General features: G+C 48.0%; 1 protein-coding gene across 5 annotated transcripts; it reads left to right on the top strand.

The window, feature by feature from the left end:
- The first annotated feature begins 19,285 nt into the window (after nt 1-19,285).
- On the top strand, nt 19,286-50,510 carry RP9 (RP9 pre-mRNA splicing factor). 5 transcript variants are annotated; one of them, XM_075315095.1, is made up of 7 exons: nt 19,286-19,395; nt 24,001-24,183; nt 35,019-35,049; nt 36,972-37,101; nt 39,791-39,882; nt 43,982-44,043; nt 50,194-50,510. In XM_075315095.1, exons 1-7 carry the CDS (start codon nt 19,376-19,378, stop codon nt 50,363-50,365), a joined length of 690 nt encoding a protein of 229 aa, XP_075171210.1. In that variant the 5' UTR covers nt 19,286-19,375; the 3' UTR covers nt 50,366-50,510. The 5 variants fall into 5 exon arrangements, with proteins under 5 accessions (XP_075171210.1, XP_075171212.1, XP_075171211.1 ...); XM_075315097.1 differs by lacking the exon at nt 19,286-19,395 and adding an exon at nt 19,402-19,533; XM_075315096.1 differs by lacking the exon at nt 19,286-19,395 and adding an exon at nt 19,459-19,483.
- Nucleotides 50,511-72,089: the final 21,579 nt, after the last annotated feature.

The following is a 72,089-nucleotide window of genomic DNA, read 5'->3' as shown; positions in this document are numbered from 1 at the left end:
CTTTTGTTACTTTTTTCCGGATTTGGAAACCGTGAAATGGTAAAAGAAATACCATGTTCATTCTATAGGGAAACGACACTAGCAAACTATGATGGCTAAAGTTCTCTTGGTCTTACCTAGGTGCATGGTCCGCAATGTACAAACTGGCCAGGAGCTATACAAAAGCTGTCCTTGGATAGAAGGGCTATACAACAGCTGTCCCTGGGTAGTAGGACTATAAGAAAACTGTCCCGGGGTAGTAGGGCTATGTGACAGTTGTCCCTGGGTAATAAGGATACGCAACAGCTGTCCCTGGGTAGTAGGGCTATATGACAGCTGTCCCTGGGTAGCAGGACTCTGTCCGTGGGTACTGGGATTAAGGTAGTAGGGCTATCCAAGAGCTGTCCCTGGGTAGGAGGGCTATCTAAAAGCTATCCGTGGATTGTAAGGCTAAGGGCCCTGTACCTAAGTTATAGCGCTAAAAGTGCTGTTCCTGGGTTGTATGGCTACGGGTTCTGTCCCTGGGGAGTAAATTTCACTACAATTTTCCCCTCAGCATTGCACACACCCCACATCCCACCACAGGCATCTACACAGCATTATAGATCCCCAAAGACTACCATAGGCATTCCCCCAGCATTGCATACCCCCTAAACCCTAACTCCCACACAGACGTCTGCGCAGCATTGCACATCCCCAAACTCCCATCACAGGCATCTCCCAGCATTATAGACTCCCAAATCCCACCACAGGCATCCACCCAACAGCACACTCTCCCCAAAATCCCATCACAGGCATCCCCCCCAGCATCACACACACCGAACCTCTCACCAAAGGCATCCCCACAGCATTATTGTCCCCCCAAATCCCACTGCAGGCATCCTCAGCATTGTACACCCCGCATGTCTCCAAAAAATCTCAGTCAATCTCCAGCATCGTCCCCCCCCTTCCACAAAATCCCACCACAGGTGTCCCTCTGGAAATACACACCCAAAAGCATCAAATGCAAAATCCCATCAAAGCCATCTCACCATCCCACACTGCACACACCCCAAATCCCACCACAGGCATCAGAGACCCCCAAATTTCTACCATAGGTAGATCAACAGCATTATAGACCCACAAAACACACAACAGAGATCCCTACAGAATTGTACCCCATGTCTCAAATCCCAACACGGATATCACCACAGCATTATAAACCTTTAAAATCCCACAACAGGCATCCCCCCAGCATTGTACTCCCTCGAAACCCACCACAGGCATCCCCTCACATTATAGATCCCAAAAAATTCCAACAAAGGCATCCACCAGTATTGTAGCCCCCCAAATCCCACCAGAGGCATCCCCCCAGCATTATAAACCCTCCTAAACTGCAGCACAAGCATACCCACAGCTTTTTTAAACACACAACCCTATGACTGCTAAAGATGTGGAGCATGCATCACATCTCTCCTAAGTCCCAGCCACTCCGTCAAACGGGGCGCTATGCTCCTTCAGACTGGAAGTGACACTGACAACATGTGACGGAAATGACATCACACCTATCTGGAGCCCCTACATTCTAACATCTGCCATTTGTACCGCACATGGCAGCCTCTTAAAGGGTGCTTTACACGCTGCGACATCGCTAACGATATATCGTCGGGGTCACGGTGTTTGTGACGCACATCCGGCGTCTTTAGCGACATCACAGCGTGTGACACCTAGGAGCGACCTTAAACAATTGCAAAAGAGTTAAAATCTTTGGTCAGTAACACATCGTTCAATTACCAAAAATCGTTGTCTGATCAGTAGCGAGGTTGTTTGTCGTTCCTGCGGCACCACACATTGCTACGTGTGACACTGCAGGAACGCCGAACATATCCTTACCTGCCTTCCACCGGCAATGAGAAAGGAAGGAGGTGGGCAGCATGTTCCGGCCGCTCATCTCCTCCCCTCCTCTGCTATTGGGCGTGGGCGGCCGCTTAGTGACGCCGCAGTGAAGGAGGGATTGTGCGGCGGTCACAGCGGTGTCGCTGTAAAGCTATGTGCATGTGTCGCTGCCGTAGTGATAATGTTCACTACGCACCGATCACCAAATGTCGCACGAACGACAGGGGCGGGTGATATCGCGCACGACATTGCTAGCTATCGCTAGCGATGTCGCAGCGTGGAAAGCACCCTTTAGCGTATGTGAAGTACAAATTGTTGAAAATTTATAAAAAAAACACGGACAGTGCTTTTTTTTGCTGGACACTATTAACGGCAGATAAAAGCCCATGGGTTTTACTGGCAACTTAGCTCATGGCCACATAAAATGATGTGGTGAGCAAGATTTGGCCCACGGGCCTTGAGCTTGACACCCCTGAATTAGGTTATAAGGCAGTAGTATTAGAAGGATCCGGTACAGTATTATGGCACCCTGTATAAATGGAAGACATGACCTATATGTGAACAAATCCTAAACAGTCATCCACATCCCCAGGCAAAATTTCACGCCTGCACAGAACCTCGCCAGTTCGTGCATGCGCACCTATGTGTTCGGCTCTGCCCACAGTAGGGCAGAGCGAAGGGCGCCTGCGCCAGCCAGCAGTGTCTCTGTGCAGGTGTGAGATTTTGCCCGGCGACGTGGATAGCGCAGGAGGCTTCATTCACGTCAGTCATCACAAAAGGATGGTGATCAGCATAGAGAGGAGGGACAGGAGCCACAACCATGGACACCCATCGGACCGAACCCAAATATTTACATAGGTTTTATGGGGTGTACAGGGGGAGCGAGGGGAAAGCATGCACCTTTATGGTATGCAGCCCAGGCATACGTGCAGCTGCGGAACATGCTGCAGATGTCCCACAGCCGCACGTAATTGCATGTCAATTATTTCTGCGGAATTACCTGCCGAAATATCGGCCCTACATTACGGACATAGAGGCAGGGACTTCCGCAGGTAAGCAGCACGAATGCCCGCAGGTTTACCGCAGCCAAGCAGATGCGGGAAACCTGCAGATGTACCTGCGGATATATCCGCAGGTACAAACTCCCGTGTGCACATAGCCTTAAGGCCCCGTTACACGCAACGACATTGATAACGAGATATCGCTGGGGTCACGGAATTCGTGACGCACATCCGGCGTTGTTAGCGACGTTGTTGCGTGTGACACCTATGAGCGACTGCTAACGATTGGAAAAACGGCAAAAAATGTTGATTGTGGACACGTCATTCCTTTCCCATATATCGTTACTCATTTAGGACGCAGGTTGTTCGTCGTTCCTGAGGCAGCACACATCGCTGCGTGTGACACCCCGGGAATGACGAACAACAGCGTTCCTGCGTCCTCCAGCATCGAGGTGGGAGTGACGTTCATGCGGCTGCTCTCCGCCCTTCTGCTTCTATTGGTGGCCCGCTGTGTGACGCCGCTGTGACGCCGCACGAACCTCCCCCTTAAAAAAGAGTTTATTCGCCGGCCACAACGATGTCGTTAGGAAGGTATGTGCGTGTGACACGTACTAGCGATATTGTTCACCACGGGCAGCGATTTGCCTGTGATGCACGCACGACGGGGCGGGTGCGATCGCTAGCGACATCGCTAGCGATGTCGCAGCGTGTAAAGCGGCCTTAAGGCTTATAATATACTGTCTCTGGTGAGTAAATGAGGACAAATTAAATACTGTCCAACTCCTTAGCAATAAGAATAATAATACATGATATAATATGATTCACCAGCCTAAATTGCTGTCAGTCAGGGACATAGCAAAAGGCTACTAGGTCCCTCTGCAAAAGTTTAACTTGGGCCCACTCGTGCAACTTTTCTCTTTTTTAAGTTTTTATTGTGGTTTTATGAAGAAACAATAAACATTAATGATTTAACAATTCCCAACTATTTCAGATTCTTTTAAAAACACTACAGTCAACTGAAGAGGGATAGATGGCCGAACAGCCCTTCAATACAAGTGCCAAGATTAATGGTAACATTGAGGTTTGGAAATCTCAACCTCAAGCAATCTGGAAGATCATCTGTCCACATCATTCACTCAAACTCAACAAACACACCCTCCTCTATCCTTCCCAACATGCAAAGATTAACATATACAGTATATATATAGGGAAGTTATTAACAGGATTCAAGGAGTTGTTCACTACTTGAGAAACCCCTTTTTATTCCCCGTGTTTGCCCCCATTAAAATAAAATAGCTTATGCTCTCCCAGAGTTCAAGTGAGGTTGTGACATCACACAAGCACCATAGTCAATCACTACTGGCTTCACTGTCCACATGTCAAACTAAGTGCGGGGAAGTACAAAGTGAGCGGTGAAAGGTAAGGTAAGGGGACCCTTGTGTCTTGGGAAGGGGGAGATGGTGACCTATGACCAAATCTACAGCTAGTCCCTTGTTGGGTCTCTCACCACCCTAGATAGGTTTCGCACTTATGCGCTGAGCCGGATACCTGACCCTAGGTATTCCTAGTGCTGGATCCTAAATAGGGAGCGGATAGGAAGAGCTCTTCATCAATCCCTCTCAAACAACTAAAGAAAACACAAGGGGGGACACATGGAGGAAAAAGCATGACCTACTTATCTGCAGATGACACAGGCAGGAGTTCAGCAAGGTTCAGCAACGATGCTACAGATGAGAGCAAGCAACATGCTTGCAACCTGAGCTAGAATGAACTGAATAACATCACCAACACAAGTCCAGGGAAGAAGGGAGTATTTAACCACCAAGATAATATTGATGATCAGTAGCTGAGTGGAAGGCGAACTCCTGCTGGGTCCAAAAGTGGGAGAGATGAAAATCCAGCAGGAAAGCGATCTATTACAATGAATACTGACAGCAGGAACAATAGAGAGTCAGGTAGCATTTTGAACAGCCAAATGCTGTGCCCTTCTATTGCCAGACACCACATGACTGTCTGTCACCCGTGACACACCCGTGACACACCCGTGACACCCCAACTTCAGAAGTATAAGAAATTCACAGGAAGTGAGAGCTGTGTCTGGTCACTCACATCCTGTTAATTACTTATATGCCGAAGGTGGGGAAGGAAAGCCGTTGGAACAGTGCCAGCACGGGAGAGGAGTGTAAGCTTTTTTATTGAAATGGGGGCAAACATGGGGAATAAGAAGGGGTTGTCCTAGTAGTGGACAAACCCCTTCATAGAGAAATGCTTCACTAAGAAGCCTTACAGAGTAGTGCTCATTACTGCCAACCACCTACCTCAAATCCAATGAAATATGTTCAGGATAGCTGTTAATATCCAGGCCATAACTATTGCTTTCCTTGCACAGAATACCAAGACTTTGAAATATATTTTTTCATAGGATGCTGTGATTAGTTCATTTATATCTACTATTAAAAACACTTGGGAAATAAGATTCTGGGAATCTTGAATTGTTCATGCATAAACAAAAGTGCCTGCAATCACAACGAAAGTACCCGAGACCAAATCAAATGTAAAAACCCATCCTCTGCTTTGCAACAAAATCACAGGACACATAAACAAATCCTCTTTAGCCTTTCAGTGATGTAAAGATCCTATGTAGGGATTTAGATTCAATCAAACCCTCTCTAGCACTGAGGAATAGCATGTGCCCTCCACTTCCTTCTATTTCTCCTCTGTCTGATCAGGTACAGCAACTATCCATTAAGCATGAGCCTTAGATAATGTTTTGATAGAAGAGGACTGCAGGACCTCTTCAAGGCTGTAAAAATAGACAATGGCATGACACCAAGCCAGCTCTGCATGAGAAAATTGTAAGTAGAGAAAATTAGCATTACTAGATACTGCATGTCTGATGCAGTATTCTTTACAGAATAAAAAACAGTCCTCAGAGATGGGGAACATTCCCTGAGCAGAAGGAAGCAACTGTTTTTCCAGGATAACCTTGTATGCGGCTTCATTCATACATCCTTCGCAAAGTTTCATCTGCCCAATTAGACCATAGAAAACCGGAGTAAGGGTATGTGCGCACGTTGCTTTTTACCTGCTTTTTACCTGCTTTTTTGCTGCTTTTTCTTCTGCGCTGTTTAATGCCAAAATGGATGTGTTCTTCTATTCAAGCAAAGTCTATGGGAATTTGGGTTTCTTGTTCACACTATGTTGTTCAAAATGCTGCCTTTTTGTGACAGAACTTTGGTCAAAAACTCAGCTTTTCAAAGAAGCAACATGTCAATTGTTTTTGCCATTTGGGTTTTGCACAGCAAAGCTGAGTTTTTGACCAAAGTTCTGCCACAAAAAGGCAGCATTTTGAACAACATAGTGTGAACAAGAAACCCAAATTCCCATAGACTTTGCTTGAATAGAAGAACACATCCATTTTGGCATTAAACAGCGCAGAAGAAAAAGCAGCAAAAAAGCAGGTAAAAAGCAGGTAAAAAGCAACGTGCGCACATACCCTAAGGTAATCTTTGACGAGTCTAATTTTCAGCTTTGCCCAACACCTAGTCGTCTCATGGTTAGACAGAGACCTGCAGAGGCGTACAAGCCACAGTGTTTTGCACCCACTCTGAAATTTGGTGGAGGATCGGTGATGATCTGGAGATGCTACTACTAAGGACTGACATCCGAAACGCATCAGGTGTCCTGTGTTTTATGATGTTTTAAAAACATTTTCAATAAATTTGAGAGTTTTATCCCTATTGGTGCTGGACAAACATTTTTCTTTGCCCACACTACAAGTGTCTCTAAAAATCAGCTCAAGGTGTGTTGAAAATCATGTGAGTTCGTAAAACTCATAATGTGTAACATTAAAAACAAATGCCTCAGGTTAAATACACTGTGAAATTTCAGATTCCTGTACAGGGGATAAGGCGTAAGGGCCAGGGCAAGCACTGGATCTGGTAGTGGAGTGGATATTGCTAAGCTTTTCCATGGAAGTCCTATGAAAAGCTGCCAGGCTACCATGCACAGTTTCACCTTGACACTACATTAGAGGAGCGCCGCTGTTCTTTGTTTGCTCTAAGTTAATACAGCCTCATGTTAGAGTAAAGGAGGAGTTAGTGTCTTCAGCGCTACCAAAATATGTGTGGTAATTCTCACGAGAACGCACTGACACAAAGAACTGCTGAAGAAGTGAGGGTACTTTACATGCTGCAACATCGCTAGCGATCTCGTTAGCGATGTGAAATTCTAGATCGCAAGTGGGAAAAAAAATGACCTATGTGGATCTCGAAAGATCGCACTTGCGATCTAGAATTTCACATCGCTAACGAGATCGCTAGCGATGTCGCTGCATGTAGAGTACCCTTTAGTCCAGAAGTGGCCTTTATGGAAGATTTACTTAAAGGGTTATTGTAAACTTGTTTCTTCAGCAACAACAACCTTTATGAATGTGAGTATAGGACCCAAGTACTACAAACAGGAGGCATAAAAATTATCATTTGTATTTTCAAAATCTAAAAACAACCAAAATAAAAAAAAAGAGGTCACTCATAGACAAACAATAGGGTATATAATTCAACAAAAATAATATGTTCTATCATAGTATAGGCTACAAAAAAAAAAAGAAAACACAATGTAGTTCTACAAAATCTCCACAAGATGGCGGAAGAAATTCACAAAAAAAAAAAGACTCCTGTAAGTCCACAGAGAAAAGAATTCAAACAAAAATTATTTTTTTATACTGCATAAACACACTGGAAAAGTTCTTAATGTCAAAAAGATTCTGTAAAAATTCATGTAAGGAAGATACTATGGGAGCAGAAAAAATAGGGAGAAGATCACACAGTGTAGTTCATCAATATGATTATCTTGTGTTCCCTAATACATAGGAAAAGTGTGTTCAGGAAAATTAATTTCAAATATAAAGTAGAATCCCAACACACTAAAAATATATATTGTCCAAATACAGAAATTTTTTTGGCAAGTTAAAATTCGTCTTTATTGTGGCACATTCAGAGTTAAACCAACGTTTCCGCAAATTGCTTTTGCCATGGTTTTATCTGCATACAAATAAAGTATACATTTAAGTACACAAACAATGAGATAACATCTCTCATTCAAATGACATTATTAACATAAAGAGAAAAAAAAGGAGAAAAAAAGAGGAAAAATGAACATGCCACTATGACACACTGTTATAGGCCTAAAACACACTTCCGCAAAAAAATACGTACGTGTCTTACGGTCCGTTTTTCGGATCCGTGTTCTGTTTTTTAGGGGCGTTTCTCCGGTACGTATGGCATCCGTGTGATGGCGTATGCGAGCCGTGTGTGCGTGTGGAATGTCCGTATTGACATAAAATACGTACATGTGCTGTCCGTGTGCTGTCCGTTTTTAAAGGCCCGCATTCTTACCCAATTAACGTTGTTAATCATTCATCATGAGATCCTGGTGTTTTTGTTTGCCATCAATTGACCTGATAGATTGGTAACAAGTGTTTCAGATTTTGTGATTAAAAACGGACACGGACGAAACGTGCTGAACACGGACATACTCCGTGTGCGGTCCGTGCAGGCACGGACCCATAGACTAAAGCGGGTCCGTGCCTGCGTGCTGCCGGCCAAAAACGGACATGTCATCCGTGTAGAAAAGCGCACACACGTACTTACCACACGGACACACGTTCCGTGTGATTTTATGTGTGTGTGCCATCTACCATTGAATAACATGGGTCTCCGTGTCTCCGGTACGTGCAAATACGTACCGCACACGTACAAAAAAAAACGGATGTGTGTTGCGGGTCATAGTCAGATTAATAGTACAATCTTACAACATAAACAAGAAAAGATACAAATGAAATATCATAATGAATATCTAAGAATGCAAGTCACAAAGCTCAGGAGGATAATCAAAGGAGATAGATTCTTGGATGTATTTGATACAAGGAAAGTTCCTTTTATATGACTGCAGAAAAGAATAAGAAACTTAGTATACATAGGAAATATCAAGCCATCTAGTATATAATGCATTTATATGCATTACCCTGATATAAACACAATCCCATTGATATAAAGCCACGTTATGGTACTATAGAAATCCAGTCAGAGTATCGCAAAAATTGTAAGGGATGAAAAAGGTGAACAAAATATAAAGGCCCATATTCCAGCGGTTCATACCTGTATTGTGAATGTTGCTATGCGGACAGCGTCGCGCTCCGGAATGATGTAATTCCGGATCAAGAAAAGGTCCTTGTAAACTTGGCGCTCCTAATACGTCGTCATCCAATTATTCAAACCACGCATGCACAAATGAATTCAGAAAATCACGGAAAGTAACGAAAGCCAAAGTGATACCTGGCGCAATAGCGCATGCGTGAAATTCGTCACAAGACCGTGCATGCGTGAGACATTACGGTGCCTCTTTGAAGCTGGGACGCTTACACCTGGCTTCAGAGGCGCAGTGACGTTGCCAAAATGACCAGCACACATGTCAATAAGATACCAATAAAAGCCTCAACTCAACTCACAAAATCAAGTTCTCACTCAGGTCCATCATCTTTTAATGAAAATATAGGGGTGTCCATGGTGCTTCTGGTATTTTCGAGCTCTGTATCTGTAGTCTGCAAACTATTCTAGAAATATCTGTGCTCCAACAGTCAAATAGCGCTCCTTCCCTCTCTCAAACAGTACTGCATAGCTACATATGTCAGAGGTAGATTAGGTATAACAGCACTCGAGCTAAAGCTTTTTGAGTAATTGCCATGTTACTACTCATATGCGATTTCCACATTTACAGTCACATGCCGACTATATTACAGGCTGATAGGATTGGTCATGTTACAGTGGTTAATTTTATAATTAATCCCTTTCCGATATTGGACATACCCCATGCGTTGCTGACCAAGGACATATGGGGTACATCCTGGCAATCGAGCGGGCACAGGCGCTGTGCCAGGCACCATTGCCACTATGGTTTTGGCTTTCCTTGCAGCACTGGCTCTCACAGCCAGGGACAGTCTCTGTGCTGTCACTGACTGTTTAATCCTCTAATATCGATTGCAGTATTTAGAGGTCTGGGACAGGGATCACGCTCCCTCTCCCCTCCGATCAGTGCCCCAGCGATGTATCATTGTCATGCTGATCCGAGGTTGTCAGGTTGAGAACCAGGTCACCCAGGTTACGAAAGCCTCTGTGGTCATGCCAGGAGCATGATCCCACAGGCTTCTGTTAGTGCTGCTCTGACTGCTATAAATGTATCGCAATGCTGGTTCATTGCAATATATTACATCAGTGATCAAGGCAATAAAAGGTAAAGCCCCCTGTAGGGAATAAGTAAAAAAGTTGAAAAAAAAGTAAAAAAAATTGCAAATATATATTTTTTAAAAATATGAAAATAAGAGAAAAATAAATATATAAAAATTATACCACTAAAAGTGTATATGTATATCTATACCGTATATATATATATATATATATATATATATATATATATATGTATATATATATACACATGTATATATATATATATACATATATATATATATATATATATATATACAGTGCCTTGCGAAAGTATTGGGCTCCCTTGAATTTTTCAACCTTGTCCCACATTTCAGGCTTCAAACAAAGATAAAAATTTTAATGTTTTGGTGACGAATCAATAACAAGTGGGACGCAATTGTGAAGGTGAACAAAATTTATTATTTATTTTAAATTTTTTAAATGAAAGTGCTGATGATTAACAGCTGAAAGATGAGGAAATCTGCAGGATCCTAAAGAGAAAGGGATTAACACCAAGCAGAGAAAAAGGGAATATCACACAGCAGCTACTGTAGTCAAACGCTGCAACCTACTACAGCCGGACATCACAGGACTGTTTGTTAACACTGGGATACACCCGTAACACACCAGCTGGACACAATGTATGGGCACTGCAATGTACTGGGCATGACAAAGGCTTATTTCCAATTTTTACTTCTGCAAAATTCATTGCGTTTGACTCCATGAGTGTTTTCCAGAGGTTAAATCATCACTACACACACAGATAAATTCCCAGAGGGGTGTTATTTCCCAAATGTGGTCACTTGAGGGGGTTTCTGCTGCTATGTCTCCTCCGGGGCTCTGCCAATGTGATATGGCACCCACAAACCACTCCAACTAAATATAAAGTTAAATATGGCGCTCCTTCCCTTCTTCACTGTACTGTGCCTCAAAAGTAGTTTTTGACCACATATGGGGCATTGGCGTACTAAAAAGATATTGCACAACAAATTGTATGGTCCATTATCTCCTGTTACCCTATTGAAAAATTAAAGTGGTTAAAGTGACATTTTTGTGGTTAAAAATGTGCTTATTCATTTTCACGGCTCAATGTTATAAAATTCTGTTAAGCACCTGGGAGTTAAAGGTGCTCACAAACTATCTAGATAAATTACTTGAGGGGTCTAGTTTCCGAAATTAGGTAACTTGTGGAAGGTTTCCACTCTTTACTGATGTCCCGCACTGTTCTGCCCCCCTTCCCTGGCGGGGACGAAGGCATTCTCGCCTTCCTGACCACTCAGCTATGGCTGCTTCATCTCCAAACCCTGCTGTCGCCTCCCAGGAACTGAACATGCCACACATGCCTCCTGGGAGTGCTCTTAGGGCATGCATACCTTTTCCTAAAGTGCCAGTACACCCTAACTCGAAGTGACTATCAGCCTGTGGCTGAGAGTCATCAGGTATGTAAGGTAACCTCATCTTAATGAGTTGTCCGACATAAACTCTAAAAAAAAATGTAAGCTAATTTGTGCTGTATTGTCATATAAAACACCCCTACATTATTTTTTTTGTTTCTGAATTGTGTTCCTCTTGAATTATCCCTTTATTCTCTGCAGCCACTTTATTTATCTGCAGCTCAACCAAACATGAAATCTTCCTATGCCAAACCTCACAGTCAGAGTTGGCAACCTCACTGTCCAGGCCGCCTTCTGCACACTCATTGGCTGTCAGTAGTCTGCCCAGCACAGACTTCTAGCATAGGACAATATGGGAACATATAATGTAATAATGTACTCCATCCTTGTGCCCATCTTGTAATAAATGTGCCCATCCTATAGTATTGTGCCCTATCCTTGTGCCCATCTTTTAATAAATGTGCCCATCCTATAGTATTGTGCCCCATCCTTCTGCTCATCCTATAGTATTGCGCCCTTCCTACAGTATTGTGCCCCATCCTTCTGCTCATCCTGTAGTAATGTCCACTTTCCTGCTCCTCTTCTTGTAGTAATGCTCCATACTGTAGTAGTGTCCCATATTGTACCATTCATACACACACAAAAAAAACAAAGACAAATTCTTCTCACCTATCCTCGTTCCCTCAATGGCCTGTTTGCTTCTTGTGGCCGCAGCCCCCTTGATGACCGCTGCCGGTGCAGGGGCCGCAGCTGACAGCGCTTTATATCAGAGTACAGATTCCCGGGAGCAGCACAAGGGCGAGCTCTCTATGCAGCTTCTCCAGTGATCAGCTGCTGACCTTTGATTGACCGGCAGCTGATTATTGCAGTAGCTGTATACAGAGCTCGCATCTGAGCAGTATCGGGGAACAGGGAATCTGTCCCCTGATTTAAAGCGCTGACTGCGCGGCCCCAGCACAGGCAGCGATCAGCAAAGGGGCCACGGGCCTGCGTGCTGCAAGCAGCATCAGGAGCCACATGCAGCCTAATGGCAGCGTCTTTGAGAGCACTGCACTACGGAATGTGTGGGAGGGTGTGGGGGAAGATGGGTGGGGACTCCATGCACAGTACCTTCCCAGCAGGGTGGCAACAAGTCATCGGCTGTGATGCCTGGCAACAAGCTCCTGCCCCTGTCGACGTGACGTCACAGGAAGCAGCAAAATCACAGCAGGAGCGGTCACATGACCACTCTGGGCCGGGAGAGAGGGGCTGACAGCAGGGCAGGTAGGTAGTCGCTATCTACTTACCTCCCCCAATGTAGCCCAATAGTGAAACAAAAAAGGCAAAATAAACCAGAAAACCCCTTTAAAGGAGGTACCTGGGCATCATGGTCCATACATTGCTAGTTGTCAAGTCCCTAAGTGCTGCTGCTGTTTAGTGCTGTGTTCCATATTGCTAATACCTGTCTGTGTTTAAGTAACAGATGTATCCGCTGCTGCATTTGTCCACTCCAGCTGAACCTGCTATTACGGCTGCTGCTGGATCATACCCTATCAGCTAAGCCTGCGGTATCGGGCGTTGCAGCATCAGCCATTTTGGCTGCACCTGCCTTATCAGGAAACTTCGTCTCCATACCTCTGGGGTCAGCTGTCACAGAAGCAGTCTCCCTATGTGGCATCAGGTTTCTACCTGCAGAACAACACCCACACCTTTAGAGGTACTGGTGAAAACCTGGTGTGAACCATAGTCAAGTGCCTCAGGTGCTCTGTGTGCTGCAGCCCATTGGATCCACTCCCCGCGAGCAGTACAGTTTACCCAGGCCATGGATCTCACTGTCTTCAGTGCTGTCATGCATACCAGCCTGCAGCAAGAGGTGGTCTGGCAGTGAGAACAACAGGACTGGATCCCGACTCATCTGTGGTCATTGAATAACTGTTTTCAAGCCTTGTCTTCACCTGCCTCGGTACCGGTGGTGGTCCCTACTCCGGTAGCTTTTCCAAGTGATTTTGACCCTCACCTATGCAGGGGCTTATTAAATCAGCACTCCTTGCACTTCAAACTCTTGTCACATCAGTTCACCTCGGATCGGGTCAAAGTGACATTGAAATCTGTCTGGCAAGGCCCTTGCCTGGATCAATCCAGTGTGGGTGAGGAATAATTCTATCCTCCAGAACCTGCCAATCTTCTTGGAAGTATTCCGCAAGGTGTTCGATGAGCCGGTTCGAGTCTCCTCAGTTGTATCCTCACTCCTTAGACTCCACCAAGTGAGTTTCACTGTAGGCCAGTATGCAGTCCATTTCTCCACCTTACCCTCTAAACTGGGCTGGAATAAGAAAGCACAGGTAGCTATATTCTGAGAAGAATTCTCTGGTGCGATTAAGGATGACGTGGCTGGTTGAGATGTGCCCCCTTCTCTGGACAACCTGGCATCGCTTGCTATCCACATTGACCTCTGGTTCCAAGAACAAACCAGAGAGTCGAACTGAGAGAAGATGGCTCCTTCATTCCTGAGACTCATCATGCCGTGACCTGCGGTCTACCCAACTCTTTCCGAGCCCATAGAGGTGGATCAAGTGTATCCGGCGAAGCACTGTCTTGAGGTCCTTTACTCCAGAGAGGGGTGCTTCTACTGCAAAAGTCCTATGCACCTCATTCGCCAATCCAAGAAAGTGTCAGGGTTGACTAGGGGACACAGGGGGACTTATGTTGGACCTAAGACTGGGACCCCTGTGCTCACCCTCACACTGGAGGTACCCTTAAAAGGTAGGGAGGTCCAGACCCCTGACCTGGCCCTGTCTCCTGCCGACACCTGACCTAATACCCCCGCACCCCCAATCCAGGGGTGGGCAGAACACAAAGTAATAAACCTCCCACAAGACAAAGACAAGGAGGTTCTAAAACTCACGCACACCGCAAATATCTCCAGAGGGGAGACAAATAGACACTGGTGGGGATAAACTAAAGGGGAAGGAGACAGTCATACCAGGAAACTTTCATACAGCAAAGCACTGATCAACAAACGGCAGATCGCAACAGATACCGGGATATCGCATCAGCTATGCAGATGCTATCTTCGGCGATAACTCAGAAAACTCCCTGGACTTAAGTAGGAGGAGACCAGGTGAAGGTGATGATTAGCAACCTGGTTCTCTGAAAAGCCACACACTACTGCAGGAGACATTAACTCCTACAGTGCCTAAAGCAGTGGTAATAAAACAATCGATGCCCGGCAGAGCAGAGCTCCTCAATAGAAGCCACGTTGCTTGTTGGATTCTGAAGTGTATACAGAGTCCAACCTCGTAGTAGCAATATGCGGGTGCCAATCTGGGTAGCGCATGGCAGGTTGTTTGTCTCAGTAGGTAGGTAGGTTGTTCGACTCAGTAATGTAGACAGAGTCCAAAATGGAAGTAGCGATCCGCAAACGTGGATTCGGACCACGCATGACAGAAAGCCAGGAAACTGCTCAGCCTAGGCTCTGTAGGAGAGGCTACCCTAGGTGAGAGCAAGACATCTCCACCACTATATAGATCTATAACTAATGGCAACACCTGATTCTCCAAATTGGCTCTACTGGACTCTGGTTCCGCTGGGAACTTCATATACCAGGCCAATGTGGATCAGCATCGGATTCCCATCCATCAGCTTCACACTCCCATCGCAGTGTTGTCCATGGATGGGAGACCTCTGTCTGAGGCTATCCAGTTTGTCACTGAGCAAGCTGACCTTCGAGAGGGAATGCTGCACATGGAGAAAATCGTTTGGCACGTACTACTGGGAATGGTAGTACCAAGCGCTCTCATAATATTTTTGCTCAGCTCCTAGAAAGTAGGTGGAGCTGGGGGGGTGTCAATCGTTGTTTGTCAAGCTCATGACAAGCAGTGGTGTTTGCTATGCCACAAATATTACTCCAGTGTGGGGACTAGAGTAGGATTTGTGGCAAGGCATGCGCCTCTTAAAGAATCACGAGTGTCTGACTCCAGTCCATCTCCTCATCAAGTTTAGCATGAACAACGCCAATTTTGATGTATTGGACCCTAGGTTTTCACTGAACTGCTGCAACGTCTCAGAGAAAAACTTATTTAGTTGCAAATGTAAAGTCAGGTTCTGATTCATGTGGTGACAGGTTCCCTTCAATTCTCTCTGGTGTTAAGTTTACACATCCAATAAATAAAATGGTCTGAATTTCATCCAGAAAATACGAATGTTTATGTGTATTGTTATTTATGTGAATCTGTTTTTATACATCAGAGGTGAATAACATTTCCAATTCTAAATACAGTTTCCTATGTTAGGAATCTATTAAAATCAGATGCTATATCAATGAGCCATATGGGATCTCATTTTTTCTGTGCACCCATAGACCTGAATAGGGAAGTCTCATTCAGAACGATGCAATTTTTTTCATGTGGTCATTTGGTCCATGTGAAAATGGCCATCTGACCGACCCTATTGACTAACATTGGCCGGAGTGCTGTTATATTTTCACAGACAGCATTTAGACCGAAAATATGGTTGTGTGAATATAAGCCTAAGGCCTTGTGCGCACTAGGCGTTTTTGCCGCGTTTTTAGCGGCGTTTTTTACCGCGTTTTTGTGCTGAAAACGCAGTGACATTGCTTCCCCAGCAATGTCAATGGGTTTTCATAAGTGCTGTCCGCACACAGCGGTTTTTTTTAGCTGCGTTTTTGTGGTGACCACAAAAACGCAGCATGTCAATTATTTCTGCGTTTTCCACTGCGTTTTTCACTCATTGAATTCAATGAGATGTTAAAAACGCAATGAAAAACGCATATAGCCGCGTTTCTATGACTAAAAACGCAGCTATAAACGCAAGGGGTGGGTACTACAGTGACGTGTACAGGAAGAGGATTCCTTCTGTTGGTAAACACAGAAGCATGAATCCTCCCGGTACCGTCACCGCTGCGTCCACCTCCCGTCCTGTGCATGTCAGCTCCGTGCGGCGCCATGTCTGGGCGGGAGGTGGAGGCAGCGGCGAAAACCAAAGTGAACAGTAGAAAAAAAAAATGTCATATATACTCACCTGTCTGCAGGGTCCCGGTGCCATACCCGCTCCCAGCCCCTGTCTCGGTACCGCCGCTCTGGCTGTGTGCAGTCTCCCCGGGGCAGGACCTTGCTTGCAGGACCTGGCGGTGGATCACCTGATGCAGTCACCTGACGCATCAGCTGATCGTAGTCTCGCCGGCTTTTTCGCGCCCGGCCGGCTATCAGCTGATCCTGCCGTCAGGGGACTTCATCAGCTGATTACCGGCAGCTCCTGCAGCGATCGGACGGGATCAGACTCCTGTCCAATCGATCGCTGCAGGAGCTGCCGGTAATCAGCACAGCACATAAGTGAGTATTATTTTTTTTTTTTCTACTGATGCATCTGCTGATTGTATAATCGGCTTTTATACAATCAGCTGATGTGTGATGTGATTCAGGCACTTGATCCTGACACATCATCTGATCGCTTTGCCTTCCAGCAAACCGATCAGATGATATTGGATCCGGATTGGACGGCGCGGGACCCTGACCCAGGATTACTGCGGAGGGGGGGTTTATTTCAATAAAGATGGCGTCACTAATTGTGTTGTGTTTCATTTCTAATAAAAATATTTTTCTGTGTTTTTTTTTTTTTTATCATTACTAGAAATTCATGGTGGCCATGTCTAATATTGGCGTGACACCATGAATTTCGGGCTTAGGGCCAGTTGATAATATACAGCTAGCCCTAACTCCATTATTACCTAGCTAGCCACCCGGCTTCAGGGCAGCTGGAAGAGTTGGATACAGCGCCAGAAGATGGCGCTTCTATGAAAGCGCCATTTTCTGGGGTGGCTGCGGACTGCAATTCGCAGTGGGGGTGCCCAGAAATCTTGGGCACCCTGCACTGTGGATTCCAATCCCCAGCTGCCTAGTTGTACCCGGCTGGACTCAAAAATTAGGCGAAGCCCACGTCATTTTTTTTTTTTTAATTATTTCATGAAATTCATGAAATAATTAAAAAAAAAGGGCTTCTCTATATTTTTGGTTCCCAGCCGGGTACAAATAGGCAGCTGGGGGTTGGGGGCAGCCCGTACCTGCTTGCTGTACCCGGCTAGCATACAAAAATATGGCGAAGCCCATGTCATTTTTTTTTTCTTTTTGGGCAAAAAAACTGCATACAGTCCTGGATGGAGGATGCTGAGCCTTGTAGTTCTGCAGCTGCTGTCTGCTCTCCTGCATACACTAGTGAATGGAGGATGCTGAGCCTTGTAGTTCTGCAGCTGCTGTCTGCTCTCCTGTATACAATGAACATTTTGAAGAAGGAAATGACATCAGACCTTTTTTTTTTTTTCATCAACAATCTTTAATGGCATTGTGCACTGATTAAAAACGCAGTGAGCAAAAACGCAGCAAAAAAACGCACCAAATCGCGGCAAAAACGCATGCGTTTTTGCTGCGTTTTGTAGCCGCGGGTGCGTTTTTTGAGACAAAAATGCACATAAAAACGCAGCGTGAAAAAAACGCCTAGTGCGCACATACCCTAAGGCTGTTTCAGACGTCCGTGTTTCAGGTACATGTGACATCCGTTTTTAACACAGATGCCACAAGTACCCATGTCTTTCTCTTGAGTTACACACACATCCGTGTTTTCACATGGACCATGTGACCCCTCGTGTCCACACACGCACCCACGGAGACATGTTTATTTTCACCGGTGTCACACAGATTGCACAGTGACATCAGTGTGACACGTACCGGAGAAAACACAGGTCTGTATAATAAAAAGATTTTCTATATTCACCTGTATCCAGTGCTGTTTTCTTTGGCTCTGCTGCCTCCCGCTCCTGACCCCCGCTCGTTGTACTCATTGAATATTCACTGCACCTCGGACCTGGAAGCAGGAATATCACCGGGGACAACATCACCAAGGACAGCATTCCCGGGTATAGCATCGCCGGGGACAGCATAGCCAGGGACAGCATAGCCAAGGACAGCATTCCCGGGTATAGCATCGCCAGGGACAGCATAGCCAAGGACAGCATTCCCGGGTATAGCATCGCCAGGGACAGCATAGCCAGGGACAGCATAGCCAAGGACAGCATTCCCGGGTATAGCATCGCCGGGGACAGCATAGCCAGGGACAGCATAGCCAAGGACAGCATTCCCGGGTATAGCATCGCCGGGGACAGCATAGCCAAGGACAGCATAGCTGGTGACAGGTGGGTATCCAGCAAGCAGTGTGGGTGCAGTGATGTCCAGGAGGCCATCAAAGTTCCCAATGAACTCATGGGCCTTATGACTGAAGAACATTATGGTAAAGAAGGGGTCTGCGCTACAAAGTCATTTTGGTTGTCCCCAAAAGTTTGCTGCTTGCACCACAGATAAGAATCCCCCCAAAGGCTAGAAGTATGATATGCATATCTTAGCATGACACCACTAATACAACAGGAATGCAATCACAAGTTCTCCAACTACTATTGTCATGGAACGAAGACGAAATCGCTGCTGAGTCCACATTGTAAGGTTCTGATCCTAGCCGGACCCCACCACACATTAGGGTGGTCTCTGCAGGATCACATGACACAGACTGTCAGGGCTTTTATCCAGTGATGATTCTATTTTTATTAGCTTTTTCGGTTCTGGCTTTATATATCAGCAGCTGCAGCACCGGGAAGAAACAGCTTGTACTTTCACCACCAGGGGGCGCGCTATCTCTCTTCCATTGGAAACTCTTCCTCCCGTTGTCTACCTCCTCATGAAGTGTAAAAAAACAAAAAAGGCTATTTCCTGGCGACCGCCATTTTACTGTAGCCCGGCAGTGCCATTATACCAGGAAGCTGTGTGTGGAATCATGGCTGCCTTAGTACGGTAATTGTAAGGCGAGGCTTGTGACGTCGTGTATGAGGACCACAACATCCGGGTGAGTCCTGTGTGGACCGCACGACTGCTGCGTGGTGTGATCAGTGCTCTATACCAGGGGATTCATAGGTCACAAGTGTACAAATGGGGTCTGTGCCACCTGTGGAGAGTGGGGGACATGTCCGTGTGTAGCCGTGTGGTATGTGCCAGAGAGAAGCACCAGCATGGATAGGAGGGGCTCCGCGACCCCTGTAGATTTATTCAGGTCTTAGTGTATATGATGCTGTGACATTGCTATGGAGGCACAGGCAGGCCTGCATGTATGTGGGAGGCCATAGTGTCCCAGCTGGAGCTCACTCCCAAAGCAACATCCACTACAGGCACTGTCCATAAAAACCTGTGATCATGTCTGAGGCTGATCACATTGCAGAAAAATGTAATAACCTGAAAATTCCCAGTGTGTGGCCCCAAGCTGTGCGGGAGCTCTGCCATCTCTGAGCCTGCCCCTTGTGCTAACCGCTCCACCCATGATTTGTCTGCTCTGCTAAGATGCGATGTCCCCCCCCCTTTCTGCACGGTGACGCCCTCACACTCTGCGCGGCAACGTCCCCCCATCTCTGCGCTGCAACGCTCCCCCCCTTCTCTCTGTGCGGTGAGGTCCCCCCTTCTCTCTGTGCGGCAACGTCCCCCCCCCCCCTCTCTGCGTGGCGACGTGTCCCCCCCTTCTCTCTGCGCGGTGAGGTCCCCCCTTCTCTCTGCATGGCAAGGTCCCCCCCTCTCTCTGTGCGGCAACGTCCCCCCCTCTCTCTGCGTGGCGACGTTCCCCCCCCCCCCCTCTCTGCGTGGCGACGTCCCCCCCTCTCTGCGTGGCGACGTCCCCCCCCCTCTCTGCGTGGCGACGTCCCCCCCCCTCTCTGCGTGGCGACGTTCCCCCCCCCTTGCGCAGACTTGCATAAAGAGAAAAGTGTTTTCTAACTAGCGCAGAGCCGATTGGATCCAATGAAGGTTTATTCTCACGTGTCTTTAATGGGAACCTGTCAGCTCCAATATGCACCACGGGCAGTTCTGGGTACATATCTATAATCCCTGCCTAACTGTCCCTGTATACATTAGCATAGATAAAGAGATCTTTAGAAAAAGTATTTCTAAAGATGTTTTATGGTATGCTAATGAGTGCAGGGACTAGTCCCCTGGGCATTAGTTCCTCAGTCAGTCGCCCCCATTAGTATGCCCACAGGGACGTACTAATATACTAACATGCTAATGAATGCGCAGCATCACAGGATGATCTCACTCACCTCTCCGCCACCATCGCGTCCGAACGGGGATTTCAGCTCACTGCACATGAGGAGTTTGGGTCATGCGCACAATGAAGCCGGGTGTACGCTCCTGGCTTCAAACTGAAGTAGTGGGCATGACTGAAACTCCGGGGTCATGCGCACTGAGCCGAAATCCCCTTTCAGACGCAATGGTGGCAGAGAGGTGAGTGAGACCCTCCTGTGATGCTGCGCATTCATTAGCATGTTAGTACGCCCACAGGGAAGTACTAACATGCTAATAGGGCGACTAGCCAGGGGAACTAACGCCCAGGGGACTTGTGCCCTCACTCATTAGCATATGATAAAAGATGTTTAGAAATCCTTTTTCTAAAGATCCCTTTATCTATGCTACTGTATACAGGGACAGTTAGGCAGGATTAGCAATGTGCACCCAGACCTGCTCGTGGATCTGGCTGCATATTGCACCTGACAGGTTCCCTGTAAAGGGCTTGTCCACTATATTATAACAGACGTGTTGGAGACATGATTTTGTGGCGCTTACTCATGTATTACTGCTTCTCCTGCTCCTTTTAGTGCATTCTTCCATGCAGATGCTCAGGACTCCTGTTCTTACAGTTCTCCCCAGCTTCATTCAGGACCCCAGTTATAATAAAAGCAGCGGATACTCCCCTCCCACAGCCGTGCAGCTTCCTGTGAGTGAAGTGACGATGCTGCAGCCACTGATGTCTGCTCCCGATGAAATAGTAAAAGCTGCAGCCAACTAGTGCTGGCTCATTGGCTGCATCAGGCACAATGAACAACAATGCCAGATCACCCTGAAAGAATATCGCTGGATCTGTGCCACTGCAGGGGGTGAGGACACACTTTAATTGAGGTCCTGAATTGATAAAGCGGGAGCTGTCCAGAAGTGGATTACCCTTGGAAGTCTATCGGAGGATGCTGAGGAACCTATCTGGTCACATGCATCTCCATCGGGTGCCGTTGTGAGAACAGTAATCTGGTGCAGGAAGGCTGCACTAACCAAGCAGGAGGAGCTGTAATATATAGAGAGATTAGTAAGTGCCACAAAGTCATGTCTGCGACTTACTAAACTGATGCACCACCCAGCACTGTCATGTCCTCTACTCACTTACTAAACTAATGCACCACCCAGCACTGTCATGTCCTCTACTCACTTACTAAACTGATGCACCACCCAGCACTGTCATGTCCTCTACTCACTTACTAAACTAATGCACCACCCAGCACTGTCATTTCCTCTACTCAATTACTAAGCTAATGCACCGCCCAGCACTGTCATGTCCTCTACTCACTTACTAAACTGATGCACCACCCAGCACTGTCATGTCCTCTAATTAATTACTAAACTAATGCACCACCCAGCACTGTCATGTCCTCTACTTACTTACTAAACTGATGCACCACCCAGCACTGTCATGCCCTCTAATTAATTACTAAACTAATGCACCACCCAGCACTGTCATGTCCTCTACTTAATTACTAAACTGATGCACCACCCAGCACTGTCTTGTCCTCTACCTATTTACTAAACTAATACACCACCCAGCACTGTCATGTCCTCTGCTTAATTACTTAACTGATGCACCACCCAGCACTGTCATGTCCTCTGCTTAATTACTTAACTGATGCACCACCCAGCACTGTCATGTCTTCTACCTACTTACTAAACTAAAGCCTGCTTTACACCTTACGATCCAGCATACGATATCGTATGCGATTGTAACCGCCCCCATCGTATGTGCGGCATGTTCAATTTGTTGAATGTGCCGCACAAACTATTAACCCCCGTCACACGTACTTACCCGTCCATACGACCTCGATGTGGGCGGTGAACGTCCACTTCCTGGAGTGGGAGGTACGTTCGGCGTCACAGCGACGTCACGCGTCAGCCGGCCAATAGAAGCGGAGGGGCGGAGATGAGCGGGACGTAAACATCCCGCCCACCTCCTTCCTTCCACATTGTGGGCCGGGAGCCGCAGGACGTAGGTAAGATCTGTTCATCGTTCCCGGGGTGTCACACACTGCGATGTGTGCTACCCCGGGTACGATGAACAACCTGACGTGCAATTCTAGAGAAATGAACGATGTGCATGCGATGAACGTTTTACCGTTCATTCGAAATCGCACGTACCTGTCACACACTGCAATGTACATTACGATGCTGGATGTGCGTCACTTACGACGTGACCCCTCTGACACATCGTAAGATATATTGCAGCATGTAAAGCAGGCTTAATGCACCACCCAGCACTGTCATGTCCTCTACCTACTTACTAAACTAATGCACCACCCAGCACTGTCATGTCTTCTACCTACTTACTAAACTAATGCACCGCCCAGCACTGTCATGTCCTCTACCTACTTACTAAACTAATGCACCACCCAGCACTGTCATGTCTTCTACCTACTTACTAAACTGATGCACCGCCCAGCACTGTCATGTCCTCTACCTACTTACTAAACTAATGCACCGCCCAGCACTGTCATGTCCTCTACCTACTTACTAAACTAATGCACCACCCAGCACTGTCATGTCTTCTACCTACTTACTAAACTGATGCACCGCCCAGCACTGTCATGTCTTCTACCTACTTACTAAACTGATGCACCGCCCAGCACTGTCATGTCCTCTACCTACTTACTAAACTAATGCACCGCCCAGCACTGTCATGTCTTTTACCTACTTACTAAATGAATGCACCACCCAGCACTGTCATGTCCTCTACCTACTTACTAAATGAATGCACCACCCAGCACTGTTATTGTGGGCAGAAATTTTTAATAGGAAGTATGCCCTGTATATAATTCTGCTGATGAGATGGTCTCTTGGCTGTTTTTTTAGTTTGACTAGTGATGAGCAAGCACTACCAGGCTCGGTACTCCTTAAGAGCAGTTGGATGCTCAGATGGGCACCACTGGAGTTTCTGAGTATAATGGAAGTCAATGGGGGACTCTAGCATTTTTCTGGAAGTCACTGGTAATGACCATTGGGACCTGTCATGCTGTACATACCCAAAGCTGTAGTTTGGCCAGCAGCTATCTTTCCCGACTCTCTGCGCTCCTGTGTGGTCTGCCATCGTTGTCAGGTTTGTGGCACTTTTATCCCATCTGCATGGGTCCTTCATGTGACTTCTCTTGTGCAGTCAGGGGTCAGGATCAGCTTTGATAAAATTCCTGACTTTCTCCACAGGGAAACTCCAGGATGCTGCATGTTATCGGCACACCTGCAGAATGCCCCATCCACAAGTTGTCCTTTGTTACTGTGTTAATAGGATCTGTTTCCACTAGACAGTAAAATACCACATAGAGCTATGAATGTGGTTTATGAAATACCCTATTACCCTCACTGCTTGCTTGTATTACAGGCAGTATAAAATGTCCCATAGAAGGAAAGAAGATCGTAGGCGCCGGAGTGAAGAGGAAGAGTCGGTGACACCAGGGAGCAGTAGTAGCAGCCACCATCATAGTGACAGAAAGCGGAGACGGAGCAGCAGTGGCAGTACCCATAACTCACACGAGATCCAGAAGATCAAGCATGTGGAGATCTTGTAAGTTCATGACATTCAGTGTCAGGTCTCCTAACCTACAGCCCCATAGGCATGCATTGGACTGTTAAGGTCTAGACTGGAGACCTGCGAACGCCAGACATGTGACACTGGCCATCAGTTAATGACATACAATTTTTCAGTTAAATGGAATATGTTGCCAGGTTTTTGCTACCTCATCTGAGAGCAGTATAATGTGACCCTGATTCCAGCGATGTATCACTTAGGTTACTGGGTGCAGCAGTTGTGACTTAGGCTATGTGCGCACGTAGCGTTCTGCCCTGCAGAAATTTCTGCAGCGATTTGAACAGCACACGTGCACTTCAAATCGCTGCAGAAAGAGTCCATAATGAAAAAAAAAGCCGATTCCATGCGCTCTGACTGCAGCCCCTCCATTAGACAGAGCAGGGGATGCAGGCAGAGCGCACGGAAGAAGTGACATGTCACTTCTTAGAACACGCGCTTCAAGCAGAAGCGCTGCGCTCTAATACGCCACATGCGCACGTCTACTGCATAATCTTCATAGATTGTGCTGGGGACGCAGGACGCATGCAGTTACGCTGCGGTGCAGATCGCAGCGTAACTGCATGCAAATGCGCAACGTGCGCACATAGCCTTAGAGTTCTTACACGGTGTTCCAAATTATTATGCAAAAAGAGTTTAGGAGTGATAAGGTTAGAAATGTTTTGTTTGTCATTTAAACTCATTGAGGTGATGTGTGTCAGGGCTCTTTATATCTCTGAAAGCAATTGCAGATACCTGTGCACATTAGTTTGGCAGGTGTGTCCAAATAAAAGCAAGACTACTTAAGAAGGCTGTTCCACATTATTAAGCAGCCTACATTTTTTGCCAAAATGGGAAAGAAAAAGGATGTGTCGGCTGCTGAGAAGCAACAAATTGTGGAGTATTAGGTTCAAGGCATGACTACAATCAACATTGCCAAGACACTTCATCGTTATCATCACACAATCAAGAAGTATGTCGCTGATTCACAGCACACGCGTGTGCGTGCTGATAAGGAAAAATTGTGGACTCTTTCCAACCGGCAATTGCGTCAGGTTAAAAGAGCAGCTGCTAAAATGCCTTGTTATAGCAGCAGACAAGTTTTTGAAGCTGCTGGTGCCTCCAACGTCCCCCGAACAACAAGATGCAGGGTCCTTCAGAGGTTTGCAGCTGTGCGTAAGCCATCTGTCGACCACCTCTATCCACTGCACACAAGCAGAAACGGCTCCAGTGGGCCAAACGATACATGAAGACTGACTTCCAAACTGTTTTGTTCACCGATGAGTGCCGTGCAACGCTCGATGGTCCAGATGGATGGAGTGGAGGATGGCTGGTTGATGGACACCCCATGAAAACACGGCTAAGGCGCCAACAAGGTGGAGTAATGTTTTGGCTTGGAATCATGGGGAGAGAGATTGTCGGCCCCTTTAGGATCCCTGAAGGGGTAAAGATGAACTCCATAATCTATGTGGAATTTCTAAAACAGCACTTCCTGCCATGGTTCAGGAGGAAGAACCGTGTATTCCGCAGCAAGATGATTTTCATGCATGATAATGCACCGTCTCATGCTGCAAATAACACATCTGCATCTCTGGCTTCTATGGGCATAAAAGAGGACAAACTTATGGTGTGGCCACCATCTTCCCCTGACCTCAACCCCATTGAGAACCTCTGGAGCATCAAAAGGAGTGTCTATGATGGCGGGAGGCATTTCACATCTAAGCAACAGCTCTGGGAGGGTATTCTGTCCACATGCAAAACAATTGAAGCACAAACCATCCAAAAACTGACAAATTCAATGGACGAGAGAGTTCAGAAGCTTCTTTCGAAGAAGGGGTCCTATGTGCAAATGTAGCATCACCTAGAATTAAGTTTTGACTTCAAAACTGTTTGATTTCATTTTGTAATAAGCTGATAATGCTTATAATTTCACAATTCACCATTTTGTTTTTCAAAATAAAAATAAAAAGGTTGAAAACTCTGCTGTGCATAATAATTTGGAACATGCATTTTGAGTGCACTTTGAGTGTTTATTATTTTTAAAAATATACTGTTTTCATAGGCAGTTTGTTCAAAAACATTTCAATTATACGCGAATAGTAGATGACTGGAAAATAACAATGACTTCAATTCATAAAGTTAATTTAGGAAAATATGAAAAAATATTTTTTGCATAATAATTTGGAACACAGTGTAGATGTAGCAGAGCTCACAAAGCTAAATCCAACCACACCACAGCTCTCTGTGCACATTGTATATTCACAGTGAGCTCCTTATCAGAGGAGGGGATGTGGTTGGTCTAGCAAGCTCTCAAGCTTTAAGGTCCAGTCACACTAAGCAACTTACCAGCGATCCCAACAACGATAGGGATCGCTGGTAAGTTGCTAGGAGGTTGCTGGTGAGATGTCACACTGCGACGCTCCAGCGATCCCACCAGCAACCTGACCGCGTGGAAGATGCTGCGCTTGGTAACTAAGGTAAATATCGGGTAACCAACCCGATATTTACCTTGGTTACCAGCGCACGGAGCTACACGTGCAGAGAGCAGGGAGCAGCGTACACTGAGCGCTGGCTCCCTGCTCTCCTAGTTACAGCACACATCGGGTTAATTACCCGATGTGTGCTGCAGCTACATGTGCACAGAGCAGGGAGCAGCGCACACCGCTTAGCGCTGGCTCCTTGCTCTCCTAGTTACAGCACACATCGGGTTAATTACCCGATGTGTGCTGCAGCTACATGTGCACAGAGCAGGGAGCAGCGCACACCGCTTAGCGCTGGCTCCTTGCTCTCCTAGTTACAGCACACATCGGGTTAATTACCCGATGTGTGCTGCAGCTACATGTGCACAGAGCAGGGAGCAGCGCACAATGCTTAGCGCTGGCTCCCTGCTCTCCTAGTTACAGCACACATGGGGTTAATTAACACGATGTGTCCTGCAGCTACATGTGCACAGAGCAGGAGCCGGCACTGACAGTGAGAGCGGCGGAGGCTGGTAACAAAGGTAAATATCGGGTAACCAAGGACAGGGCTTCTTGGTTACCCGATGTTTACATTCGTTACCAGCCTCCGCAGAAGCCGGCTCCTGCTGCCTGCACATTTAGTTGTTGCTGTCTCGCTGTCACACACAGCGATCTGTGCTTCACAGCGGGACAGCAACAACTAAAAAATGGCCCAGGACATTCAGCAACAACCAACGACCTCACAGCAGGGGCCAGGTTGTTGCTGGATGTCACACACAGCAACATCGCTAGCAACGTCACAAAAGTTGTTCGTTAGCAGCGATGTTGCTAGCGATGTTGCTTAGTGTGACGGGGCCTTTAGTCCACGCAGTGATAATCTTCTGATAAAACACACATTGTATGTAAACTGCACACAGCCTAATAAATGACACACCACTGAAACCTTAAGGGGGCTTTACACGCAACGACATCGCTAACGAGATGTCGTTGGGGATCACGGAATTCGTGACGCACATCCGTCCTTGTTAGCGTCGTTGTTGCGTGTGATACGTACGAGCGACCGCTAACGATGCAAAATACTCACCAAATCGTTGATTGTTGATACGTCGTCTATTTCCCAAAAATCGTTGCTGATTTTAGACGCAGGTTGTTCGTCGTTCCTGAGGCAGCACACATCGCTACGTGTGACACCCCGGGAACGACGAACAAAACCGTAGCTACGTCCTCCGGCAACGAGGTAGGCGTGTCTTTCATGCGGCTGCTCTCCGCCCCTCCGCTTCTATTGGACGCCTGCTGTGTGACGTTGCTGCGACGCCGCACGAACCGCCCCCTTAGAAAAGAGGTTGTTCGCCGGCCACAGCGACGTCGTTAGGAAGGTAAGTTCGTGTGACGCGTACTTGCGATATTGTTCGCCACGGGCAGCGATTTTCCCGTGACGCACAAACGACGGGGGCGGGTGCTTTCACGAGCGACATCGCTAGCAATATCGCTGCGTGTAAAGCAGCCTTAAGTCTTAGCCCCTACCTCATACTGTCTTCAGATTACATAGCAAAACCTGCTGACAGATTCCCTTTAACTGAATCTAAAACAAAAAAAGACAGCTGCAGCGCTACTATTTCCCAACCTTACTTCCAAGAGTCATAACTCTTTCTTTCTTTGTCGCTCCATTGGGAGACCCAGACAATTGGGTGTATAGCTACTGCCTCCGGAGGCCACACAAAGTATTACACTTTAAAAAGTGTAACCCCTCCCCTCTGCCTATACACCCTCCCGTGCATCACGGGCCCATCAGTTTTTTGCTTTGTGTTGAAGGAGGCACACATGCACACAATGCTCCACATTTTAGTCAGCAGCAGCTGCTGACTATTTCGGATGGAAGAAAAGAGGGCCCCTAAGGGCCCCCGGCATGCTCCCTTCTCACCCCACTGAGTCGGCGGTGTTGTTAAGGTTGAGGTACCCATTGCGGGTACAAAGGCAGGAGCCACATGCCGTTTTCCTTCCCCATCCCTTAGGGGCTCTGGGTGAAGTGGGATCCTAACCGGTCATCCAGGCACTGGGACCGGGCTCCCTCCGCAGCCCCTGGTGGTATCTGCCGGACAGGAGACTGAGTATCGTCAGGGACAAGGCCCTGCAACTACAGGTACTCTGTGTCCACTTTGGGACGGTGCATGGAGCACCTGGGCCTCAGACGCTGCAGCGCCTGCAGTGTTGTTTTTTGTCCGGGACTACCGCGCCGACCGTGCCTGCTTGTCGGCCGCGGTTTTTACTTTAGTCCCCGGCTTTTGCGGCCTAGTACATTAAACTCCCGCCCCCGGGCCTGCCAGTCAGGGGCAAGGGCGGGACGGTCGGTCTGACGCCGACAGTGAGGGCTGGAGCACACATTGCTGTCCTCCTCCCCCCTCACTAATCCCTATGGGGCACCAGATTCCCGCACTTTTGTAAGTTACGCCCACGGCTCCCTCCTCCCCTGTGAACGCCGACAGCCATGTTTTAACACATACTGCCGGTGGAGGACTTCTGGCTGCAGCTCTGGGAGACCCGAGGCAGGGAATCTGGTGGCCACACACCGCTGGAGCGGTTGGTAAGCCACACCGGTTACCGGTGCTGGTCCCCCTAGGGTGCTGAACTGTATATAGATACATTATAGTTGTATACTTTTTCCGGTTCAGCTGTACTGTTAACTTGTGGCTATATACCCTCAGTGATCACGCTCCTGGGAGACAACAGCATGTCGTTCACAAGGAGCAAGGGGGCCAAGGCACAGGGTTATTTTGCTACCTGTACCTCTTGTGCGGCTATGCTACCTGCAGGTTCCACCTACCCTCACTGTGAGCTATGCTCGGCCCCTGTGGCACTCGCTCAGCCGGAGCCTGAGACACTAGGGGGTCCCTCGGCCCAGGTAGAACCGCCGGCCCCCCCTGTCCAGATGGCAGGGACAGAGTTTGCTGTTTTAGCCGACAAACTCTGAGTCTCTTTCTCATTCCATGACTCAGTCTATGGATAAATGGTCTGCTAAGTTTTTAGAGGTTTTGCAGTCCAGACCGGCCCTTACACAGGCCCCGGGCACTGCGGGATCACCCCCAGGCACCTCTCGGTCTGCGACTAAGCGTGTTCCTGGTGTGGCCTCTAGTTATTACGTGCAGGACTCCGGCACGGACCGCAGTCCCAGACCAGCTAAGCGGGTTCGCTTAGAATCTTCCCCGACTTCATCACGCAGTTCGGGGTCTCAGCTTGAGGATTCTCTAGAGGAGGAGGCGGAGGTCGCAGCTCAGGACTCTGACCCTGACGTTGCGCTCAATCTGGATACACCTGAAGGGGACGCCATAGTAAATGACCTTATAGCGTCCATCAACCAGGTGCTAGATCTGTCTCCCCCAACTCCGCCTACAGAGGATTCGGCTTCACAACAGGAGAAACACCAGTTTAGGTTTCCTAAACGTACCCGGAGTGCTTTCTTCGATCACTCTAACTTTAGAGATGCTGTCCAGAAGCACAGGGCTTTCCCGGACAAGCGATTTACTAAACGCCTTAATGACACACGTTACCCCTTCCCCGCTGACGTGGTTAAGGGTTGGGCTCAGTGTCCCAAGGTGGATCCTCCAGTCTCTAGACTGGCGGCTAGATCCGTAGTAGCAGTGGCTGACGGTGCATCGCTCAAGGATGCCACGGACAGGCAGATAGAGCTCCTACTGAAATCCATCTATGAAGCCATAGGCGCGTCTTTTGCCCCAGCCTTTGCAGCTGTGTGGGCACTCCAGGCTATCTCAGCTTGTCTGTCTGAGATTAATGCGGTCACCCGTACCGCTGCGCCACAAGTAACATCTTTGACTTCTCAGGCGTCAGTATTTGCATCCTACGCCATGAATGCTGTCCTGGACTCGGCTAGCCGTACAGGGGTAGCATCCGCCAATTGTGTGGCAGTCCGCAGGGCCATGTGGCTACGCGAATGGAAGGCAGACTCTGCTTCCAAGAAGTTCTTGACCGGTTTGCCTTTTTCTGGCGACCGACTGTTTGGCGAGCGATTGGATGAAATTATTAAGCAATCCAAGGGAAAGGACTCGTCCTTACCCCAACCCAAACCAAACAGACCTCAGCAACGGAAAGTTCAAGCGAGGTTTCGGTCCTTTCGGCCCTCAGCCAGATCCCAACCCTCCTCGTCCAACAGGCCACAGAAGAACCAGAGGAACTCTTCTGCATGGCGGTCTAAGTCACGTCCTCCAAAGACCACCGGAGGCACCGTCTCCAAGGCGGCCTCCTCATGACTTTCGGCCGCCCCAAACCGCATCCTCGGTCGGTGGCAGGCTCTCCCGCTTTTGCGACGCCTGGTGGCCACATGTCCAAGACCGATGGGTGAGAGACATCCTGTCTCACGGTTACAGGATAGAGTTCAGCTCTCGTCCTCCGACTCGTTTTTTCAGAACATCTCCGCCCCCCGAGCGGACCGTTGCGCTTTTTCAGGCGGTGGACACTCTGAAAACAGAAGGAGTGGTGATCCCCGTTCCCCTTCAGGAACACGGTCGCGGTTTTTACTCCAATCTGTTCGTGGTGCCAAAAAAGGACGGCTCATTCCGTCCCGTTTTGGACCTCAAATTGCTCAACAGACATGTGACAACCAGGCGGTTTCGCATGGAATCCCTCCGATCTGTCATCGCTTCGATGTCCCAAGGAGACTTCCTAGCATCAATCGACATCAAAGATGCCTATCTCCATGTGCCGATCGCTCAAGAGCATCAACGCTTCCTGCGTTTCGCCATCGGGGACGAACACCTTCAGTTTGTGGCACTGCCTTTCGGCCTGGCGACAGCCCCACGGGTCTTCACCAAGGTCATGGCATCCGTCGTAGCGATCCTACACTCTCAGGGCCACTCGGTGATCCCTTACCTAGACGATCTCCTAGTCAAGGCACCCTCACGGGTGGCTTGTCAACACAGTCTGACCATTGCTCTGGAGACTCTCCAGAGGTTCGGGTGGATCATCAATTTTCCAAAGTCAAAATTGTCTCCGACCCAGTCACTGACGTACCTCGGGATGGAGTTTCATACTCTCTCAGCGATGGTCAAGCTGCCGCTGGACAAACAGCGGTCGCTGCAGACAGGGGTGCAATCCCTTCTTCGGGCCCAGTCGCACCCCTTGAGGCGCCTCATGCACTTCCTGGGGAAGATGGTGGCAGCAATGGAGGCAGTTCCATTTGCGCAATTTCATCTGCGTCCACTCCAATGGGACATTCTCCGCAAATGGGACAAGAGGCCGACGTCCTTAGACAGGAACGTCTCTCTGTCTCTGGAAGCCAAGACCTCGCTTCAGTGGTGGCTTCTCCCCACTTCTCTGTCGAAAGGAAAATCCTTTCTGCCCCCATCCTGGGCTGTGGTCACGACGGACGCGAGCCTGTCAGGATGGGGAGCGGTTTTTCTCCACCACAAGGCTCAGGGAACCTGGACTCCGACAGAGTCCTCCCTTCAGATCAATGTTCTGGAGATAAGGGCAGTGTATCTAGCCCTCAAGGCGTTCCATCGGTGGCTCGAGGGCAGGCAGATCCGCATACAGTCGGACAACGCCACGGCGGTTGCGTACATCAACCACCAGGGCGGCACTCGCAGTCGTCAAGCCTTCCAAGAAGTCCGGCGGATTCTGCTGTGGGCGGAGGCCACAGCCTCCACCATCTCCGCGGTTCACATTCCGGGCGTAGAAAACTGGGAAGCAGACTTCCTCAGTCGCCAGGGCATGGACGCGGGGGAATGGTCTCTCCACCCGGACGTGTTTCAAGAGATCTGTTGCCGCTGGGGAACGCCGGACGTCGATCTCATGGCGTCTCGGCACAACAACAAGGTCCCGGCATTCATGGCACGGTCTCAGGACCACAGAGCTCTGGCGGCGGACGCCTTAGTTCAGGGTTGGTCGCAGTTTCAACTGCCTTATGTATTCCCTCCTCTGGCAATGCTGCCCAGAGTGTTGCGCAAGATCAGGTCCGGCTGCCGCCGCGCCATCCTCGTCGCTCCAGATTGGCCGAGGCGGTCGTGGTGCCCGGATCTGTGGCATCTCACGGTGGGGCAACCGTGGGCGCTCCCAGACCGACCAGACTTGCTATCTCAAGGGCCATTTTTCCATCTGAATTCTGCGGCCCTCAACCTGACTGTGTGGCCATTGAGTCCTGGCTCTTAGCGTCCTCAGGGTTGTCTCAAGATGTCATTGCCACTATGAGACAGGCCAGGAAACCAACATCAGCCAAGATCTATCACAGAACTTGGAGGATCTTCTTAGCCTGGTGCTCTGAGAGGGGGTTTATCCCCTGGCCGTTTGCCTTACCCAGGTTTCTTTCCTTCCTTCAATCGGGATTGGACAAGCGTTTGTCTCTCGGCTCTCTCAAAGGTCAAGTCTCGGCGCTTTCCGTGTTTTTTCAAAAGCGTCTAGCCAGGCTTCCGCAGGTCCGCACGTGCCTGCAGGGAGTTTGTCACATAGTCCCACCTTACAAGCGTCCGCTGGAACCCTGGGATCTCAACATGGTTCTACGGGCTCTTCAAAAACCACCTTTTGAGCCGCTGTGGGATGTCTCTCTATCACGTCTTTCGCAGAAGGTGGCATTTCTAGTGGCGGTTACTTCACTCCGTAGAGTGTCAGAGCTTGCAGCGCTGTCATGCAAAGGCCCTTTCCTGGCATTTCACCAGGATAAGGTGGTTCTGCGTCCGGTCCCGGACTTTCTCCCTAAGGTGGTGTCCACTTTTCATCTCAATCAGGATATCTCCTTACCTTCATTTTGCCCTCATCCAATTCACCAATGTGAAAAGGATTTGCATTTGTTAGATCTAGTGGGAGCACTCCGGATCTACGTGTCTCGCACGGCGCCACTGCGCCGCTCTGATGCGCTCTTTGTCCTTGTCGCTGGCCAGCGTAAGGGGTCGCAGGCTTCCAAGTCAACCTTGGCTCGGTGGATCAAGGAACCGATTTTTGAAGCCTACCGTTCTTCTGGGCTTCCGATTCCTTCAGGGCTGAAAGCCCATTCTACCAGAGCCGTGGGTGCGTCCTGGGCATTGCGGCACCAGGCTACGGCTCAGCAGGTGTGTCAGGCGGCTACCTGGTCGAGTCTGCACACTTTCACGAAACACTATCAGGTGCATGCCTATGCTTCGGCAGATGCCAGCCTAGGTAGGCGAGTCCTTCAGGCGGCGGTTGCCCACCTGTAAGAGGGGGCCGTTGTTTCGGCTCTTTTTATCGAGGTATTCTTTTACCCACCCAGGGACTGCTTTTGGACGTCCCAATTGTCTGGGTCTCCCAATGGAGCGACAAAGAAGAAGGGAATTTTGTTTACTTACCGTAAATTCCTTTTCTTCTAGCTCCTATTGGGAGACCCAGCACCCGCCCCTGTTCCCTTCGGGCTGTTTGTTCTTTTGTGTACACATGTTGTTCATGTTGAATTGTTCTTTTGGTTCATGGTTTCAGTTCTCCGAACATCCTTCGGAGTGAATTTACCTTAGACCAATTTATAAGTTTCCTCCTTCCTGCTTTGGCACCAAAACTGATGGGCCCGTGATGCACGGGAGGGTGTATAGGCAGAGGGGAGGGGTTACACTTTTTAAAGTGTAATACTTTGTGTGGCCTCCGGAGGCAGTAGCTATACACCCAATTGTCTGGGTCTCCCAATAGGAGCTAGAAGAAAAGGAATTTACGGTAAGTAAACAAAATTCCCTTCATCCACATAGTTCTATCAGGGCCTTGTTTATAACTGGACTAGTTGTGGTTTTGAAAAACATAATTCATTTTACCATTCAATGTACTTGAAGATGGGCCATAAAATTTCAAGTACTGTTAAATTGTGAAGAAAAATGCAATTCTGCCATTGTTTATTGGGTTTTGTTTTTATGGCGTTCATTGAGTTGGAAAATGACGTTGCAATGTGGTTCTCCAGGTCCGTAAGATAACGCCATGTATGTCTCCGTTTTCCAACACTTCTAGGGTTTCCATCTTTTGCCATGTGTGGCCTTGTGTTTGAGTGGAGAGCTGACCTCTTAGTGGTATAATTTTGGGGTAGATCTGATGTTGTGATACTTTTTAGATTTTTTTTTTTTTTTTGCAGAGTTGCTGCAATTTTCAGTTTTGATTTTAATTTCTTGTTACAGTTTACCAATTGTGGGAATTTTAGATTTGGATAGATCACACAGTTGCAGACCCAGCAAGAGCACTTAGTTATTTTTATTGGTATTAATTTTTAATGGCGGGAAATAAATGGTAATTACCGTACATATTTTACATACATATATATATATTTAAATTACGTTCATATTTTTAAAAACATGTTTTTATTTTTATATGTATATAATACTTGTTTCTCCTGTTTACCTGCTGATATTCATCCTTCTTGATGCCTCTTGTCTTTGTTTATAGCTATGAGAAACCTCCACCAGGACTAATTAAGGTGATTTTCGTGCATTTATATGGAGAGTATATAGCTTGTGATGGCTTTCCCCTACTCTACATACACTGGTCTCCACAGTATCATTCTTGCAGCCAATATTCCCGTGCACGACCCATACTGCTTCCATTCTTCACATGTACATATCACGCATTAGATCATATTCATGCTGTACACATTTGTTATTATTCACCAACCACATCCATATGTTGTAATTACTACAAACCACACATCCTGTTAAACTTTGTTCACACAGTCTGGACTCCCTCTAGTCAAATATACCGTGGAGTCTTGTGAGAACCTGCAGAATTACATATTTACTGCAGTTTCCATACAAACTACCTTCATTCAAGGTTTATTAGAACAAAGCCATGGATTTTCAGCTAAGCATATGTGTGAATGAGCCGGCTGCGGATTATAAAATCTGCAGTGGTTATTCCACTATTATTTTTCCTAGTCAGGAGCATACCCGCTCACATGCTTGGCTGGCAAAGTTGCCGTTGATTCTATTTACCGTATTTTTCGGACTATAAGACGCACCGGACTATAAGACGCACCCTGGTTTTAGAGGAGGAAAATGGGAAAATAAAACTTTAAGCAAAAAATGTGGTCATGACACACTGTTATGGGGCGAGGATCTGCTGCTGAAACTGTTATGGGGGTAATGTCCCCAAATTCTCTACTAAGGTACCCCATCCTGGTAATGATCCTCCTGCCTTGTATATGATCCTGCTATAAACCCCCATCCAGCCTGTTCACATACCCCCCCCCCATCCAGCCTGTTCACATACCCCCCCCATCCAGCCTGTTCACATACCCCCCCCATCCAGCCTGTTCACATACCCCCCCATCCAGCCTGTTCACATACCCCCCCATCCAGCCTGTTCACATACCCCCCCCATCCAGCCTGTTCACATCCCCCCCCATCCAGCCTGTTCACATACTCCCATCCTGCTATATGCCCCCATCGTGCTCATATACCATCCTGGTATATGGCCTGTATCCTATAGCACAGAGAAAAAAAAATAAACGTTTATACTCACCTTTTCCTCACTCCCTGCAGCACCGATCATCTTCCTCTCTGGCACGCTGATCTGTGTGTGTGGAGCCGTTCCCCTGCTGCATCGCGATGTCTTCCTGTCTGTGCCGATCAGCTGACCAGCTCAGCACAGATCAGCTGACCGGCTCAGCACAGATCAGCTGACCGGCACAAACAGGAAGACATCGCATGCAGCAGGGGGGCGGCTCCACACACGGGGACGGGTGAGTGTACTGATTCACTGCACCCCGCGCTGGTAATGATGCGCGGGGGGCAGTGAATACAGCCGCACATCATCACTCCAGGCTGTAATTGCCAGGGGTGATCATGCGGCCGGCTCTTTGCTATGCGCGCGTCCCCGCTCGTCCTCCCGTCCACCTGTCAGTGCCGGCTTCAGCGCTGAGAGATGGCCGGGAGGATGGGCGTGCATATGTAATGAGCGGGCCCACGTGGTCACGGCAGGCGCTGCTGCTGCCTGTTCATGTCCCCGATGACCCGCTCCACCACAGCACCCTCGTTCCCGGCCGCAGCCCTATAGTCAGACCATAAGACGCACCCCCAACTTTCCCCCAACATTTGGGGGGAAAAAAGTGCGTCTTATGGTCCGAAAAATACGGTACCTTTTAATCCTGGAACTCCTCCATAAATCCAGACATAATTCTCAGCCTGTGAACATTGCCTCACATGTCTGATTGTATCTTTAGCGGTGGTTTTGACCCAGTAAGAGGTGTTTAATCAGACCTCCACAGTACAGTAAGGTGTGAATAAGGGCCTATACCCCTCTGTCTTGTGCGGTCACTAGTATTGCAGCGCTAAAATGTTGACACACTCCCTGTAAGGTATCACATACTAAGTACACTTTTGTTATTTTTTTTTTCTATTTAAGGAAGATGAACCAAAACCTGAAGACTGTATTCCTGATTTACCTGGCAATGAACATGCCAGAGATTTCCTTGCGCATGCTCCTACCAAGGGACTATGGATGCCTTTGGGCAAAGAAGTAAAGGTTATGCAATGTGAGTAAACCTGTAACTGCCAGGTTGTCGCAGTAAAGCCTCTATTATAGATTTGCTTGGTTTTGAAAGGACTAAAGGGGGCTTTACACGCTACGATATCGTTAATGTTTTATCGTCGGGGTCACGTCGTTAGTGACGCACATCCGGTTGCATTAACGATATCGTAGCGAGTGACATTTATGTGCGATCTAAAACGATCGCAAAAGCGGCCAAAATCGTTTGCCGCGGAGAGGTCGTCCTAAAACAAAAAATTGTTTACCTCTCATTAGCGATATTGTTCCTTGTTCCTGCGGCAGCACGCATCGCTGTGTGTGAAACCGCAGGAGCGAGGAACATCTCCTTACCTGCCTCCACCGGCTATGCAGAAGGAAGGAGGTGGGCGGGATGTTACGTCCCACTCATCTCCGCCCCTCTGCTTCTATTGGACGCCTGCTGTGTGACGCCGCACGACCAGCCCCCTTAGAAAGGAGGCGGATCGCCGGCCAGAGCGACGTCGCAGGGCGTGTGACGGGGAGCGCGATTTTGTGTGCGACGGGCAGCGATATGCCCGTGTCGCATAAACGATGGGGGCGGGTATGCACGCTAGCGATATCGGTACCGATATCGCTGTCGTGTAAAGCCCCCTTAAGGGTGTGTGCCCACTATCAGGATTAGCAGCGTTTTGGATGCAGAGTGTTTTCACTGCGCCCAAAATGCTGCTTTGAAAAGTTCAAGCAAAATGCATGAGATTTCTAGAAATTCCGTGCCCACTGTGCTTCTGTATGCAGAGTAACCTGACATGCGGCTCTGCTGTCCAAGCCACAGCATGCCATAATTATGCCTGCAGAGACGCGAGCGTTCTCAGCAGGACACAGCGAAAATCTGCTGCTCCCAGAATCCTGATCATGGGCACAGACGCTGCTGCCTCCTGTGGAGAAGACTAGAGTCTCCGCAGGACACTGTGTCTAGAATGCAATGTCTCCAGATGATGGGGACGTACCCGAATATTGTGGTGTGCAGTGCTATTGGGTCCAATTAAGTCAATAGGGTGTAGTACATTCCACCATCATGACCAGGTATTATCTTGATATACTCTAACCTCTCCTCTACACACACTGCCATCACTACACTATGTAATGGTGGGAGGAAGATGTAGGCTTCACTTTTTACTGCTGAACACTGGTGCCAGATCGCCTTCTAAATACCCTTTAAATTGAAACAAACTACAAAGTGCTGATATCTGACCCCTCCACCCGATCCTTGTCCGCTCCTGTCACCCCCCTCCCCCCCTACTCACTTATGTTTGAATTTCATAAAGGTTTTTGACTTTTATCAAATTGAAACTTCAAAAGAAATTAAACAGAATAAAAGGCAGTGGAGTTCCCTCAGTCGATGGTGTCAGTTGTGCCACAGTTATGGTTGTAGTAGTATATGATGGAAATTTTGGGGGAAAGTAGGGGGTGCGTCTTATAAGCCGAATATACGGGGGGTATGTGTGTATATATATATATATATATATATATATATATATATATATATATATATATATATATATATATATATATATATATATATATATATATATATATATTACACTGCAGGGTCCAGGGGAGGTGGGGGCGCTGCTGGGGGCAGGTGAACGCGGTGGCGGCAGCGTTTGATCTCCTGCTCCCGCTCATATAATATGCACAGCCGCTGTCCATCTCTGGTGGTGCTGAAATTGCATCGCAGTGACGGGCTCGGGGAGCGGTGCATATTATATGTCTCTGCGCCCCCCTGTGATCGCACATGCCCCCGTGCTGCTACTCATTCTAAAATAAAAAAGCTTTACTTACCCCCTCCAGCGTTTCTCATCGGTGTCCCTGCTTCCACTGTGATCAGGCACGCAGAGATCTCAGTCTGCTGTGCCGATCACATGACTGGCACTAGAACCAGGAAGTGGAGGAAGAGAAGCACGGAGGGAGACAGGAGGGAGCTCAGCGCTGGAGGAGGTAAGGAAAGAGTGTATTATTTTACTATGGGCAGCAGCCTGGGGGCGATATCTAACACAGGGGGACTTGTGCGATCTATAGGGGCCATGGGCAGCACCATGGGGGTGATATCTAACACAGGGGGACTTGTGCGATCTATATAGGGGCCATGGGCAGCACCATGGGGGTGATATCTAACACAGGGGGACTTGTGCGATCTATATAGGGGGCCATGGGAAGCACTATGGGGGCGATATCTAACACAGGGGGACTTGTGCGATCTATAGGGGCCATGGGCAGCACAGGGGGACGTGTGCCATCACAAGGGGGCTATATTCAATATAAGGGGGCCATATCCAGATTAAGGGGGGCTAATTTTAGGATGGGGGGCTATGAGGGACATATACCATATATGATTTGTTAGAGCGACACTGGCATTATAAGATGGACCCCATTTAACATTTAAAAAAAAAATTCTCTTTTTCTTCACAAAATTCGGGGGTGCGTCTTATAATCAGGTGCGTCTTATAAAGCGAAAAATACGGTATTTGGGTTATCGCATATTGAGACGCTGCTTGTCCTGCACCATAGCATAGTCACCAAGCTCCTGTTCTGCTTGTCACACATCCATGATCTACTGATTGATCCACACGTTACTGACCCGGCATGTGTAAAACTACTTTTTCAGCCTCCGCTTTATATGTCCTCTTCTTAACAATTGTAATTTACCTTTTCTTTAGGTTGGAGATGTAAGCAATATGGTCACAGAACTGGCGATCGTGAATGTCCATATTTCATCAAAGGCAATCAAAAAATTGAGCAGTTCAGAGTGGTAAGTCCACAAGAGTTTTCATTTTTATAGTAGTTATACCTGCTATCTGCATAATTATAAAATGAAATGTATCAGCAAAATTTCATAATGTAAGAAACATGGAGAAGTTGCATGCCCCTTTCCTGCAAAGGTCTTCGTTATACTTTTCACAATCATACATTTGTATTTTGCATATATATATATATATATATATATATATATATTGCAAGTATATATATACTGTATGTATGTGTGTGTATGTGTATGTATGTTTGTGTGTATGTATATATATCTATATATATGTATGTATGTATGTATGTATAATATATATATATATATATATATATATAGTGTGTGTATATATATGTGTATATATATATATATATATATATATATATATATATATATATATATATATATATATATATATATATATATAATGTGTATGTATATAATGTGTATGTATATATATATGTATGTATATATGTATGTATATATATGTGTATGTATATATATATGTATGTATATATATATGTATGTATATATATATGTATGTATATATATATGTATGTATATATATATGTATGTATATATATATATGTATGTATATATATATATGTATGTATATATATATATGTATGTATATATATATATATGTATGTATATATATATATATATGTATGCATGTATATATATATATATGTATGCATGTATATATATATATATATATATATATATGTGTATGTGTATATATATATATATATATATATATATATATAAATTGCCTGTCTGTCTGGCTTGCCTCCAAAATTGTGTCGTTACAGTGACAACTTTCGGATTGGCCGCCGGGCTCGGCCTGGCCCCGCCCCCCGCATGGATTGGCCGCTCGCCCCGACCCTCCGCACGCATCAACCGCTCGGCCACGCCCCTTCCCCCGAATTCAAACGAAGCCCCGACTCCCCCAGCCCAGACATAACCTTGCGATGCTGGGATCGTGACGGAGTCGGTGTACGCTGGTAACCATGATAAACATTGCGTAACTATAGGAAGCGCTTCCCTTAGTTACCCGATGTGTATTATGGTTACCAGCGAACACCGGCTCCCGGTACACATGTGCAGGGAGCCGGCATACGCTGCGGTCAATAATGAAGTGTCATGCAGCGGTGAAAGAGTTAAAGACACTGCAAGACACTTCATTATAGGCAGCGAGGACCCCCAGAAGAGAGAAGACAGAAGAAAGACCACGCAGTCATACTCGCCAGACTCTGACCGGGAGCAGGTGAGCGCATCAAGGTCCTGCAGCGGCGGAACGCACACACACACACGCACACACATAAGAACAGACACACACACACATCAGATCACACTCACTCTCACACACACATTAGATTGCATCCACACACTCACAACATCCAGTGATATCACTTACTTCTCGGCGGCGATACTGTGCGTGCAGTGACCTTCCAGGACCTGCCGGAGGATCACATGGCCGAAAGCTTGTGGTATCTCCGGATGTTGTGAGTGTGTGAGCGCGTATGTGCGATATCGTCAGTGTGTGTGTGCGCGTGTATGCGATCGGATGTGTGCATGTATGCGATCGGATGTGTGCGTGTATGCGATCGGATGTGTGCGTGTATGCGATCGGATGTGTGCGTGTGTTCTGATGTGTGAGTGTATGCGATCGGATCTGTGAGTGTCGGCAGAAGGCAGAGGAGCGCGGTGTGCAGCACAGCTGCTGGGACCGCCCACCGGAGGGCACAGGGAGAAGTGGGGTGTGAGTGTATGCGATCAGATGTGTGCGTGTATACTGTCTGATGTGTGACTGTGGAGCACGATGGGGAGTGCGCAGCATGGGGGATGGAGCACGATGGGGAGTGCGCAGCATGGGGGATGGAGCACGATGGGGGGTGCGCAGCATGGGGGATGGAGCACGATGGGGGTGCACACCTCCCCCCAAAACACACACACACTGCCACATGCGCACCGCACAACACACCACACACACACTGGGAACCACAAACACCGCCCCACATAGACACCCACACACACACAGACAACGCCGCGCACACACAACACCCAATACACAAATATACGCACATACCGCGCAACACACACACATTGCACAAAACATACCTCCCCCCAAAACACACACACGCACCCCACACCCACACAAACCGCGCAACACACACAGCACCACACACAGACAACACTGCAGACACACAGCGCTCCACAAACAATGCAACACACACACCGCAACACACAAACACCTCTCTCACACACCCCCACCCAGACAACACCCAGAGCATTTACAGCGCCCTACACAAACACTCGGCAACTACACACAACAACATCTATATATATAACAAAAATCATACATTAACTACACAATAAATTCTAGAATACCCAATGCGTAGCATCGGGCCACCCTCTAGTATAAGTATATATATATATATATATATATATATATATATATTATATATTATATTATAGATAGAAAGGAAATATATATATATAATTTCCTTTCTATCCATATTTCTATATGTATATATTATAAGACGCACTTTTCCTCCCAAAAATTTAGGAGGAAAATGAGGGGTGCGTCTTAAAATCCAAATATAGTTTACCGGGAGGTGGAAATTGGCGCATGCAGCTGGCTGTATGGAGCAGTCCGGTGCAGCAGATGTCCCAGATGCTGGGTTAAAATGATGGCGCCCGGAGTCAGCGCGTGCGCAGATGGAGCTCTCGGCTGAGAGCACCATCTGTGCACGCGCTGTTCCGGGCGCCATTTCTTTGAAGCCAGGACCGTCGACAGAGCATCTGGGACACCTGCCGCACAGGCCTTCTCCACACAACCACCGCAGCTTCCGCTGCCAGCACAGCTTCCGCTGCCAGGACAGGCTCCACCGCTGCCAAGACAGACCCCAGTAGCACCGCCCCTGTCTCCTGTGACTCTACTCCACCACTGCTGCCGACCCCCTCCAGTAAGACAACACTGGAGTTAAAGTCAAGGGCACCTTCATGTAATTTTGCATCAGAGAGTAACATTTTTCACACGTTCTCATGTTCTACTGAGAGATAAAAACATAATAAAATATTAAAGCAGTTTATCCACTTCACGCATATGGACATAACTGTAAGTCCATGTTGAGGTGACCACATGTGGCATGGGCTCTGGACCAAAGCCCCCTCCACACACGTCTGAGCTCCGGCCGCGACTATTACACATTTTGATGCATTTAATTGCCGTCACATCTGTTGTGCACGATAAAAAAAAAAATCTCATGGACCTCAAATGGTATAGGTGAAAACAACAGCTTGCTGTGTAAAAGGAAAAAAAAACCTCCACTGGGTTCTGAATCGGGTGACAAAAAAATTAATTTCTTTTCTTTTTTTTTTTTTAGATTTGTTTCTTGGATTTTTTTTCACCACAAACAAATATGCAAGTTTTGGTATTGCTGTAATCTGACCTGGAGAATCAGGCTTCTGGGTCATTTTTACTATTCAATGGGTGTAGTAAAAGCAGAACCCAGAAGTCAATGGTGGGATTGCATATTTTTTCACCACTTTACCACACTGATTTTTTTTCCTGTTATTCAGTAGATTGTATGGTAAAAGGGTGTCGTTCAGAACTACAACTCATCCCACTAAAAACAAGTCGTCATATAGTTATGTGTAAGGACAGCTTCATTCTGAGAAGGTGTTGCCCAATAAGTTGGCTTTCTAGAAAATGTATCTATTTCCATTTTCTTCATCATTGGCTACAGAATAATCTAATTTTCATAAACAAATGCTGTCACTCAGGCTGATGTGGACATTATCAGCGGTCCTGCCCAGGCTGTTTAGTATATTCTGTCAGTAAAGCGGGGAAGGGAAATAATGCTGGTTTTATAGGATTGTGGCAATGTGCACTGACCATGTCACTTTACTAAACTCTCTACCCTAACTCTCTTGCTCATTGTATTTTTTAATACTGTAAATTGCAAAGTTTCCTTAATCGGCTATAATTCTGATTACACTTTATTTGTAGATTATGACAAGCTGCATAGATCTTCCTCCACCAAGTTGAGACATTTCTTAAGTTGTTGATGTGATTGTATGTGGACATTTTTGTTTTCTATAGGCTCATGAAGACCCAATGTATGGCTTACTAAAGGAGAAAGAAAATCAAGAAAAACAAATGAGGTAATTATTTTACAAGGTCCAGAATTAAAGTGCAGCTCATAAAATGCAATACACATAGTTCATTTGGACAGAGACCAAATCTTCCCAATTTGGGCTGTGCATAGCCACTTTTTTTTATTTGACCTTTTCACAACATATGTACAATTATGTCATATGTCATGTCCCTGCCTTTGCTGCGGGCTTTTAACACGTGCCAGCAGGCAAGCGTGCCATTCCATGCACCTATTAGTGTGCTCATGACGTGACTGCGCAATGCTGATGTATTGCCATGACAGCATTGGGGTCTGCTGAAGACCCTCGTGCTCCTCATCACAAGTCTGCTGGCGTTCTTAGGTAACTGTGATTTTAGCTATACATGGCAAAGCTGATGCACTGCTATATATGGCACAATAGATCAGATGATCGCCCATAATGCCGGTCGTTGGGAGCACTAAACATTCATTTTCTTTAATAGTGAACACGTGATCACCCAGCTAAGCTAGCGGCTGGCTGATCATGTGTGCCCACTATTACAGAGAATGAATATTCACTAAAATTAATATTTACCACTCCCCATGTCCATAATCCCGCCCATCTCTCAGCATTGGCTTCAGTGGTGGGATTATGGGCAAGGGGAGCGGTAAATATTAATTTTCTTTAATAGTGAACACGTGATCACCCAGCTAAGCTAGTGGCTGGCTGATCATGTGTGCCCACTATTGCAGAGAATGAATATTCACTGTTCCCCATGCCCATAATCTCGCCCATCTCTTGGCGTCGGCATCAGTGGCAGGATTATGGGTGTGGGAAGCAGTGAATGTTCATTTTCTTTATTAGTATGCACACTGCTAGCCGGAGTGCCAGTTCCTGCCATCTGTGACCCTGCTCCTGCCTCCTGTGACTCGCTTCTCTGCCGCCACTTCCTCCCCCTCCACAGCCACAGCAAGGTACATGCGGACTATAAGAAACACCTACCATTTTCCTCCAAACACTTTTGGTAAAAAGTGTATCTTATTCTCCAAAAAATATGTTCTTTCCTTACACTGAGGCTTCTTTCATAAATTAGTTTAGGTTTTTTTTTTATGTTTTCTACTTGATGTTTTTGCAGATTGATTGTATAGGATCCATCATCTATATATCAATGTGCTTTTTCACGTGTGTCTTTTTTTGGATTAGTTGTCAACGAAAAAAAGGAGACCTGTCCTATTTTAATTTGTGATGCAGATCAAGCTCACCAGTGGAAATCACTGGCCCTGTTTACAAAACTGATAGCAGACAGATGTCATTCTGTCATTTGTTTGCTTTGCTGTCCATATTTTACTGATTAATGTATAGGAAAAGCGAAGACCTTTTTTCTTCATACAAGGAAAATGGATGCAACATCAATTTTAAAAACTAACACATGGATAAAGAATGGATCTAGCACACTAAGAAAAATGGACCATTTTTCACATATGAGGAAAAAAGAGGAGTTCCACTACCCAGTGTGAGCTGTGGCTAGGCCTTGAAGACTAAAAGCTTTCATATAAGTAGTTAAGGTTTTCCGAAACTAATATTGATTTTAATCCTAAATGTTTATTTTTTTGTGATAATTTAATTGCTTTTCTAAAATACTTTAGTTAAAATGTCCCTAGCATTCCCTCTTTACTGTTTTTGTTTTTACCTACTTTAACAAGAGATTGTGGCGAGCAGAGACTAGCCCCATCCATAAAAGTTATGGGACCCAGACTGCTCTTTGCTCTCCCTGCTCGCTGGATTCTTGTCTTACAATGCTCATCACTTAAACCCAGCGAGGGAGCGCACTGTCACTGTGCATTGAAAAGCAGTATCACATAGTGGCAAGGGAGCTTTCGTTGAGCATACATCGGAATTGACAACCAACATATGCTCAGTAGAGCAGGGACTAGCCCAGCCCCTGAAACAGACATCACTGATATTCTTTTGTTTCAGGGTGGGGTCAGAGGCAGTATAAGTGACCATAACCTCTGCCCCCTGATTATGTCCCATTTAGAGGGAACCTGTCAGCAGAAATTTCGCCCAAAACCTAAAAGATTCCCCCTCTGCAGCTCCTGGGCTGCATTCTAGAAAGGTCCCTGTTATTATTGTGCCCCATGTGAGACCAAAATAAAGACTTTATAAAGTTGTACCTTTTTGTATTCAGATTCTGTAAATGTGACACGGGGGTGGGCTCTCTGCCGTCCGTTATTCTGCCTCCTGGTCCTGTATGCCTTCCCCCATCGCTCCTTTCCCTAGCTGATGCACCGCCCACTGCTCCAGCCATCCCCGCGCATGCCCAGTGCCAGTCTCACGGGACTGAGCAGTGTGACCGCTGGTGACGTGTGCGCAGGCAAGTGATTATGGGCGGGGCTGTGATTGTTATCAGCAAGTACCCGCCCATAATCTCGTGAGCGCGCAAACCTCACCAGCGGTCACACTGTGCTCAGGGTAGTGCTAGACTGTATGGGCTGCTTCCAGGGATGACGTCCCTTTTGTCACGTGATAGGGGCGTGTTCAAAATACTATCACGTGACAAAAGGGACGTCATCCCTGGAAGCAGCCCATACAGTCTAGCACTACCCTGAGCACAGTGACCGCTGGTGAGGTTTGTGCGCTCACGAGATTATGGGCGGGTACTTGCTGATAACAATCACAGCCCCGCCCATAATCACTTGCCTGCGCACACGTCACCAGCGGTCACACTGCTCAGTCCCGTGAGACTGGCACTGGGCATGCGCGGGGATGGCTGGAGCAGTGGGCGGTGCATCAGCTATGGAAAGGAGCGATGGGGGCGGCATACAAGACCAGGAGGCAGAATAACGGACGGCAGAGAGCCCGCCCCCGTGTCACATTTACAGAATCTGAATACAAAAAGGTACAACTTTATAAAGTCTTTATTTTGGTCTCACATGGGGCACAATAATAACAGGGACCTTTCTAGAATGCAGCCCAGGAGCTGAAGAGGGGGAATCTTTTAGGTTTTGGGCGAAATTTCTGCTGACTGGTTCCCTTTAAGTATGCCAGGATGCACTGGGATTTCTCAATTAAAAGTCATCAAACCAAATGTAGGTAAAAAAAAATAAAAATAAAACAATAACGCAGTTACGATTGCAAAGGGAATAATAGGGACTTTTTAATTAAATTACCTTATTTTTGGACTATAAGACGCACAGGACAATAAGACACACCTAGGTTTTAGAGGAGGAAAATCATAAAAACAAATTTGAAGCCAAAAAAGTGGTCATGAGAAACTGTTATGAGGGGACCTGCGGCTGACCCTGTTATGGGGGAGATCTGCTGCTAACACTGTTATGGGGGTAATGTCCCCCATCCTGGTGTGTGTCCCATCCTGGTGTATATGTTCCCCACTTTGGGCTCATCCTGGTATATATATCCCCCCTCCTGGTAAATATGATCCTCAGTCTCATATGTATGTTTGCCATCATGGTAAACAGTGGGTAAAAAATATTTAACCAGCCACCAATTGAGAAAGTTCACCACTTGAAAAGATGAGAGAGGCCTGTAATTGACATCATTGGTGACCACAACTATGAGACAAAATGAGAAAACAAATCCAGAAAATCACCTTGTCTGATTTGGCAAGACTTTTTTTTTTTTTTTTTTTTTTTTTTTTTAGAAACTTACAGTGGAAAATAAGTATTTGGTCAATAACAAAAGTTAATCTCAATATTTCGTTATATATCCTTTGTTGGCAATGACAGAGGTCACATGTTTTCTGTAAGTCTTCATAAGGTTGGCACACGCTGTTGGTGGTATGTTGGTCCATTTCTCCATGCAGATCTCCTCTACAGCAGGGATGTTTTGGTCCTGTCGCTGGGCAACACGGACTTTCAACTTCCTCCAAAGTTTTTCAATGGGGTTGAGATCTGGAGACTGGCTAGGCCACTCCAGGATTTTTATATGGTTCTTACGAAGCCACTCCTTCATAGCCCTGGTCGTATGCTTGGGATCATTATCATGCTGAAAGACTCAGCCATGTTTCATCTTCAATACCCTTGCTGATGGAAGGAGGTTTGCACTCAAAATCTCACCAGACATGGCCCCATTCATTCTTTCACGTACAAGGATCAGTCGTCCTGGTCCCTTTGCAGACAAACAGCCCCAAAGTATGATGTTGCCACCCCATGCTTTACAGTAGGTATGGTGTTCTTTGGATGCAACTCAGCATTGTCTCCTCCAAACACGACGAGTTGTGTTTCTACCATATAGTTGTACTTTGGTTTCATCAGACCATATGACATTCTCCCAATACTATTGGATAATCCAAATGCTCTCTAGCAAACTTCAGATGGGCCTGGACATGTGCTGGCGTAAGCAAGGGAACACGTCTGGCACTGCAGGATCTGAGTCCCTTGCGGCGTAGTGTGTTACTGATGGTAGCCTTTATTACGGTGGTCTCAGCTCTATGCAGGTCATTGACTAGCTCCCCTGTGTGGTTCTGGGATTTTTGCTCACCGCTTTTATGATCAATTTGACCCCACTGGGCAAGATCTTGCTTGGAACCCTAGATCGATGGAGATTATCAATGGTCTTGTATGTCTTCCATTTTTTTTATTATTGCTCCCACAGTTGATTTCATCACACCAAGCTGCTTGCCTATTGCAGATTCAGTCTTCCCAGCCTGGTGCACGGCAATAATTTTGTTTCTGGTGTCCTTCGACAGCTCTTTGGTTTTCACCATAGTGGAGTTTAGAGTGTGACTGTTGAGGTTGTGGACAGGTGTCTTTTATACTGATAACAAGTTCAAACAGGTGCCATTACTATAGGTAATGAGTGGAGGACAAAGGAGCCTCTTAAAGGGGAAGTTACAGGTCTGTGAGAGCCAGAAATCTTGCATGTTTTTAGATGACTACTTATTTTCCACCATAATTTGCAAAACAAAATCTTGCCAAATCAGACAATGTGATTTTCTGGATTTGTTTTCTCATTTTGTCTCATAGTTGTGGTCTACCTATGATGTCAGTTACAGGCTTCTCTCATCTTTTTAAGTGGGAGAATTTGCACAATTGATGGCTGACTAAATACTTTTTTCCCACTGTGCATGTTCCTCTTCTTGGGCCTATCCTGGTATATATGCCTCTAGTTATGACATGGAGTTTTTAACACACCCAACAAAAATGATTCTACTCACCTTCCCTCTGCTTCTCTGGTGTGCTGCGTCCTCTTCTGATGCCAGCAACTGATTTTGGTATATAAGCGACAGGCAGCGCATGAAGCCACTGCACTGTGACCCCAGTTACTCGCTGAAATCTCAGTTGTCAGCTAATGCAAAATGAACATTCACTGACTTCAGTGCCAGGAGGTGGGTGGGATTATGGGTGTGGGAAGAAGTGAATATTCAAATATTCATTTTCTTTAATAGCGGACACACGTGTTCACCCCAGTCACCGTTTTTTGCAGCAGCGACCCTGCTCCTGCCTAGATTAATGTTTAAACCCAAGTCCCCGGCCCCCTGTCTTATACTCTCCCTCTGGCGGTTTCATCCTTTTTCAGTGTCTCTTCAGACGCGTGGCGCTATCTTGTGTCTGTAACTTCTGACAGTCCATAAGTCAGAAGGTACGTCACAAGCGCCCAGTGCATCTCTCTGAAAACCAGAACGAGGCCGTCATAGAGTTGCCTTGATTTGTGATCTCAGGCGCGCTCCATCAAACACTGGAGCTGCCGGCAGGTCACAAAGTGCTAGAGACCAACCGGAGCAATGCTGGAAACTGATGAAGACAGTGGAAGTTGAGTATAAGACTGGGGCAGAGGATTTAGATTTAAAACGCCCCTCTAGTGGTGAAATTAAAAGAAAAACCTCTGGAGTGGCACTTTAAGTAATTGGTTTATTAGCAGTTTCTTAAAAAGCAAAGGTAATATTAAACTGTGCACTTGTTTGTCCTGTTGTGCAGCTGCTGTCCTGTGTATTAGAGAACATAGAATACAATTTGGTGCAGTTTCACGTGTCTGGAAAACACAGACCTCGCTTGGATCGTCATACCCGGCACGAACACAGGGACAACTGACCTAGGCTAACTGCGTTAGTCATATATGAACCAATTAGCTCAGGTCAAGACAATTAGCTGTCTGTGCTGGGTACAGTAATCAGAGTACTGTCCGAGCTTTACAGATGTGTTAGATTGCCCTCCGTATTCAATGTCCATTACTTTACAGGATTCAGCAGCTGAAAATGCTGCTTGAAGATTCAACATCTGAAGAAAATAGTGACAGCAGCAGTAGTTCAAATGACTCCCGTGAAAAACACAAGAAGAAAAAAAAGAAAAAGGACAAAAAGAAGAAAAAGAAGAAGAAAAAACGAAAATCTTCCCATAGGAACTCAGATTAAACTTGTGAAAAAAACAAACACTTTGCATATAATGTATGTCCTTTCCGGACAACTTGCCTCCCCATATGGAGGTGATTGACATCTATGTAGTGTAAGCAGAAGACTTCACATGTACATTGTGTGTAAAATAAAGTTGTCTACGAATCATCGGGGTTATGGGCTGGTGGTCCATATAACATGTAAAGTTATTGAAGAAATCCTTTTTCGGTAACATTTCTTAGCTATTTCTAAACTATTATACACAATTTAAAAGATACCTGTCATTTCAGGGAATGTTTTAGTATAAGCTGTCACTGAAGAGGAGCGAATAAATTTGAAGGAGTCTGGTACAGCAGCCATGGGGCTATTCAGTGGTCGCTGGATGGGAGCTCTCCAACCTGCTTTCTACCTGCTGGGTTCTGCGGCTCCTCTGTTGATTAGCTGGCCTGGTACAACATTGAGTGTGTGTCACGCTCCAATGATGAATTTGCGCCAGGCTGGCTGAAAGAGGAGCTCTGGATACCAACAGGTAGGAGGTGGTTTGCAGGGGCTCCCATGTAATGGCCACAGATTACTGTCCTGGTCTCTAGGCCAGGGATCTGCAAATTAATTCAGTGATGAGCGAACCCGAGGTTCATAGGCTTTACCAAAAAAAACAAACAAAAAAAAACAGTTTGAATTCAGAGAGAGCGTGCTTTACGTATGCAAACCACTCATGCGAGCATTGCAGTGCGCAGGCACGCTTGGTGCTAAGCCCAGTGCGAGCTACTTGCAGTGTTTGATCAGCTCGCACTGGGGGTAACAACTGCATGATCAGATGTAGTGTGCACCCAAAAAATAAATTAATATGGGAAAACCCTGCCCACCCTCTGCCAAAAGGGATCTGTTTATGGCTGGCTGCAAGTGGGCGGAGAACCGAACTGCCCAATTAGTGACTTCCATTGGGGTTCCTGACCCAAACCAAACTTTATCTACTGTCCGGCTGAACCGAACTTCCACGGGTTCGTTCATCTCTAATCTCTAGCTGTCGTGTGTACATGAGTAGAAATGAGCAAACTCGTGGAAATCCGATTCGGCAGGGTTAGCCAAACCTTAAATTAAGTTTGTTTTTGGACCCGAACTTGACCTGAACCCCAATGGAAGTCACTAATTGGGCAGATCAGGTCTCCGCCAACATGCAGCCAGCCATAAACAGAACACTTCCAGGGGTGGGTAGGTGGGGTTTACCTGAACTCCATTTTTTTAATAAAAGTCTGAACACCGAGCCTCAGGTTCGCTCAGTAATAACATATTTGTCTATCACCGTGTCATGTGAATTTTTGTACATTTTTGTATTCAGGGGGGCTGAATACAAAGATACATCACAATTTTCAGATTTGTAGTTTTAAATTATTTACAAAACCATATATCATTTCCTTTACACTTCCCAACTACTTGCTACTTTGTGGTGGTATATCAGATAAACTGCCAATAAAATACATTTGCGTTTGTGGGTGTAACATGAAAACATTTTGAATAAGTTAATGGGGTATGAATCCTTTTTAAAGGCACTGTATATGACTTGTGTTTCTTCAGCGCTCTATTGGGAGACCCAGACGATTGGGGTATAGCTACTGCCCTCCGGAGGCCACACAAAGCACTACACTAAAAAGTGCAAGGCCCCTCCCATTCTGGCTATACCCCCCCGTGGTATCACGGGTTCTCCAGTTTTCAAGCTTTGTGCGAAGGAGGTCAGACATCCACGCATGGCTCCACAGATTTTAGTCAGCAGTAGCTGCTGACTATTTCGGATGGAAGAAAAGAGGGCCCATATAGGGCCCCCAGCATGCTCCCTTCTCACCCGTGGATGGTGTTGTAAGGTTGAGGTACCTATTGCTGGTACAGGGGCTGGAGCCCCACATGCTGTTTTCCTTCCACATCCCCTTGTAGGGCTCTGTGGAAGTGGGATCCTGCCGGCCTCTAAGCTCTGACGCCGGGCTCCATCCACAGACCCATAGCACCTGATGGATACGGAGCAGGAGTACAATCAGGGACATGGCCCTGCATCATACAGGTACTCTGTGTCCCCGACAGGCACAGACACACTCCGGGCTGGCTGGGTGTTGTAGTGCGCCGGGGACCGTAACGTTGGAGTTAGTGTTCCTACAGTTTACTGGGGGACTTTGTGTTGTGGGAACGCAGCGCCGACCCCCACTGGATCGGGCGGCGCTGCTGTGACTTGTGGTGCGCCGGGGACACGCCGACCGCGCTTTTACGGCGGCGGCGTTTATAACTTTAGTCCCCGGCTTTTTGCGGCCTAGCTCCGCTTCGTTCCCGCCCCCACCCTGTCAATCAGGGTAGGGGAGAGACGCTGTTTCGCAGCAGCGACGAGGGCTGGAGCCTGATTTACATGCTCCAGCCCTCTCACTAGGCACAGAGGGAAGCAGGCTTCCCGCTCTTAGCCAGGAACGCCCAGGGCCCGCCCCCCCTCCTCTCCCAGGACGCCGGCAGCCATTACATGCAGTCTGGCTGGAGGAAGGACGCAAGGCTCTGGGAGACCTGGACTAGGGGGCTTTTGGAGATCACACACCCGCTCTTAAGCGGGCGGTAAGCGGCATTTCAGCTGGCCCCTCTAGTGCCTCAGTGTGCATTGGTGTACTGTGTCACCAGATATATATATTTATTTATTTCTTGCACTGTGAGGTCGCTTCCTGGCTGGACCCAGATCGCTCTGAGGAGGCAGCAACATGTCATCCACAAAACGCAAGGCTGCCAAGGCTAGGGCTGTGTACACTGCGTGTGCTGCATGTGGGGCTGCTCTACCAGCAGGTTCCAAAGACCCCCATTGTGTGCAATGCTCAGATCCGGTGCTGCTTCGCCAGCCGGAGTCCGGAGGGGTAGTGACCCAGGCTGAGACGCTTGTAAGTCCTGCCCCGGTGTCAGGGACAGACTTTGCAGTTTTTGCTGATGGAATGTCTGTGACTATGGCAAAAATCCTTGAAGCTTTGCAATCCATGACTGGGGCTCAGTCTATGGACACGGCGAGGTCTCTGTCCTCTAATCCCCCTCAGTTGGAATTAATCCAGACTGCAAGGGGGTCCCCGGCTTCCCAGGCTGAGTATTATGACTCAGATGATAGCCCCAGCCACCCTAAGCGAGCTCGCTGGGAAAGACCCTCAACGTCATCACACTGCTCAGGGTCTCAGCGCAATCAGTCGCCCTGTGATGCGTCTGAAGAGAGTGATCAGGAGTCTTATCCTGGGACCCCTCTCAATCTGGATACCCCGGATGGGGACGCCATGGTAAACGAGCTTATCTCAGCCATCAATAGACTGTTGGATATTTCTCCCCCAGCTCCTTCTGCAGAGGAGGCAGCTGCAGAGCAGGAGAAGTTTCGTTTCCTCTATCCCAAGCGTAAATTGAGTGCTTTCTTGGATCACTCTGACTTCAGAGAGTCAATCCAGAAACACGACGCTCATCCAGAAAGGCGTTTCTCTAAACGTTCTAAGGATACACGTTTTCCTTTCCCCCCTGATGTGGTCAAGCGCTGGACCCAGTGTCCAAAAGTAGACCCCCCGATTTCCAAACTTGCAGCTAGATCCATAGTTGCAGTGGAGGATGGCGCTTCACTTAAGGATGCCAATGACAGACAGATGGACCTTTGGTTAAAATCTGTCTATGAAGCTATCGGCGCGTCGTTTGCTCCAGCATTCGCAGCCGTATGGGCGCTCCAAGCTATTTCAGCTGGTTTAGCAAAAGTGGATGCTATCATACATCCAGCGGTGCCGCAAGTGGCGTCCCTTACCTCGCAGATGTCTGCGTTTGCGTCTTACGCTATCAATGCGGTCCTAGAATCTACCAGCCGCACCTCAATTGCGTCCGCCAATTCGGTAGTTTTGCGCAGAGCCTTGTGGTTAAAGGACTGGAAAGCAGATGCTGGTTCCAAAAAATGTTTAACCAGCTTGCCTTTATCTAGAGATAGACTGTTTGGCGAGCCATTGGCTGACATCATTAAACAGTCCAAGGGTAAAGACTCTTCCTTACCCCAGCCCAGATCAAGCAAACCTCAGCAGAAAAAATGGCAGCAGAGGTTTCAGTCCTTTCGAGGTTCGGGCAAGACACAATTCTCCTCGTCCAAAGGGACGCAGAGGACGCAAAGAGTCTCAGATTCCTGGCGGGCTCACGCACGCCCCAAGAAAGCAAATGGAGGAACCGCTTCCAAAGCGGCTACCTCATGACTTCCAGCCCCCCCCTCCGCATCTCCGGTCGGGGGCAGGCTCTCCCGCTTTTCCGACATTTGGATGTCACAGGTCAAAGACCGGTGGGTGACAAACATTTTGTCTCGCGGGTACAGAATCGAGTTCAGTTCTCGTCCTCCAGCTCGGTTCTTCAGAACCTCCCCACATCCAGACCGAGCAGATGCCCTGCTGCAGGCGGTGGACTCCCTAAGAGCGGAAGGAGTAGTGGTTCCTGTACCGCCTCAGGAACAAGGGCGAGGGTTTTACTCCAATCTCTTTGTGGTTCCAAAAAAGGACGGCTCGTTCCGTCCTGTTCTGGATCTAAAGCTGCTCAACAAACATGTGCACGCCAGACGGTTCCGGATGGAAACCCTCCGCTCTGTCGTTGCCTCAATGTCTCAAGGAGACTTCCTTGCCTCAATAGACATCAAAGATGCTTATCTCCACGTGCCAATTGCTACAGAACATCAACGTTTTCTACGTTTTGTGATAGGAAACGACCATCTTCAGTTCGTAGCTCTGCCATTCGGTCTGGCGACAGCCCCCCGGGTCTTCACCAAGGTCATGGCGGCGGTGGTAGCAGTCTTGCACTCTCAGGGACACTCGGTGATCCCTTACCTAGACGATCTACTTGTCAAGGCACCCTCTCAAGAGGCATGCCAACTCAGTCTACATGCTACGCTGGAGACTCTACAGACGTTCGGATGGATCATCAACTTTCCAAAGTCGAATCTGTCACCGTCACAGTCGCTAACGTATCTTGGCATGGAGTTTCATACTCGAGCAGCGAGAGTGAAGCTTCCGCTGAACAAGCAGCGGTCCCTACAGACAGGGGTGCAATCCCTCCTTCAAGGCCAGTCGCACCCCTTACGGCGCCTCATGCACTTCCTCGGGAAGATGGTGGCAGCCATGGAAGCAGTTCCAATTGCGCAGTTTCATCTGCGCCCACTTCAATGGGACATTCTCCGCCAATGGGACGGGAAGTCAACGTCCCTGGACAGGAAAGTCTCTCTTTCCCAGACGGCCAAGGACTCTCTACAATGGTGGCTCCTTCCCACCTCATTGTCTCAGGGAAGATCCTTCCTGCCCCCATCCTGGGCAGTGGTCACGACAGATGCGAGTCTGTCAGGGTGGGGAGCAGTGTTTCTCCACCACAGGGCCCAGGGGACGTGGACTCCGCAGGAGTCCACCCTTCAGATCAATGTTCTGGAAATCAGGGCAGTGTATCTTGCCCTACTGGCCTTCCAACAGTGGCTGGAAGGAAAGCAGATCCGAATCCAGTCGGACAACTCCACAGCGGTGGCATACATCAACCACCAAGGAGGGACGCGCAGTCGGCAAGCGTTCCAAGAAGTCCGGCGCATTCTAATGTGGGTGGAGGACACAGCATCCACCATATCCGCGGTTCACATCCCAGGCGTAGAAAATTGGGAAGCAGACTTCCTCAGTCGCCAGGGCATGGACGCAGGGGAGTGGTCCCTTCACCCGGACGTGTTTCAGGAAATCTGTCGCCGATGGGGAGTGCCGGACGTCGACCTAATGGCGTCCCGGCACAACAACAAGGTCCCGGCATTCATGGCGAGGTCGCGCGATCAAAGAGCTCTGGCGGCAGACGCATTAGTTCAAGATTGGTCGCAGTTCCGGCTCCCATACGTCTTCCCACCTCTGGCACTCTTGCCCAGAGTGTTACGCAAGATCAGATCCGATTGCAGCCGCGTCATACTCGTCGCCCCAGACTGGCCGAGGAGATCGTGGTATCCGGATCTGTGGCATCTCACGGTCGGTCGACCATGGTCACTGCCAGACCGACCAGACTTACTGTCCCAAGGGCCGTTTTTCCATCAGAATTCTGCGGCCCTGAACCTGACTGTGTGGCCATTGAGTCCTGGATCCTAGCGTCCGCAGGATTATCTCAAGGAGTCGTAGCCACAATGAGACAAGCTAGGAAGTCAACGTCTGCTAAGATCTACCACAGAACGTGGAAGATTTTCTTATCCTGGTGCTCTGCACAGAGAGTATCCCCTTGGCCATTTGCATTGCCCACCTTTCTTTCCTTCCTGCAATCGGGGTTGGAAAAGGGATTGTCGCTCAGCTCCCTTAAAGGGCTAGTCTCGGCACTATCTGTGTTTTTTCAGAAGCGTCTAGCACGTCTTCCTAAGGTGCGCACGTTCCTACAGGGGGTCTGTCATATTGTGCCCCCGTACAAGCGGCCGTTAGATCCATGGGATCTGAACAGAGTACTAGTTGCTCTGCAAAAGCCGCCCTTCGAGCCTCTAAAGGACGTTTCCTTTTCTCGCCTGTCACAGAAAGTGGCGTTTCTTGTTGCGATCACATCGCTTCGGCGAGTGTCTGAGCTGGCAGCTCTGTCATCCAAGGCTCCCTTCCTGGTGTTCCACCAGGACAAGGTAGTGCTGCGCCCCATTCCGGAGTTTCTCCCTAAGGTCGTATCCTCGTTTCATCTTAATCAGGATATATCCTTGCCTTCCTTTTGTCCTCAGCCGGTTCACCGGTATGAGAAAGACTTACGTTTGCTAGATCTGGTGAGAGCACTCAGAATCTATATTTCTCGCACGGCGCCTATCCGCCGTTCAGATGCACTTTTTCTCCTTGTCGCTGGCCAGCGCAAGGGGTCGCAGGCTTCTAAAGCCACCCTGGCTCGATGGATCAAAGAACCAATTCTGGAAGCCTACCGTTCTGCTGGGCTGCCGGTTCCTTCAGGGCTGAAAGCCCACTCAACCAGAGCTGTGGGTGCGTCCTGGGCTTTGCGACACCAGGCTTCGGCTCAACAGGTGTGCCAGGCAGCTACCTGGTCGAGTCTGCACACTTTCACCAAACATTATCAGGTGCATACCTATGCTTCGGCGGATGCCAGCTTAGGTAGAAGAGTCCTGCAGGCGGCAGTGACATCCCCGTAGGGGAGGGCTGTTTTGCAGCTCTAACATGAGGTATCTCTTTACCCACCCAGGGACAGCTTTTGGACGTCCCAATCGTCTGGGTCTCCCAATAGAGCGCTGAAGAAGAAGGGAATTTTGTTACTTACCGTAAATTCCTTTTCTTCTAGCTCTTATTGGGAGACCCAGCACCCGCCCTGTTGTCCTTCGGGATTTTTTTGTTGTTTGCGGGTACACATGTTGTTCATGTTGAACGGTTTTTCAGTTCTCCGACGTTATTCGGAGTTAATTTGTTTAAACCAGTTATTGGCTTCCTCCTTCTTGCTTTGGCACTAAAACTGGAGAACCCGTGATACCACGGGGGGGTATAGCCAGAATGGGAGGGGCCTTGCACTTTTTAGTGTAGTGCTTTGTGTGGCCTCCGGAGGGCAGTAGCTATACCCCAATCGTCTGGGTCTCCCAATAAGAGCTAGAAGAAAAGGAATTTACGGTAAGTAACAAAATTCCCTTCTTTTCAGCAGTTTTTCCCACTCCATTGTCTATTTGCAGTTCTCTGAACTAGTGGAAGACTAGCTGCCATGATGTTTAATATACAGCAACAAAGGGGCTCTTGCTTCCGTTTAGTACATGCTCTCAAGTTCTCACAACAGCCTGGAGGATAATATCCCGCAGCACTGAGCTGTGTGGCTATGAATCTAATGCTGAGATAAGCTAATTATTATTATTATTTATTTATTTCTTTGTCGCTCCATTGGGAGACCCAGACAATTGGGTGTATAGCTTCTGCCTCCGGAGGCCACACAAAGTATTACACTTAAAAGTGTAAACCCCTCCCCTCTGCCTATACACCCCCCCGTGCATCACGGGCTCCTCAGTTTTTATGCTTTGTGTATGAAGGAGGCACACATGCACGCAAGCTCCACAATTTAGTCAGCAGCAGCTGCTGACTTTATCGGATGGAAGAAAAGAGGGCCCATAACAGGGCTCCCGGCATGCTCCCTTCTCACCCCACTCTGGTCGGCGGTGCTGTTAAGGTTGAGGTACCCATTGCGGGTACAAAGGCTGGAGCCACATGCTGTTTTCCTTCCCCATCCCTTAGGGGCTCTGGGTGAAGTGGGATCCTAACCGGTCACCAGGCACTGGGACCGTTTTCCCTCCGCAGCCCCTGGGGGAATCTGCTGGACAGGAGACCGGGTATCGTCAGGGACAGGCCCTGCTCCTCTGAGGTACTCTGTGTCCCCTTGGGGACGGCGCATACAGCGCCTGTGTAATGGACGCTGCAGCAGCTGCTGGGTGTGTTTGTGCGCCGGGAGTACCGCGCTGACCGCGCTTGTTTGCCGGCCGCGCTTATAACTTTAGTCCCCGGCTTTTGCGGCCTAGTACCGCATACTCCCGCCCCCGGGCCTGCCAGTCAGGGGTAAGGGCGGGACGCTGCACTGGACGTCAGCGCTGAGGGCTGGAGCATACTTAGTATCCTCCTCCCCCCTCACTGAGAACCGTGGGGCACCAGATTCCCGCACTTTCTGAGGCACGCCCACGGCTCCCTCCTCTCAGAACGCTGGCAGCCATTCCTATCAGCACTTCTGACGCTGGAGAACTTCAGAGACGAGCTCCACAGCTCTGGGAGGCCCAGGCAGGGAATCTGGTGGTCACACAACCGCTGAGGGCGGTCGGTAAGCCGCACCTGTTACTAGGTGCTGGCCCCCCTGGGTGCCGAAGTGTATATTTATATGCTTATATTGTATACATTTACTCTGTACGGCCGCACTATTGCTTTTGGCTATATACCCTCATTGATTGCTCTAGAGGAGACAACAGCATGTCGTCCGCAAAAAGCAAGGGTGCCAAGGCACAGGCTTATTTTGCAACCTGTACCTCATGTGCGGCTATGCTACCTGCAGGTTCCACCTACCCTCATTGTGTGCAATGCTCGGCCCCGGTGACACTCACTCAGCAGGAGCCTCTGCCACTGGTGGGACCCTCGGCCCAGGTGGAACCACCTGCTGCCACTGTCCAGGTGACAGGGACAGAGTTTGCAGTATTCGCTGACAATCTTTCTGAGTCTATGGATAGATGGTCTGCTAAGATACTAGAAGCTTTGCAGTCCAGACCGGTAACACAGGCCCCGGGCACTGTTGAATCATTGCCCCCAGGCCCCCCTCGGTTGGAGCAGCAAAGTGCTCCTGGGGCGACTCATAGGTCCCACGGTGAGGACTCCGACACGGACCGCAGTCCCAGACCGGCTAAGCGGGCTCGCTGGGAGCTTCCCTCGACTTCATCTCACTGTTCAGGGTCTCAGCATGAGGACTCTCTAGAGGATGAAGCGGATGTGGCAGATCATGGCTCTGATCCTGACACTGCTCTCAACCTTGATACACCTGAGGGGGACGCCATAGTAAACGACCTTATAGCGTCCATCAATCAGGTGTTAGAACTTTCTCCCCCAGCTCCTCCGATGGAGGAGTCGGTTTCTCAGCAGGAGAAATTCCGCTTTAGGTTTCCCAAACGTACACGGAGTGCGTTTCTTGATCACTCCGACTTCAGAGATACAGTCCAGAAACACCGAGCTTTTCCGGATAAGCGCTTTAGTAAGCGCCTTAATGACACACGTTACCCCTTCCCCCCTGACGTAGTCAAGGGTTGGGCTCAGTGTCCCAAGGTGGATCCTCCAGTCTCTAGACTGGCGGCTAGATCCATAGTTGCAGTGGCAGATGGTGCATCACTCAAGGATGCCACTGACAGGCAGATAGAGCTCTTGATGAAATCCATCTATGAAGCTATAGGCGTGTCCTTTGCTCCGGCATTCGCAGCCGTCTGGGCACTCCAAGCTATCTCAGCTTGTCAGTCTGAGATTAATGCAGTCACACGTGCCTCTACTCCGCAGGTTGTGTCCTTAACCTCTCAGGTGTCGGCGTTTGCGTCCTACGCCATGAATGCTGTCCTGGACTCTGCGAGCCGGACGGCGGTAGCATCCGCCAATTCAGTGGCAGTCCGCAGGGCCATGTGGCTACGTGAATGGAAGGCAGACTCTGCTTCCAAAAAGTTCTTAACCGGTTTGCCATTTTCTGGCGACCGCCTGTTTGGCGAGCGATTGGATGAAATCATTAAACAATCCAAGGGAAAGGACTCGTCATTACCCCAGTCCAAACCAAACAGACCTCAACAACGGAAGGTACAATCGAGGTTTCGGTCCTTTCGGCCCTCAGCCAGGTCTCAATTCTCGTCCAACAGGCCACAGAAGGGTCAGAGGAACTCTGATTCATGGCGGTCTAAGTCACGTCCTAAAAAGACCGCCGGAGGAACCGCTCCCAAAGCGGCCTCCTCATGACTTTCGGCCTCCCCAAACCGCATCCTCGGTCGGTGGCAGGCTCTCCCGCTTTTGCGACGCCTGGCTGCCACATGTCCAAGACCGATGGGTGAGAGACATTCTGTCTCACGGTTACAGGATAGAGTTCAGCTCTCGTCCTCCGACTCGTTTCTTCAGAACATCTCCGCCCCCCGAGCGAGCCGATGCTCTTCTTCAGGCGGTGAGCACTCTGAAGGCAGAAGGAGTGGTGATCCCTGTTCCCCTTCAGCAATGGGGTCACGGTTTTTACTCCAACTTGTTTGTGGTGCCAAAAAAGGACGGATCTTTCCGTCCCGTTCTGGACCTCAAACTGCTCAACAGACACGTGAAAACCAGGCGGTTCCGGATGGAATCTCTCCGCTCCGTCATCGCCTCGATGTCCCAAGGAGACTTCCTAGCATCAATCGACATCAGGGATGCTTATCTCCACGTGCCGATTGCACCAGAGCATCAGCGCTTCCTGCGTTTCGCCATTGGGGACGAACATCTTCAGTTCGTGGCACTGCCTTTCGGCCTGGCGACAGCCCCACGGGTCTTCACCAAGGTCATGGCAACAGTGGTAGCAGTCCTACACTCTCAGGGACACTCGGTGATCCCTTACTTAGACGATCTTCTTGTCAAGGCCCCCTCTCGGGTGGCATGCCAACACAGCCTGAACATTGCTCTGGAGACTCTCCAGAGATTCGGGTGGATCATCAATTTCCCAAAGTCAAAATTGACACCGACCCAATCGCTGACATATCTCGGGATGGAGTTTCATACTCTCTCAGCGATAGTGAAACTTCCGCTGGACAAACAGCGTTCACTACGGACAGGGGTGCAATCTCTCCTACGAGCCCAGTCGCACCCCTTGAGGCGCCTCATGCACTTCCTAGGGAAGATGGTGGCAGCAATGGAGGCAGTTCCATTTGCGCAGTTTCATCTGCGTCCACTTCAATGGGACATTCTCCGCAAATGGGACAGGAAGTCGACGTCCCTCGACAGGAACGTCTCCCTTTCTCGGGCGACCAAGGCCTCCCTTCAGTGGTGGCTTCTTCCCACTTCCTTGTCGAAGGGGAAATCATTCCTGCCCCCATCCTGGGCTGTGGTCACGACGGACGCGAGTCTGTCAGGGTGGGGAGCGGTCTTCCTCCACCACAGGGCTCAGGGTACCTGGACTCAGCCAGAGTCCTCCCTTCAGATCAGTGTTCTGGAGATAAGGGCAGTGTATCTAGCCCTAAAGGCGTTCCAGCCGTGGCTGGAAGGCAGGCAGATCCGAATTCAGTCGGACAACGCCACGGCGGTGGCATACATCAACCACCAAGGCGGCACACGCAGTCGGCAAGCCTTCCAGGAAGTTCGGCGGATTCTGCTGTGGGTGGAAGCCACAGCCTCCACCATCTCCGCAGTTCACATCCCGGGCGTAGAAAACTGGGAAGCAGACTTTCTCAGTCGTCAGGGCATGGACGCAGGGGAATGGTCTCTTCACCCGGACGTGTTTCAAGAGATCTGTTGCCGCTGGGGGAAGCCGGACGTCGACCTAATGGCGTCCCGGCACAACAACAAGGTCCCGGCATTCATGGCACGGTCTCAAGATCACAGAGCTCTGGCGGCAGACGCATTAGTTCAGGATTGGTCGCAGTTTCGACTGCCTTATGTATTTCCTCCTCTGGCACTGCTGCCCAGAGTGTTACGCAAGATCAGGTCCGACTGCCGCCGCGCCATCCTCATCGCCCCAGACTGGCCGAGGGGGTCGTGGTACCTGGATCTGTGGCATCTCACGGTGGGTCAACCGTGGGCACTACCAGACCGACCAGACTTGCTGTCTCAAGGGCCATTTTTCCATCTGAATTCTGCGGCCCTCAACCTGACTGTGTGGCCATTGAGTCCTGGATCCTAGCGTCTTCAGGGTTATCTCAAGAGGTCATTGCCACTATGAGACAGGCCAGGAAACCAACGTCCGCCAAGATCTACCACAGGACGTGGAGGATCTTCTTATCCTGGTGCTCTGATCAGGGTTTTACTCCCTGGCCATTTGCCTTACCCACTTTTCTGTCCTTCCTTCAATCCGGAATGGAAAAGGGTTTGTCTCTCGGCTCTCTTAAGGGACAAGTCTCGGCGCTCTCTGTGTTCTTTCAAAAGCGTCTAGCCAGGCTTCCGCAGGTACGCACGTTCCTGCAGGGGGTTTGCCACATAGTCCCTCCTTACAAGCGCCCGCTAGAACCTTGGGATCTGAACAGGGTGCTAACGGCTCTTCAGAAACCACCTTTCGAGCCAATGAGAGATATTTCTCTTTCACGCCTTTCGCAGAAGGTGGTCTTCCTAGTGGCAGTCACATCACTTCGGAGAGTGTCTGAGCTAGCTGCACTGTCATGCAAAGCCCCCTTCCTGGTGTTTCACCAGGACAAGGTGGTTCTGCGTCCGGTTCCGGAATTTCTCCCTAAGGTGGTATCCCCTTTTCATCTCAATCAGGATATCTCCTTACCTTCTTTTTGCCCTCATCCAGTTCACCAATGTGAAAAGGATTTGCACTTGTTAGATCTAGTGAGAGCACTCCGGCTCTACATTTCTCGCACGGCGCCCCTGCGCCGCTCGGATGCGCTCTTTGTCCTTGTCGCTGGCCAGCGTAAAGGGTCGCAGGCTTCCAAGTCAACCTTGGCTCGATGGATCAAGGAACCAATTCTGGAAGCCTATCGTTCTTCTGGGCTTCCGGTTCCTTCAGGGCTGAAAGCCCATTCTACCAGAGCCGTGGGTGCGTCCTGGGCATTGCGGCACCAGGCTATGGCTCAGCAGGTGTGTCAGGCGGCTACCTGGTTGAGTCTGCACACTTTCACGAAACACTATCAGGTGCATACCTACGCTTCGGCAGATGGCAGCCTAGGTAGGCGAGTCCTTCAGGCGGCGGTTGCCCACCTGTAGGAAGGGGCCGTTTTACGGCTCTTTTAACGAGGTATTCTTTTACCCACCCAGGGACTGCTTTTGGACGTCCCAATTGTCTGGGTCTCCCAATGGAGCGACAAAGAAGAAGGGAATTTTGTTTACTTACCGTAAATTCCTTTTCTTCTAGCTCCTATTGGGAGACCCAGCACCCGCCCCTGTTCCCTTCGGGCTGTTGTTCTTTTGTGTACACATGTTGTTCATGTTGAATTGTTCTTGGTTCATGGTTTTCAGTTCTCCGAACATCCTTCGGATTGAATTTATCTTAGACCAATTTATAAGTTTCCTACTTCCTGCTTTTGCACCAAAACTGAGGAGCCCGTGATGCACGGGGGGGTGTATAGGCAGAGGGGAGGGGTTTACACTTTTAAGTGTAATACTTTGTGTGGCCTCCGGAGGCAGAAGCTATACACCCAATTGTCTGGGTCTCCCAATAGGAGCTAGAAGAAAAGGAATTTACGGTAAGTAAACAAAATTCCCTTCTTTTATAGCGCCATTCATTCCATGGCACTTTACAGTGAAAGAGGGTATACATACAACAATCATTAACAGTACATAACAGACTGGTATAGGAGGAGAGAGGACCCTGCCCGCGAGGGCTCACAGTCTACAGGGAATGGGTGATGGTACAATAGGTGAGGACAGAGCTGGTTGCGCAGTGGTCTACTGGACTGAGGGTTATTGTAGGTTGTAGGCTTGTTGGAAGAGATGGGTCTTGAGGTTCCTCTTGAAGCTTTCCACGGTAGGGGAGAGTCTGATATGCTGAGGTAGAGCGTTCCAGAGTATGGGGGAGGCACGGGAGAAATCTTGTATCACTCACTACCTGCCGCACTGGTTGGTCTTATCTGCCGCACTCCTATTAAACATGGATTTCAGCTTGAATGAATGAATTCTGGAGACTAGAAGTTGCTCATGTGGAGATATTTTGGATAACAAATGACAATGTGTCTTACGTTCTCTTGTGCTATTGATTTCTACAAAGATTGTTGAAACAACAGTGACCATTTGGCAACTAATCTGAGAGCAACATGATGAAGAGATAGAGATTCGGATTCCAGCAATGTGTCACTGAGCTGCTCACTGAAGGTTTGATAAAATAACTTATCAGCAGAACATTATCACTAGAGCACTAGTACACCTGATGCTATGCCATCCTCCATATTCATGCGCTTCGCTCTATATCACCCCACCCCTATTACAGATTGGCAGCTTTCTACATATGCACAGTGTACACAAAAAGTTGTCAATCAGTGGTGTGACCGGAGTTATACAGTGGTAAATCTACAGCCAATAAAACTGATATCAATAATGCAGCAAGTGACTGAGTAAGGCCAGTTACACTTGCATATGACATGCGCGAGTCTCGCATCGCATCACCCGGCACAGCCGCTTACTCTCCGGGCAGGAGCGGGTTGGCTGCATGTGTTTCCATGCAGCTGAGATGCTAGAGTCTGGAGAGTGTGCGGCTGTGCCAGGTGATGCGATGCGAGACTCGCGCATGTCATATGCAAGTGGAATTCCGGACTAAGTGATACATTGCTGGAATCAGGGACTCTGCCCCCTATTTTATGCTGCTTTCACATGACAAAGCACAATATTAAATGATCATAAAGGGAATAATTATTTGTAATGACCGTAAACAATGTCCCACAAAAATATACATTTTTGTAGAATATATTAAAATATTGTCCAAAGGACTAAGAAGATACAAAAAAAAACAGACAAAAAAATATATAGAGATGCATAACAACCCCACAATATGGCTTGAAGCAATATATATTCAAAATGGGTAAGTTATATCAGGGATACGGATGTCCCAGGACCAACGGATAACCTGAAATGACCCTAGCGCGATATTATTCCGCCTAGCAACGGAGGACACCCTAAAATATGGCGCCCCCGTTCAACGGCTGTCCCTCCCCCACAATCACCTTCCCTAACATTGGCACCTAATTAGTGGGATGATTTTTTTCTGTTTTGTCATCCGCTTGTTGTCAATGTGCAATCCATATGTTTACTCAGCAGCGATTACTCTTTTACAGGACCATTTACAGTTTCCCATCCCATATTTATATTATTTTTTTATGTTTTGTACAATGAAAACTATTTTGTAGAAAGAAGTATTGTTTTGCATCGCTATATTCTGAGAGCTGTAGCTTTTTTATGTTTCTGCTGATGGAGCTGTTTAGGGACTTGATTTTTGCGGGACAAGATAACATTTCCAGATATGCCATTTTTATTTACATTTGTCTTTTTTATCGCATTTTATTCCACTTTTTGTTTGGCGGTTTTATGAAAAAAGCAGTTTTATGCAACTTTTTTTTTACTGTATTCACCGAAGGGGTTCAATTTTGTGACATTTTTATAGGTCAGGTTATTCCAGACATCGCAAAACCAAATATGTTTTGTTTTGTTTTTTTATACATAAATATATGTATTTAAGTGTATAATATCTTTGATTTTTTTTTTTCTTTTCCTAAATGTTGCGATCGATTATCAATCGCAGCATGTAAGGGGTTAAACAACCCGGGGTGTTGCAGGCACTGCTCCAGGCTGTGAGAGCCAGGTCTTGGTTGTCATGTAAGCTAGGCTCTCAGCGACGATTATGTGGGTACAGCTCCTGTGCCTTTCAAGATCGCCATGACGTACCCATACGTTATAGGCCAGGAACCCATTCCCAACCACGACATATGGGTAGGTCATAGGTCGTAAAGGGGTTAACATTGAAAGTATAGGAGAAGTTTTGTATTATCTTTATTTCTTTAGCCATACCGGAAAAATACTGATGACAGATTGATGGCAAACCGATTGAAAACTCTGATAATAATAATAATAATAATTTTATTCATTTATATAGCGCTATTAATTCCATAGCACTTTACATACATTGGCAACACTGTCCCCATTGGGGCTCACAATCTAGAGTCCCTATCTGTATGTCTTTGGAATGTGGGAGGAAACCGGAGTACCCGGAGGAAACCCACGCAAACACGGGGAGAACATACAAACTCCTTGCAGATGGTGTCCTTGGTGGGATTTGAACCCAGGACCCCAGCGCTGCAAGACTGCAGTGCTAGCCACCGGTATCGGGTTTTCACATATGCCTGTTACACGTACGTTTGAAGAGCACCTAAAGCAGGGGTGGGGAACCTTTTTTCTGTCGGGGGCCATTTGGAAATTTCTACCAACCTTCGGGGGCCGCACAAAATTATCAATGTTTAAATGACCCTGCTATATTGGGTGAAGCAATTAATTAACTGGGGGCATGGGGCTGGGGGCACAGACACCACACGCGGGGCTGGGGGCACAGACACCACACGCGGGGCTGGGGGCACAGACACCACACGCGGGGCTGGGGGCACAGACACCACACGCGGGGCTGGGGGCACAGACACCACACGCGGGGCTGGGGGCACAGACACCACACGCGGGGCTGGGGGCACAGACACCACACGCGGGGCTGGGGGCACAGACACCACACGCGGGGCTGGGGGCACAGACACCACACGCGGGGCTGGGGGCACAGACATCACTGGGGGGGAGGCACAGACATCACTGGGGGGGAGGCACAGACATCACTGGGGGGAGGCACAGACATCACTGGGGGGAGGCACAGACATCACTGGGGGGAGGCACAGACATCACTGGGGGGGGCTGTACACACGACTGGGGGGGGGGCTGTACACACGATTGGGGTGGGCTGCACACAGGACGGGGGGGCTGCACACACGATTGGGGGGGGCTGCACACAGGACGGGGGGCTGCACACAGGACTGGGGGGGGCTGCGCACAGGACGGGGGGGGCTGCACACAGGACTGGGAGGGGCTGCACACAGGACTGGGGGGGGCTGCACACAGGACGGGGGGGGCTGCGCACAGGACGGGGGGGGGCTGCACACAGGACTGGGAGGGGCTGCACACAGGACTGGGGGGGCTGCACACAGGACTGGGGGTGCACACAGGACTGGGGGTGCACACAGGACTGGGTGATGGGCTGCACATAGGATTGTGTGGGGGTGCACACAGGACATTGGGGGGCTGCACACAGGACTGGGGGAGGGGTGCACACAGGATTGGGGGGGTGCAAACAGGACTACTGGGTGATGGGCTGCACACAGGACATTGGGGGGCTGCACACAGGACTGGGGGAGGGGTGCACACAGGATATTGGGGGCCACACTGCGCTGAGAGTTTCATGCAACTCTGGGGGAGAGGGTTTACAGAACTGGTGTGGGGAGGCACAAAGCATTGGGCAGGGCACATAGCAGCAGAGGTCGGCGCTGGACTCACAGCAGCATTGCACTCACATCACCGGAGTGCAGGAGCCGGACACACTGCATCAGAAGGAGAAGGCAGGCACTGATCTCCGGAGGGCAGGGGGCGTGCACAGAACGAGGGAAGCTATGAGGCTGCTGTGGACCCGCCCACAATTGGCACTGGCCGACGGGAGAACACATTGCAGCACAAACAGCAATGTGTGGATTTAAAGGGCCGGCGGCAGCAAACTGCGGTGACAGCACCAGCACTGCCTCCCCCGGGAATCTGCCCGGGGGCCACATAAAAGGTCATGGCGGGCCGCATGCGGCCCGCGGACCGGAGGTTCCCCACCCCTGACCTAAAGGAATGCAGATTTAAGAAACTTGTTTTCCTCAAGAAAAATTGGAATAAAAAAGATGTAACTGACATGATCACAGAAACAGGAAACGTTTTGTTTCTAATAGTCAAGAGAATCGCAAAAAACATTAACTGCCAAAGATTTGAAAAAAATCAAACATGACGCAACCAGCTACCTGGTATCCTCTAGTGCTGTCAGTCCAGAACTGCAGCCTCCCCAGAGAGCCCAGACGTACAAGGTCAGTGCTCAGACATGGCTGAGGTAAGGAAGTTTGATCCCTCATATAGCCTCCCTATATACCCTGTTTTACCCCGAAAATAACACATCCCCTGAAAATAAGACCTAGTAGAGGTTTTGCTGATTTGCTAATTATAAGGCCTCCCCCGAAAGTAAAACCTAGTAATGTTTTTGTTTGGAAGCATGCCCGCTGAACAACACCAGGGCATGTTGTACATGGAAAGAATGGTAGCAATAAAAATTCTTGATTGGATTCACAGTTTGCCTGTTTATGCTGGTTTGTGATGACCACTACTGTACAGTATATAATAAATGTTCTTTTTTTTTTTTTGTTCAACAATAAATGTGAATTCTTCTTCATTGGAAAATTAGGCATCCTCTGAAAATAAAACCTAGCGCATCTTTGGGACAAAAATTAATGTAAGACACTGTCTTATTTTCGGTGAAACAGGGTACAATGTGAGCCCCCACCCCCACATAGCCCTCTATATACAGGCACACATCCCATACACATTAAAAAAAAAATAATATCTATATATACAGTTAGGTCCAGAAATATTTGGACAGTGACACAATTTTCGCGAGTTGGGCTCTGCATGCCACCACATTGGATTTGAAATGAAACCTCTACAACAGAATTCAAGTGCAGATTGTAACGTTTAATTTGAAGGTTTGAACAAAAATATCTGATAGAAATTGTAGGAATTGTACACATTTCTTTACAAACACTCCACATTTTAGGAGGTCAAAAGTAATTGGACAAATAAACCAAACCCAAACAAAATATTTTTACTTTCAATATTTTGTTGCGAATCCTTTGAAGGCAATCACTGCCTTAAGTCTGGAACCCATGGACATCACCAAACGCTGGGTTTCCTCCTTCTTAATGCTTTCCAGGCCTTTACAGCCACAGCCTTCAGGTCTTGCTTGTTTGTGGGTCTTTCCGTCTCAAGTCTGGATTTGAGCAAGTGAAATGCATGCTCAATTGGGTTAAGATCTGGTGATTGACTTGGCCATTGCAGAATGTTCCACTTTTTTGCACTCATGAACTCCTGGGTAGCTTTGGCTGTATGCTTGGGGTCATTGTCCATCTGTACTATGAAGCGCCGTCCGATCAACTTTGCGGCATTTGGCTGAATCTGGGCTGAAAGTATATCCCGGTACACTTCAGAATTCATCCGGCTACTCTTGTCTGCTGTTATGTCATCAATAAACACAAGTGACCCAGTGCCATTGAAAGCCATGCATGCCCATGCCATCACGTTGCCTCCACCATGTTTTACAGAGGATGTGGTGTGCCTTGGATCATGTGCCGTTCCCTTTCTTCTCCAAACTTTTTTCTTCCTATCATTCTGGTACAGGTTGATCTTTGTCTCATCTGTCCATAGAATACTTTTCCAGAACTGAGCTGGCTTCATGAGGTGTTTTTCAGCAAATTTAACTCTGGCCTGTCTATTTTTGGAATTGATGAATGTTTTGCATCTAGATGTGAACCCTTTGTATTTACTTTCATGGAGTCTTCTCTTTACTGTTGACTTAGAGACAGATACACCTACTTCACTGAGAGTGTTCTGGACTTCAGTTGATGTTGTGAACGGGTTCTTCTTCACCAAAGAAAGTATGCGCCGATCATCCACCACTGTTGTCATCCGTGGACGCCCAGGCCTTTTTGAGTTCCCAAGCTCACCAGTCAATTCCTTTTTTCTCAGAATGTACCCGACTGTTGATTTTTCTACTCCAAGCATGTCTGCTATCTCTCTGATGGATTTTTTCTTTTTTTTCAGCCTCAGGATGTTCTGCTTCACCTCAATTGAGAGTTCCTTAGACCGCATGTTGTCTGGTCACAGCAACAGCTTCCAAATGCAAAACCACACACCTGTAATCAACCCCAGACCTTTTAAGTACTTCATTGATTACAGGTTAACGAGGGAGACGCCTTCAGAGTTAATTGCAGCCCTTAGAGTCCCTTGTCCAATTACTTTTGATCCCTTTAAAAAGAGGACTCTATGCATTACAGAGCTATGATTCCTAAACCCTTTCTCCGATTTGGATGTGAAAACTCTCATATTGCAGCTGGGAGTGTGTGCACTTACAGCCCATATTATATATATAATTGTATTTCTGAACATGTTTTTGTAAACAGCTAAAATAACAAAACTTGTGTCACTGTCCAAATATTTCTGGACCTAACTGTATATATCTACATATATAATTGCCATATATATATATCTATATATATAATTGCCTTATTCTGTCTGTCTGTCTGTCATGCTCCAAAATTGTGTCCTTACGGTGACACAAAGCTGATTGGCCGCTGGGCTCGCCATGGCCGCGCCCCCCCCCCCCCCACGGATTGGCCTCTCGCCCCGGCTCTCTGCAGGCCCCGTCCCCCTCACGCAATGCACGCTCGCTCTGGCCCAACTGACACGGAGCTCCGACTCCCAGGTGAGTACACACACACACATCAGATCACACTCACTCTCGCACACACCTCACACATCACATCCACACACTCACAACATCCTGGGATATCGCTTGCTTCTACACCGGCTCCGTCACGATCCCAGCAGCGCCAGACATAACCTTGCGATGCTGGGATCTTGACGGAGGCCGTGAACGCTGGAAACCATTATACACATCGGGTAACTAAGGTCCCTTGGTTACCCGATGTGTATCATAGTTACCAGTGTACACCGGCTCCGTCATGATCCCAGCAGCGCCAGACATAACCTTGCGATGCTGGGATCTTGACGGAGCCCGTGAACGCTGGTAACCATTATACACATCGGGTAACTAAGGTCCCTTAGTTACTTGATGTGTATCATAGTTACCAGTGTACACCGGCTCACACTCACTCTCACACACACATCACACATACATCACATCGCATCCACATACTCACACTGCTAAACTGTGAATAATCCTATCTATACTACTGATTCATAGCTTTCTGTGACACTGTGTATAGGCAGAAAGCTGCTAATGAGGGGTTATACAGAGTTCATGCTTTACTACATGACACGAGACAACTAGTCCTCTTAATGACACTCCTCTCTCCTGATAAAACTGTCATTATCAAAACTACAGCAGCCTAGTAAGTGCAACATCCCTGGAATCAAGGTCTCTGATTCTACATTATGCTGCTCCCAGTTTAGGTGGCTAACTTGGTTACTTTATCAAAACCCCCTAAAAATCAATATACGTAATATTGAGGAGGATGGCTCCTGAGTTAGAAATCAGTCAGATGTTTGTCATGTATATAAAAAAAAAAAACTCTAATTCTCTGATCAATAACAATCGCAGCATTTAGAAGCTTGAGAGAGGGAATGAGCTCCATCTCACCCGATCAGGACAACCATGACATGATTACAGGGACCCGATCGTTGTCATGACATCAAGAGGTCAAATAATGACCTCCTGATCTGTCAGCAATGGTAGCCTGGTAGACCATGTCAATAGCAGGGTCTAACAGGTGTTCTGACAGTGTCATACTGGCAGATGTAATGTATTACAATGTACGTAC

The sequence above is a fragment of the Anomaloglossus baeobatrachus genome, chromosome 6, assembly GCF_048569485.1.
Source record: "Anomaloglossus baeobatrachus isolate aAnoBae1 chromosome 6, aAnoBae1.hap1, whole genome shotgun sequence".
Taxonomy (NCBI): Eukaryota; Metazoa; Chordata; class Amphibia; order Anura; family Aromobatidae; genus Anomaloglossus; species Anomaloglossus baeobatrachus.
This window is presented reverse-complemented; position numbering and strand designations above follow the sequence as displayed.

Coding starts and splice junctions, on each gene's coding strand:
- RP9 (XM_075315095.1), top strand. CDS start 19,376: ATGAGGACCACAACATCCGG. Junction 24,184..35,018: donor ATCAAGCATGTGGAGATCTT/GTAAGTTCATGA, acceptor CTTTGTTTATAG/CTATGAGAAACCTCCACCAG. Junction 37,102..39,790: donor AGAAGTAAAGGTTATGCAAT/GTGAGTAAACCT, acceptor CCTTTTCTTTAG/GTTGGAGATGTAAGCAATAT.